Source organism: Pan troglodytes, chromosome 3, assembly GCF_028858775.2.
Source record: "Pan troglodytes isolate AG18354 chromosome 3, NHGRI_mPanTro3-v2.0_pri, whole genome shotgun sequence".
Lineage (NCBI taxonomy): Eukaryota > Metazoa > Chordata > Mammalia > Primates > Hominidae > Pan > Pan troglodytes.
Window position 1 is genome coordinate 156977166 of NC_072401.2, and position 72089 is coordinate 157049254.

At 35.8% G+C, this 72089-nt stretch overlaps 1 protein-coding gene across 3 annotated transcripts; it reads left to right on the top strand.

The window, feature by feature from the left end:
- Window positions 1–10578: 10578 nt before the first annotated feature.
- On the top strand, window positions 10579–54172 carry NPY2R (neuropeptide Y receptor Y2). Of its 3 annotated transcripts, none has more exons than XM_009448436.5 (2): window positions 10579–10772; window positions 50927–54172. In XM_009448436.5, the coding sequence occupies exon 2, from the start codon at window positions 50975–50977 to the stop codon at window positions 52118–52120; it is 1146 nt and encodes a 381-aa protein (XP_009446711.1). In that variant the 5' UTR covers window positions 10579–10772; window positions 50927–50974; the 3' UTR covers window positions 52121–54172. The 3 variants fall into 3 exon arrangements, with proteins under 3 accessions (XP_009446711.1, XP_009446710.1, NP_001012655.1); XM_009448435.4 differs by lacking the exon at window positions 10579–10772 and adding an exon at window positions 45794–46086; NM_001012637.1 differs by lacking the exon at window positions 10579–10772 and having other exon boundaries at window positions 50975–52120.
- The last annotated feature ends 17917 nt before the right edge of the window (window positions 54173–72089 follow it).

Below are 72089 nucleotides of genomic sequence, written 5' to 3' on the forward strand. Positions count from 1 at the left end.
CATCAACTGGGGTGATTTCAGGAACATGTAACAGAAAATCCAACTAAACAAGGATATGGTATAATACTACATTGCGTGGTAAGAAGCCCAGAATAAGGCAGTTATAGGAGTGATGAATTCAATGGCTTGGTGTTGTCAGGTATTCAGGTTGAGTTCTCTGTGGTTCTTGTGGACTTTCCCTTCATAGCAGCAACCTGGCTGAACAACATAAACGACCATGTAAGCCGCTCGTCACACATGATAATGTCTAAGGGGAAAAAAGAGTGTTTAACAAAACATCACTGATAAAGGAGATGAGATGACCCTGAGTGACTTAGGTTAATTTACATTTTACCTTCTGTGTGGGGCCAGAAGTAGGCAAATGGGTGTTCAATGTCTGAACGAAAGCAGGATTTTTTAGCAGGGAAGAGATGCAATGTAACAGGTATGGATTTTATCTAGGTAACTAACAGTGTCTGCCACAGCTTCTTGTGCCAGGGTCCAATGCCTGTTTTGAAACAAAAATACTATAGTAATGTGTCACGTAACAAAGAACCTCAACCAAGCTAAAGGCAACAGAAATTCATGTCTTGCAGTTCAGGAAGGAAGGTATTGGCTAGGCGATGCTTCCTCTAAAATCTGTAGGAAACTCCTTCATTCCCTCTTCCTAGGCTCTGATGTTTGCCAGCAATCCTTGGCATTCCTCAGCTTGTAGATACATTGTTCCAATCTCTGCCTCCGTCGTCACATGGCTGTCTTCCTCCTGTGTGTCTGTGTCTTCTCTTCTTATAAGGACGCCAGTCATATTGAATTAGGACCTGCCCAAATGACCTCATTATAACTTGATGACACTTCTAAGACCCTATTTCCAAACAGGGTCATATTCACTGCAGTGCCAGAGGTTAAAATTTACATGTATTTTTTGGGGAGAGGGTACAATTTAACCCATAATACTTACACAGTGACACTCTTCAAGGGATCCCAACCTTGCCTGTATGGAGTCTTCCTCTATAAACAAGGTCCAAGGTTTCTTCTTCTACACAGTATGGGTATGGAGACACCAGGGTATATTGATAAGAGCACCAAACAGTATGGTATGCTGGAAAGAGCATCAAAACAAAGTTTGAAGACTTGAACACTATTTGGATCATCTTAGGAAAGGCAATTATTTTCTCTTAACCTGTTAGTTTCCTCGCTGTTACTCATCTAAGAACTTCCCAGGCAAAAGGTACTCTGACCTAAAGGCATTGCTTGCCTCATGCCAGAGCTGTGTGGCTCTTTATGGAGATGAACATATCTGGCCATTGCCTGATACCATTAAACATTCATTTATTTTACTCATTTCTAGTGCAATATTTCCAAAGCACTCTTATTACAAAGTCTTCCCACATGATGTGCTTATAGATGTGAATTTCCTTGAACCATTGTCCTTTAAATGTTGTGAAAAAAAAAAGATTTCAGGGTTTTTTTCTTTCTAAATTCTTGGTTGTAAAATGTCATGTTATTTTCCTTTAGTACATCAGGTTTACAAGGCAATGCGACCTTCCTGTTTTTATTCATATATGTCTTTATATGATTAGAAATTTGTAATCTCAAATGCTTAGGGTGTAATAAGGAATACATAATAATTGAGATTTTTTTAAAAAAATTACAAAATAATAGGAAAGTTTATGGGTGAATGAACTTATTACCAGTGGCATTTTTAAAGAAAAACACTCTGACCTGCATTTCCAGGAGCAGAATGGTTCAGAAGAAAAGTGAATTTCTCAAATTCCACTGGCTTCTTTAACAAAGGTTCATGAGTTTGGGTGTGTGAATAAGCAAGCCCAATGCAGGTCTAGCTGAGTTGGCATGAGGTTAGGGAAAGGGGCTGTATTGACAGACAAATGAGATCACTCATTCTAATCCATTCCAGGATAGCCAGAAGGTTTCAAAGAGGCTCAATAATGAGAGTTGCCTCTTATTCTGGGTCAGGAGACACACTCGTGCCTTCGTGACTATTTTAATTAATGTTGTTGTCTGCCTGATATGCTTTCTTCTTTTTATTCTAATGGAATATGCCTTCCTATCCACATGGTGGGTCTATCACATAGGCTGGAACTGTCATATCATCCCATGACCCTGGTGTTCTGGATTTTTTGTTGCAATATCATCCCCTTTAGCAGGAAATAGGCTGATAAAGCTGAGCAGTGTCTGAGGAGGCATAGCACACATGCAACTACTTCAGATATGGCTAAGGAGGATAAGAGGTAAAGAACAAGCTCTCAGAGGGCTGGGCTAAGAGCCACAGAAAACAGTGGATGAGGACATCAACCCAGGGAGAAGACAGTGTTTATTTAAGGTATCTTCATTTCTGCTGTAACAGATATATTCCTAAAATGTACTACATTAGACAAATCATGCAGTAAGAAAGACAGGGTATATGGGAGAAATGGGGCTAGGGGCCCAACACTCAAAAACTGTCAGTGACATATATTTAAAAAGCAGGAGCCTGATCAGAGCTTGCAGTAAGCCAAGATCGCACCACTGCACTCCAGCCCGGGCGAAGGAGTGAGACTCCATCTAAACAAAACAAAAAAAGAAAAAAAAAAGTAATAGGCTGATAAAAATGGCAGCACAGTTTTACCCATATTAAATGGTTAATTTAAAAAATAAAATCTATAGTAAATTTGGCACTTTACCTGGAGAAAAACTGAATTTCCTTGTATAACTGGGCATTGGAAGGGCTGCAACTTGTGCATTATTGTGAAGTGGCAGAAGAAAGGTTATTTGGAGTTGGATGGAAAGTTGTAACACCAGAGAAGGTAGGTTCAGCTTATCACACATGCATTGAATCAAGCTAGCTGGTAGATGTTTGAAGTGTATCTATGTGTGTGTATTTCTACACATTTTTATTCAGGTGAATGCAGTTTTCTGTGTTCACCTAGTGGACAGTATTGTGCATAAGCAAATTAGTGTTATAATCAACTTCTTTCCTAACATATCAATCACATTGAAACAGAGTTGTATTTTAGAAACAAGCATTATAGTAGAACAGACTATATTTCTAGAATACAGCCTATTTTTCCTCCATTTACCTAAAGATATCTCATGGAAGCATATTAAAATAAAACCCATCCCACTTAATAATCTAACAAAAAATTGATTCTTCCCCCCAAAATATGTGCAGAAGACATAAAACTAATAAACTGGAGGCATATTCTGAGATCCAATTTTTTCAGATTTGTTTTTGTTTTACTTTATTATTTAAAAAAAATTCCAATAGATTTAAGCGTACGAGTGTTTTTTGGTCACGGGGTAAATTGTATAGTGGGAATTCTGGGCTTTTGGTGTACTCATCACCCAAATAGTGTACATTGTACCTGACAGGTCATTTCTCACCCCTCACCCCCCTGTCATCGTCCCCACTAGGGTTGAGATCCAACTTCATGTGGTTCTATGACATGCGGCTTGCTTTAGTAAAACCAGGGTTAGGAGCACTCGCTGTATATTAGGCAGATCCAGCCAATCAATATTTATAATGCTGTTGCTATTGTGTATGTACGTTTAAAATGTGTCTTTTCATTAAATTCCTTTTTTCTCTGAGGACAAATGTTAATCACACAACAAAAGGAGTAGAAAAAAATCAATTGTTATTGATTTGTCATAGTCCAAATATTGCTGCTTGGCATAGTCCAGGTCAATTCAGCATTTCCGTCACAATTCTGATTTCTAATTTAATTAGAAAAAAATACTGTTTAGGATGAACATTGCAAATATTAAATTTCAATTTTTTTGATCGTGACTTTATTTTTTCATTTAGTACCCTTTGTGTGTGTATGTGTATATATATATATACACACACACATATATATTTCTTTGTGTAGATATATATACACATATATATTTCTTTGTGTATATATATACACATTTTATTTTATATATATATTTCTTAAAATGATTTTTAAAAGTACAGATTTTACTTTCTTCCTTCTACTCTAGAAACTGGCAGGCCTGAATAACATGTTTAGGTGGAAAAAAAGCAATTAGAGGCTAAATGTAAAGCAGCAATGGACACAGAAGGGATTAGGTCCTAGTTCTTCACTCACTAACTCTGTGATTTGAGGTGGTTATCTAATATTTCTAGACTCTAGTCAAACTCATGGACCCTGGGCTCTCCACCAACACCTATAAAATGGCCTATCACTCATTCTCACCCTCCTTCCTCTCACACAATACTTTTTAATCTTTAAAAAGCTGCATGTAGTCTGTGCAGAGAGAGGCAAAATCATTACTAGAACTAGAAAGTTTACAGTAAATTTAAAAAAGAGTTAAGATAGGAAAAAAGAGATTAAATTTCTGGCTGACTTATATTTTCTCCTAAATCTAAATAAGGAAAAGTACCAAAAGACTCTTGACCTTTCAAGGGAGAGTGTGTCCTGTGACCACTTTCCTTATTCCTGTCCTCACACCCTGCCTTACATTCATGTTCTTTCTCCACCAATTCCTCCTTCTTAAACTTCTTTGCTCTTATCTTCAGCTTCTTTTCACTGCAAAGTTCCACTTTTCCCCACAACAGTGGTTCTAAGTCACTCACTCCATCATAATGCACTATGAGTCAAGCAGAATCAGGAACAACACAAAACTTTAGCCCCACGGTCTCTAAGCTTTGCAGAAAACTAAGGTGAAGTGAGGATAGTCAGCAGATGGTTGTGGGAAGGGGATTTGTTCTGTCCCATGAGCAAATAGTGGCACGGGTTCTCAAATCTAAATGTCTTTTATTGCTACTCTCCATGTGTGCTCTCCTAAGGAGGGATATCATTTATTTTTCCCTGGGGGCAGCATGGAAAAACCCATATGATAAGGAAATTTAGCAATATCTTTCCCACTGTTGTGCAGAAAAAAAAAATGGTTTTCTTTTTTTGGATTTTTCTTTTTTTTCCCCTTTTTGGCAGGGGGAAAGTGACAATGGGAGGAGGAAGGGTGCTGCAGGAACTGGAGACTTCAACAGCTGCTGTCTTTGTGGCTCTGGGAAGGGTTTCAGTTTTAATTACATTGTTAGAATTCAGAGTCTTTTTCTCATAGAAAGCAAGTAGTTTGAATATGGTAGTTCTAGCTACTTAAATGTAAGTTTGGTATAGTTATTAATTAAGACTACAACTATACAGCATTTTGTGGTCTGTAAATCCTGTTTTATAATACATTCAAGAGTTTTGAGTGGTTAGAGAGAACTTTATGTTGTTCAGATTATACTTTTTCATCAATTTAGTGGCTATTACTGCATTTTAGGATAGAACATATTTAAATGTCAAATAAAGCTGTATATGGTTAGAAGTCTACGCAATATAAATGTCTTAAGTAAAAATTAACAACCGTGTAATTTTTTTCTGTAATTATAGCCTTTGATTATTGGCTTCCAATTGGAAAATGTAAATTCTAATGACAAGAAACATTATCAAAGGTACAGAGGAATATTTTATAATAATAAACTGTTCCACTCATCAAGTATCTATAACATATCCAATTTGTATGAACCTAATAACTTGGCCTCAAACTATAAGTCAAAATGTGACTGAACTAAGGGAAAAAAATGTGCACCCAAATTCATGTTAGAGATTTTGACACATTTGTTCCAGTTCCTGATGCAGTAAGCAAGGAAAAAAAATGGAAAAGGGTTTTTACAAATAGGAAAAATTAGCCAGGATTATGGTTAAATTTGGTGGTTTTTTTTCAAATAGGAAAAATTAGCCAGGATTATGGTTAAATTGGGTGGTACAAAGGGGACTTTTGGTATTCTAGTAATGTTGTATGTGTAGACATCAGTGGTGATTACCAGAGTCATTACCAATTTGTGATAATTCATTGAGTTGTACCACTAAATTTTATGCTTCTTAATAGACGTTTTCATTTGATTAAAAATTAATCTTTCAAAAAAGAGAAGCTTCACCTTCCAAATCTCCCTTCTCCTACCTACATTTTCTTATATAGATACATGTATTTTGGTTTTTTTTTTTGTATACTGTATAGGAAGAAACTAACATTCATTGGCTGCATGCTGTACACCTGGAGGCATGAATTGGGCCTTGTTTTCCTCTAGTCAAAAGTATTTGGACTCCAAATACAAATTTTGAAAGAGAAAGGAATCCGTACCTGCAATCATCTCCTCACATCTCAGTTGTGAAAAATAATTTGGAGAAAAAAGGAAAGTAAGTGAGTAAATAGCATATTTGTTCATAAAAACAAATAGAAAGTTGAGTAGCAAAATCACAACTTCAAATCTTTAGTAAAAATAAGAAATGCAATCTTCATTAGCCCATAAAATAATCAAATTAAATGTGAATTAAGATTTCTACTATTTGCAATAACAATTATAATATGATTATATTATATTAGCTATTATATTAAGAATATAATATTAAGAATATAATAATGCAGCCACATATGATTAATACAGTGCATGACATAGTAAATGTTCAAATATATTAGCTATTATATTGTTAATATATTTGAACATTTACTATGCATCATGCACCTTGTTAATCATATGTGGGTGCATAATAATATTACCACAGACTTAGAAGCTTAAAAAAGCAAACATGTATTATCTCAGTTTCTGGGGTTCAGAGTCTAGGCATAGCTTAACTGGATTTTTTGCTTCACGGTCTCCCAAAGCCACAATCAAGGTGTCAGCTGGGGCTGTGGTCTCATCTGAGGATCAACTGGGGAAGAATTTGCTTCCAAGCTCATGTGGTAGTTGGCATTGTTCAGTTCCTCATAGGCTGCCAAAATGAGGGCCTTAGTTTCTTGCTGGCTGCTGGCTAGACGCCATCCTCAGTTGCCATGTGGGCCTCCCCAACATAGCTGCTTGCTTCCTCAAGGGCAGCAAAAGAGAGAGAGAGTCTCCTCCCAAGGTGAATTTTGTGATCTCATGTAAAGTAATCATTTATATGTAATCACATGTACTTCATTGCCTCGACTAGCCAGAGGCAAGACATAGGCCCTACCTACACTAAAAGGAAATACATGATACAAAGCCATGAATACCTTGTTAGGGATTATGAGGGCTACATTAGAGTCTGTCCTTCACATGCACAATACACATTTACACCGTTTATCTCATATATTCCTCACAATAGTTCTAGGAGGTAAGTACCAAAAATGCTTCTATTTTACAGATGAGAAACTCTGGTCATAGAAAGGTTAAGTGACTTGTTCATTAATATATACTGGATTGTGTTTCAAGGTGGGACATCTAGAAATTGAGGTTATTTGCCTTTATTGGGTTATGGCTTATTATTTTACAATTAATAAAAATGTTATAATGAAGTAGATTGCAAAAAAGTAAAAATCTTTTCCAGTATTATGGAAGAATATACTTCAGTGGATTATTAAAACACTTATTCCATATTATTCTTATCTATTTGAATAGGTAGTAAATCCCCTATGGAGATTCAACAAATATTGAACCTGAAATTACATTTTGTTAGGCTATTCCACTATGTTGATGAAAAGTACAGATTTCTAGTATTTTATTCATATGTTCATATTGGATGCAAGATTGCATATTTTAGTGATAGTGTTCCACATATTAAAGATATATTTAAGCCCAGAGATTGGACTTAATTAAAATTCTCATTAGTCTGTTTCAGCATGATTTAGAAATATTTTTTATCACACATCTAAAAGGAAAATAAGAGGAAGAGAAGGAGAGAAATGACGTGACCCTGAACATTCTGTTAGTAATTAGCTGCAGGTGAGCTTTAAAGTGATATGGTGCCACATGCTGGTCACAGGGTTCACGATGACTTCTTAATCATGTTCAGCACAAGAAGCGGCAGCATGATGAGGCTGCTGAGGCCACTCAGATGAGCACTTTCAGAGCTCTCAGCGACTTGTGGATCAGGCAGCTGCACCATGCCTTACTGTTTTGAAGCACTGTGGAACCCGACTCCCTCCTGTCTGAGGTAAACAGAAGCAAGGCTCTTCTCTATGACAGAGATCAACCACCAGAGCAGATATTTTCCATACATTTCCCAAAGCATAGCCTGTAGAGCACAACTTTCACAGCATTTTAATAGATGTTCCATAAAATAAAGGGTTTTATGGTCAAATGTGTTTGGGGAATATGAGAATGACTGTAATTCATAAGTTTTTACGTGGGGTTTCCCTGGAGATTTATGCCATCCTGTACTGTAATAAAAGGGATGTACTATAAAAAAAATTCCTACAGTTCTTCAATCATTGAATGTGGCCAGAGGTTTCCTCTAAACACAGTTGGGAGAAATGATCCTGGAATTAGAACCCTTTTATTGTAATAAGTAATAAATATTTTATATAATGTTTTAACATTCATTTGAACATTTACTAGACGTGTTTCTAGAGAAGAGATTTCAGAAAGTCACAGTGTTGACTCAGCACTGACAATTGCACAGCATTCCATTAGCGGCAATGAACATGATAGGAATAATGATGATTATTATTAACATTAATCAAGAGTTTATTATGGATACTGTCATAGGAATTTACAAAGGTTATCCCATGTGATCGTTTTATAGATAGGAAACTGAGGTTAAGAAACTTGTCAATATCACATAACCGGTAAACCACAGAACCGTGATTCAAATCCACACTGCTTGAGTCCAGGCAGAGAAGCTCCAAAGCTACCAGCCATAAGTGGCTAATGGAACATCTTAAACGCTTTATTTTATGGAACATCTATTAAAAGATGTGCCTGGTTTAAAGTGAGATATACTGTGGGATTTTGAAGACCTAGTATTAAAAAAACCCCTAAATATCCCATAAATAATTTTTATATCAGTTACATGCTTTTGAAGCACTTTTTGTGCTATTAGTAACTTTGTTATCCATTATGAGTTCTATGAATCATAAAATAAATGGCATAAAGTGAGGCCTTAGAGGAGTAGATAACACGTTTCAAAACACTCAACCTTACCACAGCACAGCACACTTTTGTGGATAGTTTTTAGTAGTTCGCCCAAATAACCAATAGCAGAGAGTGGTGACCACTGTCTCTAATGCTAGCTTTCATTGCATGAGATTATCCAGTGGCACTCAGAGCATGAGGAAAATATATATTGACAGGGCACAGTAGAAGACTTTCTGTTTAAATATTTATAGTAAAATATTTCATAAATAGGTAGCACTACAAAATGTCAGCTCTATGCCAGGCAGTGAATAATACATTATGTATCATGGGAACTAAATCTTGGATTGGTTAAATAATTTGCTTAAGTATAAACAGCAAGTAAAAAACAGAGCAAGGATTTAAACCCAGGCAATTACACCCAGTAAAATCTTCATCCAGTGCTTCTGATCCCTGGTACTCATTAGAATCACCTGGATAACTTTGAAAATATATAAATATTTTGGCCGTATATGAGACTAATTAAATCACAATCCCAGGAATTGGGTCTCAGGCTTATTTCTTTCTTTCTTTCTTTCTTTGTTGTTTTTCACCATTGTCTATATCTCCATGATCAAAATTACCCCAATCAGAACATGATTTATCTGAGGTCCACTGGATTCTAAACATCTCAGTTACCCCTCACCACCAGCCCCAGTGAAAGCCTTCTTTCTGTCAGGATAAGATGTGTAAACCATGATCCCAGCTGGCCTTCTTGAATCTACTCCCTACCTTTTAAACTCCACCCACATTATTTTAAATTTATTTTATCTTTTCATTTTTTTCTTTGCTTTTTAAACTTCATTAGGTTTTTGGAGAACAGGTGGTGTTTGGTTACATGAGTAAGTTCTTTAGTGGTGATTTCTGAGATTTTGGTGCACCCTCCCCTGAGCAGTGTACACTGTACCCAAGGTGTAGTCTTTTATCCCCTCCCATCCTTTCTCCCAAGTTTCCAAAGTCCATTGTATCATTCTTATGCCTCTGAGTCCTCACATCTTAGCTCCCACTAATGAGTGAGAACATATGATATTTGGTTTTCCATTCCTGAGTTACTTCACTTAGAATAATGGTCTTCAACTCCATCCAAGTTGCTGCGAATACCATTTTTTTCCTTTTTATGGCTGAGTAGCACTCCATGGTATGTGTGTGTATATATATGTATATATATGTGTGTGTGTGTATATGTGTGTATATATGTATATATACGTGTGTGTGTGTGTATGAGTGTGTGTGTGTTTATGTGTGTGTGTATATATATGTATATATCACATTTTCTTTATCCACTTGTTGATTGATGGGCATTTGGACTGATTCCATATTTTTGCAATTGTGAATTGTGCTGCTATAAACATGCATGTGCAAATGTCTTTTTTGTATGATGACTTTTTTTCCTCCGGGTAGATACCTAGTAGTGGGATTGCTGGATCAAATGGTGGATCTACTTTTAGTTCTTTAAGGAAGCACCACACTATTTTCCGTAGTGGTTGTACTAGTTTACATTCCCACTAGCAGTATAAAAGTGTTCTCTTTTCACCACATCCATGACAACATCTATTATTTTTTGATTTTTTGATTATGGTCATCATTGCAGGAGTACGGTGGTATTACACTGTGGTTTTGATTTGCATTTCCTGCAGGCATTTTTAAAGCACTCCAGAGGATACTAATGTGCAATGAAGATGGAAAAGCATGGCTTTATGCCATATATTGTCTCACTTATACCACAAAATTTTGGTACACCTCCAAATTCTCTTAGCTATGCTCTCTTTTCTCTGTTTTTTTTTTTTATTTCATGGTTAAGAAGGCATAAAGATTACGTATTGAGGAACCATATTCATTCAGATAAAGCCACAGACACGAATTCTCATGGAAGCCTATCAAACATAAACAGGTAACTAAATGTGTTTTTCTCTCTTTTAAGCAGTATCTTAGTTTTGATTAATTTGGTTTTACTTCCTTTGTGTTGCTTAAAAGAAAGATTTTATTTCTCCTGCAGTCTAAATTCATGCATGAAAATGTTTCTACCTCCAGTGCTTATGTACTTTAATACATGTTTTAATGCTTCAATAAACAGCATTTAAACTGTTTAGGTCATTTTGGGATTAAGTTCAACTTAATCATTTGTTCAAATGTTAGTATGAGCTGCAGTTTTTTGACATCTGTAGGTGATTCATTTACTCCATTTCTGAGCATTAGACAACTAGATTTTTCTGGCTTTCTGATCAGAGTTCTTGCATTGATCTTTTTCAGAAAGACTCTGGGATTATAACATGGAAATAGTGAATTTCTGACTGCAATTGGTGTTGAAAAAGCTAAGAACCAAGTTTCCCTTAAATAATTAGCTCCATATTCAAAAGAATTAAAGTGTATATACCAGGTACTGTTATAGGTATCTAAATGTTGTCTCATTTATTTCTCATAAATATTCTATTCACATTTGCCAAATGCTATGATTTCCATTGCAATAAAATGGGTGAGAAGAAGGTCTCCTAGGTATTAAGTGATAGAGCTCAGATATTTGGACAAGGAAATTTGGCATATCATTGGCTGAGCTTTATATATATATATATATATATATTTTTTTTTTTTAAATCTCTACTTTAAAATCTGTTTTAAGTATTTGGATCAGGATATATTTCACTCAGTAAACAGCCTAAGAAGAGAACTTTTACTATATAAAGCATAAAGGAAGACTGTAGATTTAAAAATTACATTTTGGGAACTAAAATTATACATCCCCATTCTGGGAAGATAGTTCTCTTCCATCCCTAATAACTCTGAGATACAGCCATGATAGAAAAGAATTTTGGGAACAAGTGTAAAAAGTCTGAAAGTAGGTTTGAGGAAGTGCAAATTTGGAGAGTTCAGGAAAGAAAGGATGTGAATGTAAATTTTCTGATATTCAGGCATTGCCATGAATCAAATAATTACTTCTGATAACATGAAAATTATTACACAATACTAAATTTGACCATACTCATTTTTATTCATTATGACTCTTTTACTACAAGGGTGTAAAATTGCATTTAATAAAACTGAGTTATTCTGAAACTATTCTCTAATAGAGAGAAAATTTTAAAATCTTTAAAAATGGATTTGGATCTTAATCTTCTATATGAAAGGGAAAAGATAATTCATTTGTGAAGCCTTGGGACCCACCTTGCTCTTCTATCATAATTTTCCATAGTTAGTTTGAGAGAGTCTTGCACAAAATATGACTGAAATGTGAAGCAGCAATTTTAGCGTATCATTAAGGCAAATTTTGCCAACCGAGTACCATTTGCAAAAAAACAAGATTCGGTTTTGCCATTATGATTCAGGGAGTATGAAGAAAGAGAAAGAAATGATGCAAGTTCAGTATAATCTGCTGAAGTATTTGTAAATACACAGGGGAGATACAGTCAGTGAAAACTGCATGTATTTAAAGTTTTTAAAAGTGGAATAGAAAATAAGGTCGACTTACCTGAACATCAGTTAAACCCCAATGAAGAAAGAAAGTTCTATCTGTACTATCTGTATTAAAACCAACCTCACTTCTGCTGTCTGGTCATGCTTTTCAATATCCATATCTTAGCCTAGTCTTTAGTCCTGTTTTTCTTGGTGTTGCTAAGAAAATGGAAAGATCATTTTATTTTATGTGTAATTAGCAGATTTTAATGTTGGTAAAAGTAGTTAGTTGCAATATGCATATAATAGCGATTTGTCAGCTTTTATGTATAATTTTTGTTAAAAGCCTATTCTCAAGTGTAGTGTCAAACAAAAATGACAAGATACTAATCTACTAGCTCATCTTTGCTCACATGTCTGAGAAAGTGATGTGTACTAATTTTGTTTGTTCCAAGTGATAGTGGTTAAACCGATCAGTTCAAGCAAAATATAACAATAAAGAAAAAAGAAAAGAAATAAATAAAGAAAGAAGGAAAGAAAGAAAAGAAAAAAGAGAGGGAGGGAGAGAGAGAAAATTTAATGGGTCACACACACTTGGGAAGGGCCAAAGATCATGCCATTGAAATGGGCCCAATCATCTCATAGAGCTGATATTTATGGGATTTTTTGAATAAACATACAAGTTAACCTTCCTAATTTTAAAACTTGAAATGTACATCTGTCTCATCTGAGTTCCTACCTCAGGAAAACAAACTTCAGCCAAGGAAATAAAACTTGTCCGATCACCACATCCAGACAATGAGATGTCAGACATCTTATCCATCATGTTTGCTTCCTTGCCCCTCTCTAATTCCTGTTTTCCCTGCTATAAAAACCCCCCAATTTTAATTGGTTGGTGAGATGGATTTGAGACTGTATATCCCTTCTTTTGGCTGTAGCACCCTATTAAAGCCTTGTCTCAGCGACTGGAAGTCTTTGCAGTGAGCAGCAGGACCCAGTGAAGCTCTGGCATTTCACTAACACCAGCAGCCCTGCCTCTTTCCCTCCATCTCTCAGTCTTGCGTTGAACTCTGTTGGCTTTCTTCTCGGGCGGGGTCTTTCTATGTGGTAGATGGCCACTGGCAGATCAAGGAATATAATGCTCCCATAGTGATCATACAGCCTTGTTTGCTCAGGATAGTATGTGTTTGTGCCCAATGTGTTAAACTATTAAAAGGTTCCCTTTCTTCTGTTTACATGATAAATTAGGTGGTTACCCTACCTGATTGCCGGTGCAGCCACCATATTAGGATACATAAACACAACTTCAGCTTTGTGTCCCCACAGATCTTTAACATTTACTCAGTGAGGGTAGTCTCTTCTGCCCTTGTGTAGTAGTCTGTTCATGCTGCTTTGGCAAAACTGCACACACTAGATAATTTATAAAGAATGGGAGTTTATTTCTCACAGTGGTGACGGCTACAAAGTCCAAGATCAGGGCACCGGCAGACTTGGTATCTGGCGGGGACCCAGTGTCCCTTCCAAAATGGTGCCTTGCTGCTGCATCTTCCAGAGGGGTGAGCTGTACCTTCACATGGCAGAAGGGACAAAGCGGGAGGAGGATGAACACTGTGTTCCCATGGCAGAAGAGCAGAAAAGGGCCTAAGCTAGTTCCTTCCAGCCCTTTTTATCACATAATCACTTCCTAGAAGGCCCCACTTCTTAATACCACCAGAAGAGAAATTAAGTGTTAACACATGCATTTTGGAGAGGACACATTCAAACCATAAGATTCTGACACTGGCCCCCCAAATTCATGTCCTTCTCACATACAAAATACATTCATTCCATCCCAGTAGTCTCCAAAATGTTAATTGATTCCATCTTCCACACAAAAGTGTAAAGTCCGTGTTCTCACCTAACTGTCATCAAGTCAGAGATAGGTTAGACTCAAAGGTGTGTTTCTTTCTTAGGCAAATTGCTCTTTAGCTGTTAATCTGTGAAATCAAACAAGTTATATGCTCCCAAAATACAAATAGCTAGGCAGAAACAGGACCCACACTTCCAATCTAAAAGGGAGAAATAAGCCAGAAGAAAGGGCTAATGGGTACCGAGTAAGTCCCCAACTCAACAAGGCAAACAACATTAACTCTTAAAGCTTGACAATAATCTTTGACTCCATGTTGAACCTCTGGACACACTGGGGTCCCCACCAGTTCAACTTAAATGTTTCAGCTGTCACTCATTTAAGCCCCCTGCCTACAGTTTTCCCAGGCTGGTGCTGCATGCTGGTGGCTCAATAGTTCTGGGAGTGCAGGCATAGCCCTGCTCCCATGGCTCCACTGGATATTGCCCCAGTGGGGTGTCTTTGTGGTAGCCCCAACCTTGTGTTAGTTTTCTGCTTGTGCTTTCTGAGGGATACTTCAAAATCTAGGTGAAGGCAGTCATACCTCCCCAGCTTGTGCACCCTACACACCCATAGAGTTAGCACCACATGTATGCCATCAAAGTTTACAGCCTGTATCTTCCAGAGCAGCAGCCTTAGCCACACCTAGGTCTGCTTGAGCCACCACACCAAAAACCCCTGCCTTTTATCACCACCACATTGGAGGTTAAGTTTCACCATAAATTTTGGAGAGAACCTACCTTCAAACCATAGCACCTGGTTGGAAACTTACCTCATATGGCATTTCTGCTTACTCTGAAGTTATAAGCAGGTCTATGGTTCTGTGTAGTCACAAAACAGTCTAATTTTAGTTATAAGAATATTTCTAGTCTAAGAATTTAGTTGCTTGCTTTGAAGTTTCTTCAAATATTCTTCCTCCCCTCCCACCAAGCTAAGGCCAGAGGTTGGCAGCTACTTGCCTTTGAAATACTGTGAGATCATCTGCTCTTGTTCCTCATTCACACCTTTCCTTGTATCTTAACTACTGTTTAAAAACTACCAAGATGAATGTCAGGGGAAGATGAAGCTGTGTTAGGTTAACAGCTCTCCTGGAAGAGGCAGTACCCAAAAAGTGTGGGTTTCAAGGCAGCAAAATGTGGCAGTAAATATTTATCTTGTTATCAATTTAACTCCATCTTTGTTCAAGATAATTTTAATTCTTTTAACTTTATTGAGACTCATTTTACTGCTTAGCATGTGCACTAGCTTGATGTATGTTTCATATACTTCTGAAAATATGTACACGAAGTTATAAAGTAAATTTTTATATAAATGTCAATGAGGAGGAATTTGTTGATACTGCTGTTTAAGTCTTCTATAACATTTTGGTTTTCTGTCTACTTGTTCTACAAGTACTGAGAGAAGAGGTTGAAATAGGCAACTATATTTGTGTATTTTTATCATTTTACTATTTCAGTTGTTCATATATTTTGAAACTTATTTGAAGCATATTAAGTGTGCGTGCATTTAAAATTGTCAAATCTGAATAAATAGAATGCTTTATATTTATTAATGAAGTCCCCCTTTGTCTATGCTAAAATTACTTGTTCTGAAGTCTGCTTTGTCTGATATTAGTTTTCATTAAATTTGGAAACCCTGCAGATATTTCTTCAAGTACTTTTGCTGTTTCTCCCCTTCCTCCTTTTGGAACTCCCATTGCCCAAATGTTAGACAACTTGATATTTCTTCACAGGTCACCGAGTTATTGTGTATAATTAGTGCTTTTTTCTCTATATTCTTCATTTTTGCTAGTTTCTATTGCTTTATCTTTAAACTCACTATACTTCTTATTTCCTGCAAAGACCAATTTGCTGGTAATTTCATTTAGTGATATTTTTATTTTTAGTACTGTATTTTTCATATCTAGAAGTTATCTTTTTCATATGTGCCATTTTTTCTCTTAATTATGAACATTAATGTTTCCAATGACAACCCTGAGAATATTCAACATAATTGCAATAGCTTTCTTAATGTTCTTGTGTGCTAATTCTATCATATCTTTATTTCTGTTTATGTCTGTTATCTGACATTTTCCTGGTTATGGGCCATATTTTCCTGCTTCATTGTATGTCTACTTATTTTTGACCGGATGCCAGATATTGTGGATTTTTCTTGTGTGTGCCAGATTTTGTTGTATTCCTTTTAAGTGGTGTTGAAATTTTTTGGCAAGCTGTCAAGTTACTTGAGGGACAGTTTGATTCATTTGAAGCTTGCTTTTAAAGCCTTTTAGAAGGCTTGTTTAGAGTAGTCACTACCCTTGGGTTTATTTAGCCCCCACTTCTATGATATGAGCAATTTAGGATCTTCACTGACTGCCCTGTGTATACAGTGAGTCTTTTCAACTCTGGTTAGTGGCAACTCATATATTTTCTGCCCCGGTATGAACTCTTGGGAGTTTTCATCTCTGGCAACTGCTGTTTCCAAGGAATTTGTCTTATGTTGGCTCATGCGAGCTCACTTTCTGCATATACAGTTTGGGTTTTAGTCAAGACCCAACAGGACCCCATGCAGATTTTGTAGCCTTAACTGCAAAGTATCCTCTTTTTTGATATTCTATCCCACAAATTCTAGATTGCTTGATCTCCCTAAGGTCTGGTCTCCATCTCCTCAAGTCAATAAGACCAGTGGAAGAATCTCACTCTCTCTTCCATCATCTTGAAATTTTCTCTTGGAAGAAAGCTGATGAGATCATAGTATTCATTTCAGTGGTTTGCTTTGTCTGAGAGACAAGTCCTATACTTTCTATTGTCTAGTATGTAAACATAGTTTTTTCTATATTTTATTTTGTTTTTTTTTCATTGCTTACAACAGAGGGGTGATTCCAGACACTGTTACTTTCTTTTCCTATTTTTTTTCTTTTTCTTTATTTTTTCTTAAGATGGGGTCTTGCCATGTTGTCCAGGCTGTTCTCAAACTCCTAGGCTCAGGCAATCCTCCCACCTCGGCCTCCCAAAGAACTAGAATTACAGGCATGAGCTGCTGCACCTGGCCTGAAACTGTTACTTTCACATGGAAGCAGAAATGCTGCCATCAGTAATTTTAAAAATAACATTCCTGCTATGAATTTTGTATTTTTTATAAACTTTAGATGTGCAATTAGGAAAAACTTTTTTCTTTTAACACAAAGAGTGCTAACATCCACTTGTCATGAAAATTTGCTTGAATGCAGTTCATTACACAGATGATTTTCTACATCTTTCCTCAACTTGAAACAATATGATTGCTCAGTGGAATAGATTTTTTTAGATATTCTTTCATTATTATACTTCTTATACCAGTTGACAAGATAATTTTTACCAACTTGCATGGCTTACACATTTTGTGATTCTGTTATTTTGTGATAAACAATACAGTTTTATCCTTCTGACTATTTTTTTCTAATATTCCAGGGAAAAATTGAGGTTTCCTAAGTCTTCCCTTAAATCTTGGAACTCTAATATATATATTTGATGACTATTTTTTCTTTGCAAAGTCTTCCAATTAGGCTTCATGTTTTTTACAGTTTTTGTGTTAGAATAGGCATGTTAGTAACTGTCTATTTGTATGAGAAATAAGAGCATCCAATTTTAAATATTTTCTTGATTTTAACATTTTTATTTATATTTGACATTTTAAAACATATTTATTTATTATATATAAATAGATTATATGTGATAGTAATGTCTATACATTCGAACTGATGAAATTACGTTTTATTGGTGATTCAAGTAAAATAAATAGTCTAAAAGTCAGTGATGAGACTTTATCAAAATGGTGAGCAACTGTTAGTAAAGTTGAAGACATAAACAAATTATAGTTTTCCTTTATTTGTATTACTAGAAAAGTCAGAATGAATAAAACTGTGCAAACATACTTTGTACTTTTTACATGACATGGAGGTCATTTCCAGGATCAGTTATAGGGTAATTGTAAGCTCTTCACATGCACAATTACCCGGTAGTGCATTCAAAAGTTACACAGTACATGGATAACTTCTTATAGTGAGGAACTGCGCTGATACTTCAGGATATCTAGACCCTTTTGATCTCATTCACTAAATGATTTTGGTACCCTCCAATCCACCCATCACTGTGGCTTCCAAGAAACCCTCACAAATTTCTGAAGCACAGAATTTAGGATGTTATCACCAGTGGTGTGAAATATTCAAAGAGTTGGGGAGAAATAAACATTGGAATACATATAGAATATGCCAACCATTCACCTATCTCTTTAAGGATCTTCTGTAAAAGAGCATTAAAAAAAAAAAGGTTACTATGGTCTGGATGTTTGTGTCCCCTCAAAATTCATACATGAAACCCTACCTTTAAAGGTGATGGTATTAAGAGGAGGAGACTTTGGGAGACGATTAGATCATAAATGGGATTAGTATCCTTATAAAACAGGCCTAAGGGAGCTTTTGCCCCTTCCACCAAGTGAAGCCACAATGAGATGTTGTCACCTATGCACCAGAAAGTGGGTCCTCACCAGACACTGAATCTGCTGGCAACTTCATCTTGGACTTCCTAGCCCCCAGAACAGTGAGAAAGTTGTCTACAAACTACCCAGTTTATGGTATTTTGTTTTGGCAACCCAAATGGACTAAGACATTCCACACCAAGACATTGACAAATACATTGGTGGGACTAGCACAGACTTCCATAACACTCATGGTAGTGGGTCTTTGTAGAGGAAGGATGAACATGAACAGGTTACCATTAAAATGGGCTCTCTGAATTCAATGGGGATGATGGAATGTCCCAGTGGAAGGAATCCAAAAAAATACAACCTGACTGTGAGGTGCAAAGTGAGTGTGGTTTCCCCAATAAGCAGTAGAACTAAAGGGATAAGCAGAATGGTTTGTTTCACAGAGAGAATAACTAAAGGCTAATTAATCATGGGCTCCTTAAGACCAAAAGAGTTATCAACCATCTAAGTTATTATCTAAGTTAAATTATATAACTCCTTGATTCCAACCACATTGCTCCATCCTACCCCTCACACCACCATCAAAAGGAAAAGCATTTTTAAAACTGGGTATAATTTGAGTCAGCTACCATGTTTCTGGAGTCCACTGGTCTTAGCTGTATATATATTTATCCTTTTCAGAGTTTAAGACAAATTGCACTAACTACCCCTAAAAGCAATATGCATCTGTCACTTGTGGGTGTCTTTGGATTTCAGAGGTAACACAAAACTGCATTTGGTCATGTTTCCCAAACTAATTTAGTGATAATTCAGAAATTTGAAATGGGGCCCAGAGAAAGAGAAGTTTTGGTGGCTGCATCATGGAATACTGCAAGCTGATGTCACTTGGTTCTTTAGAGTCAACAGAGTGAATGATGTTTAAAGTGTCAGTGCTATGCAGAGCCTCTCTCAGGCCACAATAGGAGAATCACAATGAAGTTCTCTTGGGTTTTAAACCAAACTTCTCTTGGTCGAAAAATATTATTTTAAAATAATAGATTTTGACCAAGAATTATTATTCTTGGTTTTAAATAGGAACTTGGAAGAGAGTGACCATCTGAACATGGGGCACAGAGAGAACATTCAACCCAAGCTCTCTGTCATGAGCTGTTCTAGGTTTTTGTTTGTTTGTTTGTTTTTTGAGATGGAGTCTCGCTGTTTCGCCCAGGCTGGAGTGCAGTGGCGCGATCTTGGCTCACTGCAAACTCCGTCTCCTGGGTTCAAGCAATTCTTGTGCCTCAGCCTCCCGAGTAGCTGGGATTACAGGCGCCCATCACTATGCCCGGCTAATTTTTGCATTTTTGGTAGTGATGGGGTTTCACCATGTTGGCCAGGCTGGTTTCAAACTCCTGACCTCAGGTGATCCACCTGCCTTGGCCTCTCAAAGTGCTGGGATTACAGGCATGAGCCACCATGCCCGGCCGAGCTGTTCTAGTTTTATTAATCTGTTAAACCATAAGTTCGGGTGTTCCTCGGAGCACCCCATCATCAAGTAAATGTGTTAAAAGCAATTCTGTGGCCTGACCAAGTAATGAATATACAAGTTGTATAACAAGTTGTATAAGCAATCGTCTCACACTCTCTCTGTGCGGTGCCTACTTTGCTAAACAAACGCCTCCATTTCAGTGCACATTTATGACCTCATGGGAGAGTTCCTTATGACCTCAGGGCTGAGGAGGAAATATAGGAGTTTTATTTCCAAATGACTTCGCATAATAATCTGGTTCCAACCAGAAATGAAATGCTGTCGTTTTCACCAGCTAAGGAAGACTCCAAGAGACAGCCTGGAAGGAAATATACTTCAAGTTGAGCAGAACTTCAAGTGGAACGTATGGTTTTCACTGTTTGTTTGTTTGTTTTTCTGGAAGAAGAGATGGCCAGAGGCATGGATCTACATACATTTATGGGCAATTTTTAATGATTTTTTTAAAAGGATTAGAGAAATGAGGATAAGGAGACTTGCAAGAAGAAGGCATCAACGGATGTTTTACAAAGGGCCTAGAGTGTGAGGAAATGAGTGAACCATTGGAACCACTGGAATGCTTGCTCCAATATTGAAAGCATCCAGCAATTATGTGGACAAGACCTCCTGCTCTGCACAGTGCTTGCTTACTGGGTTCATGAACAAAATGACAATAGTGGTAGGGATTACACATGGACTCAACAACATGGACTGCCCTGCAAAACACTATACCCTCAAAAGCCCCTAACCAAACCCCAAACCTATATACTAAGCAAATCAACAAGCCATTTACTTCACAGTGAAAATGACAACTGTAAGTTCCATCCTTAGTAAACTCCATCCCCTCTCTTACCTACAAATGTGTCCATGTCACCCTTCTTCCTCCTGTCTCCGCTTTAGACTCAGAATAGGAGCTGTACACCCAGTTTAGGGATAATACCTTTCCTTTACTCTTGATGATATCTTGTTCCATTTTATTCAAGGCTTAGCTATTATTCCTTTTACCCTTTCTATGGGTCTTTTTCAGGTACACTGAAGTTCCATCTTATTTAAGAAGAACCCTCTCTTGACACTGAACCCCATCTCTAGCCTCAAACAATATTTCTCCTTTCATGCCCAGATAAGTCCCTTGACAGACTGGCCTACCCTGATTGTCTCTACTTTCCCAAGTTGCTTTTACCCTGAAAATCCAAAGTTAATCTTTATACCTGTTCTTACTAGACTAGAGACATATAATATCAAGTAATTATTAAACCCAGAGAAATAATTTCTACGTGGAGATGTTTTAAGGTATCTCACATTAGACTTTGAGAAGCCCATACTACTTGTATTTATTCCAAGGCTAAAAAACAAAGCTAAGTATACTCTCTCAGCCTATAAGTAAAGTTGGGTGGATTTCTCTGTCCTAGAGATCCTCCAAAGTACACACTCTCTCTATCAGGAATGACCCATGAAGCTGGGGCCCCCTGAGCCATAAAAAAGGTCTGAGACCTATTTTCTTCCATTGGCTTTTCAGGCAGTGGTTTCATATACTAAGTACAATCATTATTTCTTAGTGTTTTCTTTGTCATATCTGAATAACTGAGAATCATTCTCAAATATTGTGCTGCGTGATAGCCTTTATTGCACAATCTATTTGTCTAATTGTGTCTGGTAAAATGTAATACAAATTATTATTAAACCTATGCAAGTAACTGTATTGTCATGAAAAGTAAGGGAAAGCAGTCAAAATATTTGTTTCTGAATTCTGTCAGTGAAAATCAGATACTATGGAAAAGATATATTTCATTTTATTTTTAAATACATAGTCTGCTAAATTATATATATATTATATGTATTTATAAAAAGTATTATAAAAACAAAATTGGAATGAGAGAGAGTAAAATTCCTGTTAGGTACAACTATATATATTTTTTTTATTAAAAAAAAAAAATATATATATATATATATATTTTTTTTTTCCTGAGATGGAGTCTCGCTCTGTCACCCAGGTTGGAGTACAGTGGCACAGTCTCGGCTCACTGCAAACTCCACCTCCCAGGTTCAAGCAATTCTCCTGCCTCAGCCTCCTGAGTAGATGGGACTACAGGCGCCTGCCACCACACTTGGCTAAGTTTTGTATTTTTAGTAGAGACAGGGTTTCACCATATTGGCCAGGCTGGTCTCAAATTCCTGACTTTGTGATCTGCCTGCCTCAGCCTCCCAAAGTGATGGGATTACAGGTGTGAGCCACCGCGCCCAGCCAACATATATTTTTAACAAAAATTCCTTCAATATTTCCTCTAAACATAAAGACATATTATGATAGTGAGGTCATTAAAACACCTCCAAGGTCTTCCAGTCTATTCTGTAGTCCCTGAAAAATTTATAGTAGCAACATTTTACCTGTACAAAATTATCCTTTGATTTAACATTTCTCCCCATAGAGTTCTTATAATACTGTTAGTAGTAATTAAGAAATATGGAGCATTAAAAAACTAGTTATTTCTATATCTCTTTCTTCATAACGCAAATAAATGATTTTTTGACTCCCTGGAGAAAATCTCTAAGGTAGTTTTAAATATTAAAGAAATGCATTTTTTTTTTTTTTGTAAATGGAGGATCTAATTTTGGTACAACAAAAATCAAACAAGTTTTTGAAAGTTTCTTGTCACTTGATTAAGAGAGAATCATGTGTGCCTGGTGAATAATAACTGCCTATCTATTTAATCAGTGTGTATTATAGTTTTTTAAGAAAGCATAAAAGACAGTCACACCATCTATTGTAAGAAATATTAACTTTTTCAGGGGTGAGTGAAATGTGTTTTTTTTTGTTTTGTCAATAATCAAGGACATGATAAAGCATATACATCATGTTTACACCTCTGAAAAGTGACAAGAGCAACAGTACACATTCATTAACAAGACCAGAAAGTATCGCCACTCTGTATCATACTAAGACTAAGAATCAAAGGGACATGTGTTAACAACTATGCCTTATGATCAAGCTGTCAGTGTTCTTTCCTACTTAAAATTTACCCAGGGATCCAAAGATTATTTATTAGCTAGACTTAATATTAGTCCAAGTTTACACAGTTAATTAAGAATCTTGGATGTCATGTTTTAAACTAACACATTAGAAAACATGATTCTGCCTATATAAAACAATTTGTCAGACTTGTGACTCAATTTAGTTTAACACAGCTGTATATTAACCATAAGGATAAATCATATTTTAGGTTATTTGATTAGTAAAGCAGTGTAAGAAATTTAGTAAGTTCAGATGAACTAGTGTCAACTAATGTGAAAACAAACACAAATCTGAAAATCACATCAAGAAAAAGCCATATAGCTGTGTTCATTTTTTTATTTTTTGTTTATATTTTTAAATTGACAAATTAAAATTGTATAGATTTATGGTGTACAACATATTTTAATATATTTTTGCATTGTGGATTGGCTAAATCAAGCCAATTAACATATGAATTACCTGATACACTTGCTATTTTTTTTGTGTGTATGGCAAGAGCACTGAAAATCTACTCTCTTAATAATTTTCATGTATACAATATAATGTTAGTAACTATACTCATCATGATACACAGTAGATCTTTAAAATTTATTCCTCCTAACTGAAATTTTGTGTCCTTTGACCAACATCTTCCTGACCACTCCCAGCCTTGGTAACCACTGTTTTACTCCCTGTTTCTGTTAGTTCAAATATAGCTGTGTTTTTAAATCAAACTCTTTCAAGTAATGTGATTTATCTAAGAATTTACCTGGACTGTATAAACTTGGGTTCTTATATAAAAATATTTCTTGGCTATCAGTTAAAAGAAAAAATTTCCTTAAAAGTCTAACACATATAAGTATGAAAAGTTCAGCTTCTTTATTTTCTACAATTTTGGAGAAATATGAGATTTATGTCAGTCTTATTATTCTCTATGAAGTAATTAGAACAGAGCTCCTTTAATTAGAGGAACTTCAGAATCTAATTAATTGGAACCTAATGGAAGTAGGAAATAGTTTATACTGATGCAACAGATAAAGGTTTTTCTCAGTTACAGATGTGCAGGCACACAGCTTGCAGCTCCACTCTCAGCCGTGGGTAAATTAATCACTGAAACGCACTACATCAGACCCCAGAGAGATGTCCTCCTTTATAGTGGCCACAAAATGATTCCTTAATTGATTTGTGTGAACAGATAGAATAAAATAATAAGAAAGTAAACTCTCTACTATTTAACATGCAACAGAAAATAGATCCCCATCATCTTGGCAGGAATCACCAAAAGGTCAGATCATAAATCTGGTTTTCTGGTCATTGTCGCCGTTATTGAGGAATAACATTTTGTATGTGCAAATGGAATGAGACTCTAAGAAAGACAAGAACCAAAGACACAAAGAAACAAACCAGTAGATATAAAACCTAGAGAACTGGAGAGTCAGCAGAGGTAAAATTTGATTGCTACTTCAGGAGCAGCCTGAGAGAGAGAGAGAGAGAGTCTTGCCCTTACACAGTGCAGTTTAATTGGCTTCATTAAGTGAATTCACTTGGACATCTTGGCAGTACCTCCAAAGGATAATTTTCAAAATGTAAAAATAAAATAAACACATGGTTCATACAAATATAAACAGCATGTGTCAAATATTTTCTTCATCTTATTGATGAAAGAGTAAAATGGTAAGGTGAGTTCAGAAACTATTCATGGCTCCCATCATTTGTAGTTAATTTCATTACAAATAAGATTGTCAATGTAGTTGCAAAAAATGTTTAATGTCGTACAGAAAAATAAGCCACAACCTTTGTCTTTTCCATGAAAAGAAATTGCAACTGCAGTGGACAAAAATATGCAAGTTAATATGTAACCTAAGTCTAGGACTTTTAATTTGTTGTCAACAGTGAGCAGAATGAAGAACATTCTCCTGGATAATGCAATAAACCTTTGGTGGGCCTGGCAAACAATGCTTCTGAATATCATTGAAAAGACATGCCATCCACTTTTTTTTGAGGCCCTATTCCACATAACACACCTCATAAGCACTATGAGTACAACAGATCTAAAACTAAATCCATTATTATTTTTCAAAACATGTTTCTCTTTTTTACTTCCTCTTTTGGTTAGTGGCTTCACTATACACTCAATGACCATGTCCAAAGCTTGATAATCAGGCTCTTTCCTCCCTAACCTCATTCCCCGTACAAAAGAATCACCTGTTCTATGTACATTATTTTTTCAAAGTTTTTGAGATCTTCTTTCTAAGCTTAATCCTTGCCAAATTTTTGCATCCTAAAGTCTCTGATTCAGTGTTTTCAAACTTGTGTGTGCATCAGAATCACATGAGGTGAGTTGTCTGTAGACTCTAAGATGGTTCCTGATTTCCCCTGTCTCCCAGTATTCAAGCCCTTGTATAAATCCCCCATCTTGAGTATGGACACCATGTGAATTGCTTCAAAACAGTCAAAAGCGGCAAAGGTGATGGGAGGTCTCTTCCATGATTATGTTACATATGAGTAAAACTTTCCTCTTGCTAGCAGACTCTTTCCCTTGCTGACTTTAATGAAGTAAACCTCCACTTAGAGAGACCTATGTGACAAGGGACTGAAGAAGCCTCCAGGCAACAGCTAGCAAGGAGATGAAGCTCTCAGTCTGACAACCCACAAGAAACTGAATCCTGCTAGCAGCCATCTGACCTTTGAAGCTGATCCTTTCCCAGTCAAACCTCAGATGGGACCCCATATTTGTCCAAAATATTAACTGTCGCCTTGTGAGATATCCTGAAGTAGAAGACGTGGATAAACCATGTCCTAATTCCAGAAACTCTGAGATAATAAATGCTTGTTTTAGCTGCAAAATTTGTGGTAGTGTTTTAAGTAGTAATAAATAACTAATAAGAGAACTTTTAAAAAATACAGGTTCTCAGACCTCTTTAAATGTGGGATGGGGACCAGAGACCTGCAGAGCTTTTTAAAAGCACTTCATGTAATTCTAATATTACGATATGCCTGATTTGTGAATCACTGTTCTAAGTCACATCCCTCCCTCCCATAAAATGTTTACATTGCTACCAGAATATTCTTACTAAATCTCAGAAATGACCACACTTTTTGTGTGCTTTAAACCTCTCAATGACTGTACATTATCAATACAATAATGCAACTAGCTGGCCTAGAGTACATCACCTTCAATTATGCAGATATTATGTACCTCCTCAGTATAATCTTTTACCATTTCACCAAAGGCATCCTGCACTATATGGAGCCAGTCCCCTGTGTCAGCAGTAACTACATCTCCATGAATTTGCTAGTGTTTCCTCTGCTTAGAAATTCCTGTCCTCTGTCCTAGCCCCCATCTGTTTGTATCTGGTAGATACAAATAAAATGTTAAATCTTCTGTGAATCATATATGTATTATAGGACTTATCACCTTGTGACATAATTAATTTTTAAAATGTATCTCTTGTCCACTAGATGGTGGGCTTTTGCATGGGCTAGACTCAAAGTTATGAATCTTTTAAAGTAGCATTTTTATAAGTTATATATCTATTGTATACATAGAGCAAAATTCATGCTACAAAGTTATTGTTCAATATAACATAAAATGAATACAAAATATATTTGCTCAGCCCTAGTTGCTTATAAAATGCCATACATACCATCTACAACCAAACCAGGAGTAGGGACCCTACTCCTATGTTTCCTAATTCAATTTTTTATAAATCAAATAATATAGGTGGCTTTCATTATTTATAGGAATTCTTCAGTAATTCCATTGGAAAGCAAAAAATCCTTCTGAGAGCATGTTACAACTTTACTTTTGCATATCCTTACTCTTTCTTTTCTTTAAGTTATATTGAGCTATTTGTCTTTTAAAGCAGAGTTCATCCGTATTTAGTGATATCAAATTATACATTTGAACAAATGCTTTTCTCTCTCTGGAAGTCACTGAATGTACATCAGGGCTAATGCTTAGATTTTTAAATCCTGGGAGAAAGAGAAAATGCAGCTCAGGCCCACATGTAGATAGACACTTAAATGTTTTCAAAACCAATGCAATGACTCTGCAAGAATTGCATGGGCAACATTTGAATTCAAGTAAAATTTTAAAAATCCATGTTTCAAGTTAAATAAAAGGTATACCTTTCTGATGCTCCTAACTGCTAGGAAAAATGCTAAGATTAAAGAATGACTCTATTAGTTGAGAGTGAGTTAGATACCTGTTTTCAAGTATTGCATCATTTCCTTGGAAAGGTCACAAATATGGCTATTTAGAGTTTTGAGTTTTTAAGAAGAACAGAGTATAGAAAACATATTTTGTGATCAGAGCATAGATTAAATAAATGATCAACCACTCAAAAGAAAACAGGTAACACAGTTTCAAAACCACCTTTCTCTTATTTTTGGCTTTCCCAAGCCTCAACTTCCTGTACTATATTAGTGAATAAGGGACAGATAGAGTAAAATAAAAGGAGGGTGTTTATTATATATTCTTGTTCTGTTCTCAAGTACTGTCATGTTTTAAATTAAATACTTGAAATGTATAATTTCTGTACAAAATAGCAAATGCAGTTGAAGAACTAGGATAAAATCATGATAATTAGCTCAGAAATTCATTCAATGACGTAAACCAGAATTGCCAAATATCAATAGTAATTTACCTGGAATTTACCTGGGTGCACCTTCAGAGCTTTAACGTATGAGGTTATGTCTATATTGGTCAAATGAAAAGGCAGGCGATTCAATATCCAAGCATCTTTCTTACTAAGGGGAAAATAAGCAAATTGGTAGTTTTTCTATGTTGGCTCTCTCATTGTTACACAAAAAGCATTTAAATAATTACTGTTTGTGTTTCTCACTATATGTTTCCAATTCACAAACTTAATTATATTTTCAGAATTTAAATTTCCTTTGTCAAAAAATAACTATTGTTTCTTAATTATCACAGAATGTTATTGCTGGAAGAGAGTTTTGAAGTTATCTATTTCATTGTTTCTCAACTAGATGACTACCTGTTCAATTGGAAATGATAAAGCACATTTGCGTTTTTGAAACCCCTAAACTAAGAGAGCAGAGAAGAGGCAGAATAGAAAGAGGTGAAGAAGAGAATGGAGATGCATTCTCCCAAATGTTGAAAGAAAAGAAAAAGACACAGGCACTTAATACTTTGCTGAGTGGATCTTTGTTTGGTTAATGCGAACCTAGCTCCACATTTCATTTTCAGGTGAAGTGAGGACCATAAAATCTCACATTCTTTGTCCAATAGGAGGTACAAAAGCACAGGCATTCCCTAGCCAAGCAAGCTTTCCACCTTACCACCTAAATGTAATTCTCATAATCTTGGAACTGTAGCCTAACCAGAAGACTTTTCTTTCTTTCTCTTTGCCCTTTTCTAAACTTATGTGAAAACTTTCCCATTTTTTCAGACATCTGGCAAATGCATAGTGAGGTACACTGAAGTACCATAAATCTAGATGCCAAAACACGTTTCACATTAATGTTTTCTACTTCTAATGGGAAAATAAAATTTATTAGAGGTAGATACTTATGTTTTCTCCTTCTGTAACTAAGTGGCAAACCCTTATTCATCTTTCAAATCCTTGCCTGAATTTCATCTCTACATTCTCAGTTTTCCTAGGGAACATTAACCATGCATTTTACTTTGCTGGACTAAATTTATGGCTTGTGGACTTTCTAATGTACTTATAACATTGCAAGTTATTTTTCACATGTCAACACTTTAACTAGACTTTAAGCCCTTTGGAGCGAGAACTGTCACTCTTACTTCAGGGACTGGTAAAGTGGCTGTCACATACTACATACCCCATAAATATTTTATTTTAAAAGGTTGTTTGATTATTTGTAGGGCAATATGGATTCTAAAAATCATTTATGTTTGGTGAATTTTAAAGTCGCCACTTTATGCATCATTGTATGCAAAATATCATTTTCTGAGTGAATTTTCTGGCGATACTTTCATCTTATCTTTCTGAGTTCCAGTATTTATAGCATTTTTCTGTAAGGTAGGGGTATCAGTGTTCAAATCCATTTTACCTTAATCATGAAACTGCAAAATAATTCTGGATCACAAGTGCTGTCTTTCAAAACAGGATTATTATAGTGTTCAAGACAGCTGCCAGAGATGAATGCACTTGCTTTGTTTCGTTAGCTGACCTGTTGATGTAACCTGTGGTTTTATATTTAAGAAGGCATAAACAGTTTGCAATTTTGTATCTGTTAGAACCAACTCCAAGAGGCTGGCAAATAGAAAATAATTTCTATTTGAAATTATGTCACCTGTCTGATTTGGGGTGAGAATATATTAGTGAAGACATTGTGAAAAAAAAGGCCTAGTAGCTTGCTTATGACCATTCTAATCATTGCACAGGATAATTTGTAATGCTCAATTTACATTCTTGATCTAGGTATTTATAATAATTTTCTAAGACAAAAAAGAGTCCATTTCAGTCCGCATAATATGCAATTTTCTATAGACATTCCTTGCTCTTAGTAAATATATTTAATATCTCACACACAGTTTTAAAATTTTCAAAATTAATTGCTTAACAGCTTTCAATTTCTATACTCTATCATTGGTTTAAATACCCATCAATGAGTAACCAAGAGTTTCATAAATGTAACTTGAAAATATGCAAGACTTCAAGAGAGGCACAACTCTTACGACTAACATTATTGTGAGAATAAACCATTTTCTCAGCTCCAAACCTCAAGACAGCTAGTGTTTTCTAGACCCAGTCTCTGGAAGTGAGGAAGAGGAGAAGGAATCATTTCTGTGTAGGCTGTAGAAGGACAAGGCCCAGTGCTGCCTGTTGTGGGTAATAACCCATTTAGATTTCCATTCATCTGGAATATCTTTTCTGGTATGAGTGTCCATTTTAAGTAGGCAAGAATGGAGTAGTAAGGGAGGTCACAATAGTTTTTTAAAAATCTGGTGTTTGAGAGTAAAGATGTTATGAGAAGGGATTGTAGGATCAAGCAAAGGTATTTAACTGAAAACTGACGAGTAGAGGAAGGAGGCAAGATGTCCATTTAATAATAATAGCCAATATTTTTTGAGAGCTTACTCTGAGCCAAATGTAGAACTCTTTAATCCTAGAGACTATATATATATATACGGTCCCATTGAATCCTTACAACAGCTTTATAGGTTCAATACCATTACCCCTCTTTCACAGATAAGAAATATGAAGCCCAGAGGACTTGTCCAACTAATTTGCCCAGAAGCCTAATGGCTAATGGGTGGCATAACAGGTATTTAAATCCAGGCAGGCTAAGTCCCCAGCCCATTTACACATAATCACGAGGCCACAGCTATCTCTGTTAGATGTGTGAGCCATTATTTATCCAAGGTGCAAGCAGGAATTAACTTCAGAAATAAGGGCTCGCCTGAGAAATGGGATCCAAGGAGAAATGGAAAGATTTGTGTCCTTGAGACAGAGGGAAATCTACTTTCCTTAGATGGTGGGGTGGATAACTTGTACCTAGAAGAGGAGATGACAGCAAGAAGGAGAGACTTGTTCAGTATTCTCTCTAAGAGATGTGAGGTCCACCTAGGCATGGCACTGAAGGAACAGAGAGTAGGACATTAAGAGGGATGAATAGTTCGTGCATCCATAGTTTTACCTGCTAATAGGAGGAATATTTGGAACACTCACTATCTTTTCCTACCTCTCTAGTACATACAAATGTATGAGAAACATTTATTGACATCTGTGTGTAAGAGGCACTGTGCTAGATGCTGATGATACAGTGGTGGATGAAACAAACATGGAAACAAACACAGATGAAACAAACGCAGAACCTGTCTCGTGTTCTCAAGGTCTAGCTGGGAAATAGGTATTCATCAAAGTGTAAAATAATCACATTAAAATGTGAAATTGAAAGTGCTACAAGTGTCAAAGAGAGACACACAAGACTAAGAGCTCTCTGATAAGGAAATTTAACCTGCTTAGCATGTTAATGGACTGTTTCTCTAGGGAAGTGAGTCTCTGACTTTTTAAAAAATATACATACAGTGTTTGTTTGTCGACTGTATCTCGACAAAGCTAGAAAAATGGAAGCAGATGGCACACATTTTCGTTTGTGCAAGATGAATAATTCCTAGAGATCTACTGTACAGCATAGTCTTTATAGGAAATAATAATTGTTTTATATATTTTTTTCTTTTTTAAGTTTTATTTTAGGTTCAGGACATACATGTGCAGATTTGTTTCATGGGTAAATTTCATGTTGCTGGGGTTTGGTGTACCAATGATTTCGTCACCCAGGCAGTGAGCATAGTCCCCGACAGGTAGTTTGTTGACTCTCACTCTCCTCTCACCCTCCATCCTCAAGTAGGCCCCAGTGTTTTTTGTCCCCTACTTTGTGTCCATGTGTACTCAATGCTTAGCTCCCACTTATAAGTGAGAACATGCAATATTTGACTTTCTATATCTGCATTAATTTACTTAGGATAATGGACTCTAGCTACATTCACTGCTACAAAGGACATGATTTCATTCCTTTTTATGGCTGTGTAGTATTCCATGGTGCATATGTACCACATTTTCTTTATCCACCACTGATGGGCATCTTGGTTGATTCCATATCTTTGCTATTGTGAGTAGTGCTACAATAAACGCATAAATGCATGTGTCTTTTTGGTAGACAATTTATATTCCTTTGAGTGTATACCTGGTAATGAGATTGCTGGGTGAATGGCAGTTCTGAGTTCTTTGAGAAATCTCCATACTGCTTTCCACAGTGGCTGAATCAATTTACATTTCCACCAACAGTATATAAGCATTCCCTTTGCTCTGCAACCTCTCCAGCACCTGCTATTTTCTGACTTTTTCATAATAGCCATTCTGACTGGTGTGAGATGGTATCTCATTGTGGTTTTGGTTTGTATTTCTCTAATGATCAGGCATTTTGGGCATTTTTTTCACATGCTTTTTGGTCATGTGTATGTCTTCTAACTACAAAGTTAATTAAGCAAAGAGATGTATCCCCAAGAATTTACAATGGATAACTTATATCTACAAATAATTTTATCAGTGGAAACTAAATGTATTTTAACATTAAATCTGTATGAGCAACAGGAAATAAAGAACTCTGCAGCAGCTTCTGAAGAACATAACATGTCAACCTGAATAATTCAGATGACATTCTCTCTCTCTCTGTCTCTCTCTCTCCTTCATATGTATTTATCCCTTTATTTATTGGCATATTCGCAAGATATTCACCCATTAAGTGCTTCTTAAAATTAGGTATAAATGAAAAAATATTTGGAGAGTTTGATAATTGCAGATTGCGTCTCTCATGCCAAGAGATTCTTTGACCTTAGAGTCCGGGGCAGAGTCTGGGAATCTGCATTATTGACAGGAACACCAGACAATTTTGATGAAGAGAACCAAATCCTAGCACCACAGTTGAGAAATATAGCCCTAGTTTTTTAATAATCTATTCCATATTTGTATTTTATCCACTATGCTTATTTAAATATAATCTTAGTATTATAATATAACCTATATTTTATTCCATCTATTAATATTACCATCTTAGTGGCATATAATATAATGTACAATCCACTTAACAGAAGGCTATATTTACATTTTCTGTATGCATTCCCTGTTTCAGGTAAACTCAATTAGGTAATTGGAATCTCCAAACAAAACGATTTCTTTATCAAATTTAGATGTGCTAGCAGACCAAGAGCAAGATGAATGAACCAGTCAGAAGCTTTACTACAGCTATTTTTAAAACTGCCATGAAATACAAGAAATCACAAAAAGATGCCAGAGGACAGAGCTGTTAGAAGATTATAAGACTGTGTAACATTTGCTCTTAGTTATTAGTGTTAAGAAAATAACTCAGTGATGATAAGGAAAGTGTAGAATGGATTCCAGAAAACGAAAGTTTTATTCAAGTGTCATCTACATGTTAAAGGATTAAATTGAAGGTCTTAGTAATTATTTCTAAAATGAAAAAAAATCATAAATGCATTGCCCATGCATGATAATATGGTCTTCAGAAGCTTAGGAGATCTTGCTGCTAAAATCCAAAAATGGAACTAAACCAAAATTACACTCCTTTTACATCCTGGTCGGTGTCTAACATTTTATAGTTTGAGCATTCTTCTGACAGCTTCACTTTTTCTGCTTCTTCTTTTTTTCCCCAATATGGGTTACTGACACCTCAGCATGAACTACCTTAGAGGCTTTCCTGAGAGTAGGTTATCATGGAGGGAAGGAGAGGATAAAGCACCGAAAAGAAAATTCACATAGTTTACCTTTTAAACTTTGAAGGAGTCATCAATGATGGCAAGAAAGATGCTGAAGAGAATGGCCAAATGCTAATATAATTATCTTGATCATAAATGATATAATCGTGGGCTCAACGGGACTGAAATTGAGATTACAGATTGAAGTCAAGGCAGTATGGAATGGCAGGAGTGACTGAAAGTAACTAGGGCTCAGAAAGATGGTCCATGTCTTTTTGTGGATAGGATTTGAATTATGTCTGGAATTGTTTTGAGTAGTAGTTTGAATTAGGGAAGAGAAAAAGGTAGCTAAAGAGCCTTTTAATAAGGGAATAGGGAAGGTGTGCAGGTGCCTGAAGGAGAGAGTCATAGTCAAGAGTGGTGGGGCTGAAGTAACAGAATCACATGTGGCCCTGTGAGTGCCTTCCAGATGTACCAAAGAGGACTCTCTGGGGCCAGAGGGGGGATCTCATCATCTGTATACTTATAAAGCACCTCCGGTGATTCTAATGTGGGCCTTCAGTTCAAAGGAGCTCATCTAGGCTATAGAGTTTGAGGGAAAGAATTGTGTGGATGGGACAGTAAAATTCCTATTTATTTTAAGAGATGTCATGAATTAAATAGCTAATAGGTTGAGTTCCACACTTCACTTTTCCAGAACTATCTTTGTTAAAAGAAATTTTACATAATATATATTATTTTCATCGCTCAAAATACTAAGGTTCATTTGGGAAAATTCAAAAAGAAAGATGAAGAAAGAATTAATATAGTACTCATGCCATAAATATAGTTAACTTTTGTATATATTTACTCTGAGTTTTTTTCATTGTCATGTTTAAAAATATGTGATTATAATTTACATCCAACTTCATATCTTGCACTTAAATACTTTTTTTGTGGTAAACATGTTTCATTTTATATAGGTTTTCAGTAATGAGTTTAGTAGTGGTGTCATATATGAATGACTATTAAATTATTTGTAGGTATCATATTTCTGAATAAACCTAAGGTCACAAATGGGAGTGTAAACCTACTTATAATTTATGCTATTGTGTGACTTCTCTACTTTTCCTTATGTGCCTGTATGTCCCCTCTCCCACTTCTTCCTTCCTTCCTTCTTTCCTGCCTGCTTTCCTTCCTTCTTACTTTCTTCCCTTCTTTCCTGACTAGGAGGAGCTCTCTGTCATCCTTGCTAGAGTGGGATGAAGCAGAACAATTCAAAGAACTCCATAAAATACTGACGTATGCATGCCTGCACATATATACAAGCTTTTATTAAACCCTCTCTATAAGTGAAAAAAAATAGATTCCTAATAGTAACTTTCACTGAAAAACATTCTGGGGTAATCATATGTTAAGGAACTAACATGAATAGCTAAATTAAATGGTTTCTCCATAAGTGAGCAAAATATAATATGTATAGACATGGTCTGAGAGCAAAAACTTCATGGTGCCCCCCAGGCCAAAAGAAGCACCTAAGACTACATCTTATCAAGTAGATAGGTCCATTTGAAAAACACACATATAAATTGAAAAAATTGTATTATTTTATTCTTAATAAACACAACTACATACTAATGAGATATATGTGTGCCTGGCGGGCTCTGCACAACTTCTCACGCCACTTCTACTCTCATTTCCTGTTCCTCTCTGACTTTCCACATGATAATTTCTTTGTATCACAGCAACTATTTCTTAAACCAAGCTTCATAAAAATATGTCATCAAAAGGTATGTGGCACAATTTCATACTGACCCTGTGAAATAGCTCAAGCTGTACTTTGTGCAGTGCCTAATAGATATTAAATGTTGGTATCTAACAGGTATTGAGCATGTCTGGGCTTTCCTCTAAAATGTCAAATACCCCATGAGCACTCATGTGAATTTGCTGTGGTTATCTGGGTTACATCAGTGCAAAATTGGGAACCATGCACTTAGCATCATCTGAAAATTTTAATTTGTTCTACATGTTTCATAGTTATATGCCTGATGAAAGCATTCAATAGCATGAATATGAATAAATAACCCTTTTTCAGTGGAGTCAAACCAAATACCAAATTAGTAAATTTCACAATTAATTATATATAAATATATGTATATAAAAAATATATGTCTTTAAAAGTTATATATATAAAACATTTAAAATTAAGTAATATGCCTATGATATAAAGTACTACATATTTTTATATATCAAATATATTTTATAAATATATATCAAATATCTTATATAAATATAAATATATAATATATTTGATATATATATTATATATAATATATATATTTGATATATATATTTTTTTCTGTTGGGGGAAGCTAAGTGATTTCACTGACTTTCAGTGTCAGATGCCCTTGTCAAATTTAATATATGCCTCTTATTTTACAGTGGAGAAATCTGAAGTTCAGATAGATTAAATGACATTTTCAAATCACATAGCAAGTGAACCACATGTTCAAGACATTGCTCAGATCTTCTAAGACCAACTTCTATGCATTACTCAACAATAAGGCCATGTGTAGAGTACAGGTAGCTCTCCACACTTCCTTCCTCCTGGGCTATACTACCCAATGAAAGTAGTGTTGAGAATGTGGCAGTTAAATATTGAAATTGGTTACTAGGAAACCTTGCATTGTGTTCTTGCCTAGGATTTTAACAAGCTTAAATACCATTCAGTTTAAGTAAACCAATACAAGAGTAAATCTACTTAAAACCTACAGTCTGGAAGTAGAAATTGCCTCCTAGTGTAATTTTTCCTTTTTACAAATTGTTTATGTGTACTGAACACCATGTTCATCTAAGTGCACACATTGTAAATACCCCTTCTATTTTCATTGTGTATTCTTACCTATTGGGCTTCTACTGGCAGAGAAATTTTTAGATTTTGCAGTCTCTGGCTCTGCCTTTACTGGAAAATTGCTCTTTAATGTGTGTATTGAACAAACAAACAACATCTAAAATAGAGTATAAGGCCCTAGGAATACAGCTAACAAGGGACATGAAAGACCTCTGCAAGGAGAAATACAAACTACTGCTCAAGGAAATGAGAAGACACAAACAAATGGAAAAACATTTCATCCTCACAGATAGAAAGAATCAATATTGTTAAAATGGCCATACTGCCCAAAGTAATTTATAGATTCGATGCTATTCCCATCAAACTACTATTGCCATTCTTCACAGAATTAGAAAAAAACTACTTTAAAATTTATATGGAACCAAAAAAGAGCCCATATAGCCAAGACAATCCTAAGCAAAAAGAACAAAACTGGAGGCATCATACTACCTGACTTCAAACTATATACAAGTCTACAGCAACCAAAATAGCATGGTACTTGTACCAAAACAGAAATATAGACCAATGGAACAGAACAGAGACCTCAGAATTAACACCACAAATCTGCAACCATCTGATCTTTGACAAACTGGACAAAAACAAGCTATGGGGAAAGGTTTCCTTATTTAATAAATGGTGCCAGGAAAACTGGCTAGCCATATGCAGAAAACTGAAACTGGACCCCTTCCTTACACCTTATACAAAAATTAACTTAAGATGGATTAAAGACTTAAACGTAAAACCAAACCCCAAACCATAAAAATCCTAGAGAAAATCTAGGCAATACCGTTAACGACATAGGCATGGGCAAAGACTTCCTGATGACAACAGCAAAAGCAACTGCAACAAAAGCCAAAATTGACCATTAAACTAAAGAGCTTCTGCACAACAAAGTAAACTATCATTGGAATGAACAGACAACCTTATACAATGTGAGACAAGTTTGCAATATACCCATTTGACAAAGGTCTAATATCAAAAATCTACGAAGAACTTAACCAAATTTATAAGAAAAAACAAACAACCCCATAAAGAAGTGGGCAAAGGATCGGAACAGACACTTCTCAAAAGAAGACATTACGTGGTCAACAAACATATGGGGAAAAAAAGCTCAACATCACTGATCATTAGAGAGAGAAATGCAAATCAAAACCACAGTGAGATGCCATCTCATGTCAGTCAGAATGGTGATTATTAAAAAGTTAAGAAACAATAGATGCTGAAGAAGCTGTGGAAAAATAGGAACACTTTAACACTGTGTGGGATTGTAAATTAGTTCAAACATTGTGGAAGACAGTGTGACGATTCCTCAAGGATCTAGAACCAGAAATACCAATTGACCCAGTGATCCCATTACTGGGTATATACTCAAAGGAATATAGATCATTCTACTTTAAAGACACACGTACATGTATGTTTACTGCAGCACTATTTACAATAGTAAAGACATGGAACCAACCCAAATGCCCATGAATGATAGACTAGATAAAGAAAATGTGGTACATATACATCATGGAATACTATGCAGCCATAAAAAGGAATGAAATCATGTCCTTTGCAGGGACATGGATGAAGCTGGGAGCCATCATCCTCAGCAAACTAATGCAGGAACAGAAAATCAAACACTGCATGTTCTCACCCATAAGTGGGAGTTGAACAATGAGAACACATGGACACAGGGAGGGGAACAACACACACTAGGACCAGTTGGTGGTTTGGGGGTGAGGGGAGGGAGAGCATTAAGACAAACTGCTAATGCACGTGGGGCTTAAAACCTAGATGACGGGTTGATAGGTGCAGCAAATCACCATGGCACAAGTGTACCTACGTAACAAACCTACACGCTCTGCACTTGTATCCTGGAACTTAAAGTAAAATAAAATAAAATAAAATATAAAACTACAAATGCAAACAATATATATACTGCAAGGCAAAGGGATGGGTAATGATATTTCTCTTAGACTATCATCAATTCCTTCCCTCCATTGTATATACGTGCCATTTTCTCATTCACAGGTAGAGTATATTCCTCTTCTCCCTTTGTATATAGTGTGATCTTAGAGACTTGTTTCCCCCAAAGGATCAGCAGAAGAGATGTTCTGGGCCTTGAGAGGTCATAAGAAGCCTTATAGTTTCTGCCTGGGTCACATAGAACACTCTCTTTTAGAAGCTTTTCTCTTTGTAAAGCTAAAATCCATGTTATAAGTCTAAATACTCTGAGACTGTCATGTGTAAACAGGGGGAAGCATGAGCCTCCAAGTACTATCACCAACTCAGCCCAGGAGCCAGGACATGTGAGTCAAGTTACCATCATTCTTCAGTTGATGCCACATGGATCAGAGATGAACCGCCTAACTGGGCCTTTCCTGAACTTCTGACCCACAAAGAGCAACATAAAATAACTGTTTTAAGCCACTGAGTTTTGGGGTAGTTTGTTAGGTTGCAATAAGAAAGCAGGATGATCACATGCCCTTTTAATGTCACGTTGGAGCATCATCTTAAGACCCTAAAGGTCAGTTGACTTGCCAGGTTAAAGTGACTTATTTAGTTTGACTTATTGTGTGCCCTAGATTACAGTCCAGCCCCATAAAGTTTGATGCAAACTTATAGAAAATTGTGAAATTTTATTTTTCCCAGCAGAGATGCAAATAATTTCTGCCTGGTGAGAAATATAAGTCCAAAAGTTATGGCTTTATAGCACAGCAGGATATCTACCACTTTTGCATTAACGCATCAGTCTTATCCAGGATTCTTCCTTTCACTGACTATATATGCATTCACATTTGGGATCCTACTTTGAACCAGCTTTGTTGTTGTGCCGGTTCCCTTTAATTTATCAATTAAATAGATCTTTGACATATACTCACTATATATTTTGTTTGAGAATAATGTCTTTAACTTTGGAAATTATACTTTGACATATGTAAAAGATTGTTCTTCACCACTGGGTTCTACATTGACTCAGTATCACATATCCCAGTTAAATGCAATGGAGAAATATATTTCATAAAGAAGATGGTATCCCAATGCTGGCTAAAGCCAAGAAGTATTTCTATCTAGGTTTACAAAGGGTTGGGGTACCTCCTCCATAAAGCATTTCTCTAATTCTTCCCATACATAAGATTCATTTAAAACAAAAACAAAAACAAAAACAAATGACCATTCCTCCTTGGGGTCTCAAAGCTGCTGTCAGAGTCCACTCAGAAATCTCAATCTGTTTAATGTATTTCTTTATTTAAAAGCCTGTGTACCCTTAACAGACTAGAGACAATCAATAGCAAGTCTGTGTGCAATTCATCTTTACACGGACAGTGTCTAGCATACAGTCTCAATAAAGATTTCTTTGTAGGAGTGGTGCGTAATAAAATCGTATATGGATTTTATATAATTCTTTTGTATAATAAAAGAGTAATGAGTCATGAATTAAATGCTACTTGCATTATTCATTTCATGTTCTGAAATTTTTATTTTGAATAAAACATTTCACCATCTCCAAAATGCTATGTGAAAACTGTATATAAATCTTTCACTTCCCCTTTCTCAGGAGATATCAATAGTAATTTAGCATGAGAAAGAGCTTTGATTTTACTTGTACTCTTTTTAAAAAAATTAAAACTTAAATTTGTTTTCAGTGTATGATTCAAAAATATATATCAAATTATGTCTCTATATGCTACAAGGATAAACACTTATTAAATAAAATTGAAATTTCTAAAATGGTGCATGTTTCCTCTTTAGCCATGGGTCTTCTGTGCATGTTTCAGATAATCAAATGAAAATTTGCATTGATTAAATTCTGAATTCCACTTAAAAATGTCCCTTCCTTTGTTCTTAGTTAAAATTCAAACTGTGAATCATTTGCATTTAAATACCCTTTTAGATTTGGTTCCTTACCAGTATCAATATCCATTTGGATGATTGCTAAAAAGTAAAAATCTCAGCAACATGCTGCATATGTTGCTTATAATCCTGCTTAATTGCTTTGAATTTGCAATTAAAAACTCAAAACAAAAATAAAAAGCCAAATCCACAGAAATAAAAATCATAGCAAATGATATGCCCAGTTTAGGAAGTAGCATACGTTTTACTTTGAATGACTACTTGCTTTTCTTGAATAAGACACCTGCCTTATTCATATTGCATACAAATATTTTAAGAAATTTAGCCTATGAGATTTGTGAAGTTCACGATTTGAAGACCATTTCTTGCCCATTCAAACTTTACTGGACTACTCGCTAAAAATGAAGGTCAGAGAAGGAAGTCAATTTTTCATCAGAACAAACTTGATTAGATTGACTAGTTTTTCAAAAAATGAAGTTTTTTTTAAAAAGACTATTTTAAAGTAGTACATTTATATAGACTTTTTTATATGTGTATTTGATGCAGCCCCAATTATATCTGTTCAGGTATTAACTCCTTCTGCTCCTTCTCCTCCATGAAAGGAAAAGCAGGCATAGATCCAAACAGAAATATCCATATGACCTATTGAGAATCTATATTACAACCAAATGGCCATTAGGATATCTAGGTTCCATAATTTTTGCTACAAGGCAATTATTGAAACTTTAAATACTAGTTCTACAAGAGGGACTTAATAAGCTTAAAAATATTCACTAAATGTATCAAGCATTTAAATAAAGCAAGACAATCAGTTTTCAATATGCTAAACATCATAACTACATGTTCAGCTAGTTTGATTATTAATATTTCCTAACTAGGAACTTATTAGGCTTTGTTTGTTTAACCTAAGAAGTTAAGTACATGACTTTATTAGCTTCTCTGAGCTTTTCTTACATTACTGGAGTTAAGATAATTCTTCCACTTCAGCTGGCTGTGCTCACTCTTTGGTCCTGTGCTCTTCCTCCCTTCCTCAAATTTCTTCCTTTTGGCCAGTGGCCTGATTTGTGGGTTTACTTCTTTTCTTTGGGAATCAGCTTCCACATTCCAGCCGAACTGCACCACTTTGTTCTGTCTGTGGCTTAAGTCAGGTTGATATGGCTTACAAGTTATTCAATAATCTCTCAGGGAACCCTGATATTAAGGTGAGGGGAAAAAAAAAACGAAAAAACTAGCTTTCTGGCAGAGTGAAAACAGGAAACCCTGGAATCCAAAGAAACTTATTCTCTTGTGCTTTTTTTCCCTCCTGATTTAGTTTCCCCATTTCAATCTTCCCCACCTGGGGCCACTGAAATTTTATACTGAACACTTTACGTGGACTCCATGTTACCTGAAGTATTTGCCTTTTCATGGAAGAAGTTTCTTGGTTTTCCCATCATTCAATTTAACCTTTGTGGTTAAGGTTTATGTAGTGTGAACTTGGCTTAAGGAAAAAATTTTAAAATACCTTGCTCTTACTCCCTGCTGGATTTATGTGAAAGAAATAACTGGACAAAGGTACTGCAAATATATCCAAGATCATTTCTCACAGTTTTGTCCATAACAACAATAACTCATGAGAATATAATCATACAGTTTATGACTAGGCAACCATTAAAGGAAGGATGTATATTTATATTAAGGAAATGGAAATATGTTTTTGACATATTTTTAAGCTTAAAAGTTGAGAAGGCAGGCTACAAGTTAATTAAAAGTAGAGATTTTACACCAATATGCTGATGATGGTCATGCTGGATGATGAAATTTTAGACTTTATACAGTCCACCACTTACGCTCCCTATGTGGCTACAGTTGTCATTCTGTATACTGGGGCGGGGGGCGGGGAGAGCAGCAATTGGTTTCAGGACCCCTGCATATGCCAAAATCCTTGCATATTCATGTCTGGCAGTCAGCCCTGCAGAACCACATATATGAAAAATGGACCTTCTGTAAAGGCCATTTCACATCCGCAAACACTGTATTTTCCATTTGTGTTTGGGTGAAAAAGATCTGAGTTTAAGTGGACCTGTGCAGTTCAAACTGTGCTGTTCAAGGGTCAACTATATTTAGTTTTACATTCAAATTAACTACAATTCAATAAAATTTAAAATTTCAGTTCTTCAGTTGCACTAGCCACACGTCAAGTGCTCAATAACCACATATGTCTAGTGGCTACTGTACTGCACAGCCCAGATACAAAACATTTCCATTATTGCAGAAAGTTCTGTGGGACTGCATTGTTTTAGATAATGCCTATTTCTTCTATGATGTTTTTGTTTATTCTAACTTTTACAATGATTATAATTTTTATAATCAAAATAACAATGAAATTATTTATACCATGGGGGAAGCATCTTTGCTGTTAAAATGAAATTACACTGAAGGAAATCTGTATCATGATTTTCTTTATCTAATAAGTATGTATCACAAGTGGTCCTCAATACTGATATTATTGAACTTTTTTAATGGAGAGCTTTTCTGAAATTTCATCTAGCTATCTAAAATATTTGGATTGTTCAGTTATTCAACAAATCTCTTACTTCAGAGTCTCCTTGGGAATATCTATTCAACCAGAAATGGAAAAGAAAATTACTTATTTGGCAACTAATCTTTGGCTGTATTCCTTTTGTATTTCTGTGCATTGAGAAATGGTCTATGGGGTAGGGGAAATGGTAGTAGAACTATGTTTTAAATATTTAAGGAGATTTGTCAGACATCAAATATTAATGTAACAGGTTACAATATTGGAGGCCCATGATGAGTCAGGCTGCTATCTATCTATCTATCTATCTATCTATCTATCTATCTATCATCTATCTATCTATCTATCTATCTATGATTTCTTATTTATTTTGGCCTGTCCACTAGGAGTTTTGGATTTTTAAAAATTAATTTGGTTTATTTAAAATTCAGAAGATTTTTAACAATATGGATTTTGCTTCTCTTAAAAATCGTATCTGAGAATACTGAATCAAGATTTTTGCAGGCCAGCTGAGTGTAATCTGAGAAGCAATCTCCCCATTTAGCTATAGCATGTGCTTTTGTGCTCTTCAAGGTGTTATGGCAATCAACATTTTCCACTCTCTCCTACAACCTAGCATGCTGGTCCATTTATGTCATTGGCCCTAACCATGCAGGCATCTGAGTTTGAGTCTGTTGTCTATTTGAAGAGCAGTCACAGCACATATTCTGGTTAGAAATGGAATTTCCTGAGCAACTAAATGATTTGATACAAAAGAAATCAAGCATCAATAATCTTGTCCTATTTCAATTTGGATTAATCGATATTTCACCACCACTTCCACAAACTCCCAAACTCCTGTCAGTGTCACAACTGGGTTTATGGACATTCATCAGAGTGGTTCGTTGTTACTACAATACACAGGATATGTATGCACATTTAAGGATATGAATTAGACTGTGATGCACAAAAGTGTCATAAGCTAATTCCCACAGCTCTCCTTGATAATATGATACACTATGAAGTGACTTTCATTTCAGTTTATCAGTTTCTCATCCAATTCTGAACTTTATTAAAGGACATTAATCAGAGAGACCATTTACTCTTTTGAGGTTGCTGACTAGATGTCTGTGGAACTATATGAATCTACTAAGACAAACACACATCTATAAGAGAGTGAGGCAAATAGTTGGTTATGGCTGCTAATACGCTTCTGAAAGGCAATTTTAAAGAAGATAAAATGTGTTTTGTGCAATCAATGTCAGTGAAATCAGTTGAATTTTCCAAAGCAATTGCCCTAAAAGACAACACTCATCTGTTTTGCTGGATATTTGATTTGTTTTTGTGGTCATTGTTTAAATCCATTTCTACTCTTTTAAAGTTATAACTTATTGGTATATGGTTCATTCTTCACCAATGCAGATATATTGAGAAGAATGGAACCTGTCACACATAACACATATTTGGGCAAAGAGTACTTTCTTAAGGAAAAAACAAACAAAACAAAACAAAACAAAAACAACTACTAAAAGACTTTAAGTGGAACTGTGTAGAACATGTTAAACATTTCCATTTCTGTTTACCTTTGTTTCTAGGTATTTGAAAAGCCCAGGCTGCTTTGTTTTATAAACAATTCCTATACTCCTGTGGGCATAATACTATATTAACTGAAGATTAATTTCAGGTTACACTGTAAAAATGCCTTACAAATGCAATACCATTAGGGTGTGGAAAACCCTGAAGGAACTGAAAATCCAATCCATTTGAGGGAAGCCTTTAATTAACATCTTGGAGAATATGTATTACCTTTTTAAACAGATAAATATATTTTTTTCATTTTAGAGTAGCGGAATCTAATCTTAATCTAATCTTTTAGGAGTATATTTCAGAGAAATTCCAAGCACACCAGTATGACCATCCTTATTTCAGAAATGACAATGCATAGAGGAAAAGTAATGTGTGCAAAGCCTCCGAAGAGGATGGTTAAGTAAAGACTTAGGTTACCAGTATCAGGCTTTCGTTTTTGTATGTAGGTAGCTCTACTGCCTCCTCTTAAAACCAACAAAGGAAAGAGAGACTGGCTGCAAACTTTTAGAAGGAATGGCTTCGAATAGGGTTCCTGGGAGGAATCCCGAGGAAATAGACGCTGCTGCTCTGCTGATTGTCTCCACTATCCTGTTTTGCTCCTACCCACTAATCCAGCCTGGGAGGCTCTGGGCATTAGCGGAAGGCTTCACCACAAGGAGACAGGAGCGAGTATTCCATAGGCATGCGCTCCTAGTGGCACGAGTGGCTTGGGTCAGGATCAAAGAGTGAAGGATCCGGAAGTCAGCTATCTGGAGAGAGAGAGAGAGAGATTGTGTTTTATTCGTGTCCCATAGCTTTCCTATCCTATCCCTATCCTAGCTTTTAACCTGAGCCAGAGCTCACTACACAGGTTCCTGGCTATCGAGTCTGAATCTGCACTACTCAACTTATAAACTGTCTGCAGACACCTGTTAGGGAAATTGCTGATCATGGGCAGCAGGATCTGAACTCGCTTTACCTTCTTGTTTGGAGCACAGGGACCGCCCAGCTAGAGGAGCACCAGCGCACTGCGCCCCAGCCCTGGGCGAGGGTGCGGAGGATTTGTTCTCGGTGCAATCCTGCTGGCGCTTTTCCGGGGTTCTGCGCGGATCCAGCTCCCCATCTCTGCTCCTACACACACAAAAGAAAACAACTCTCGATTGGAAGTTGTGGAATTTTCTCAGCCCCTACGAGGCGCGGGGATTCTCCAGCCCCGACCCTCCTCCCGCCAGCCTGAGGTCTCCTTCGCTCGCCTGCCTTGCTAGGGACCTCAGTCCCTCAGCCGCAGCTGGGTCTGTCCGCCCCGCCTTTGCCCTCGCCTTTTCCCGGGGCGGATTTGGTGAAGTCGGCCTCAAGTCCAGGAGGTCTGTCTTCGCCGGGCCATCTCTCGCGGAACTGGGGGTTAGAGAGCAAAGGGAGAGATTCGTGGAAGGGAAGGGAGGTAGGGGTGGCGCAAACGCCCAGAGTATCAAACTTGGGGGTGGCACAGCAGGTGACAGCAGCAGCTGCAGGTGGTGGCTGGGGACCCGCGAGGGGGCGCCCCTCTGGGTAAGGTCTGGCTGAGCGGGCTTGCAAGCCCGGGAGGCGGCTGAGAGACCCTGGACACTGTTCCTGCTCCCTCGCCACCAAAACTTCTCCTCCAGTCCCCTCCCCTGCAGGACCATCGCCCGCAGCCTCTGCACCTGTTTTCTTGTGTTTAAGGGTGGGGTTTGCCCCCTCCCCACGCTCCCATCTCTGATCCTCCCACCTTCACCCGCCCACCCCGCGAGTGAGTGCGGTGCCCAGGCGCGCTTGGCCTGAGAGGTCGGCAGCAGACCCGGCAGCGCCAACCGCCCAGCCGCTCTGACTGCTCCGGCTGCCGGCCCGCGCGGCGCGGGCTGTCCTGGACCCTAGGAGGGACGGAACCGGACTTGCCTTTGGGCACCTTCCAGGGCCCTCTCCAGGTCGGCTGGCTAATCATTGGACAGACGGACTGCACACATCTTGTTTCCGCGTCTCCGCAAAAACGCGAGGTCCAGGTCAGTAAGTGTAATTCCTAACTCTGATCACCTCCTGGGAACAAGAAAATCCCTAGAGGAGCGCTCGGTTCCTATGAAGAGGGACATGAGGAGGTCCTCATGAGTGTATGGACTTTTTCCTCCTCCTTTAGGCGGGAGGTGGCGGTTTGGAGGATGTAATACCATCCCCATTTTCTACTTTCTCTAGATTTTCCCTTTTCTGTTGAAGATTATTTACTATTTCCTTGACCCTTCTTTGAGATAGGTCATTATCTTTCCAGAACAGTAAGTTGTTATTGTTCCTGCCTCTTTAAAAATCGAACACTCGTCTAAAGCAGAAGGTCCTATTGGATTCTCCAAAGCCGTTCAAGAGGAGACACATTCATTTAAGCGTTTGCTCATTTTCCATCAGAAAGGCTCACCCACTGGCAGGAGCTTTTGGTGGCAGGGAAAGAGGCAAAATTAAAAGCTTTGAGACTTTTTGCAATAGGTACACATCATTTAAAATTCAGTGACATGAAATGGAGATGCTGTTTCCAAAGAAAGGCTTCCCACACCCTTTGGTGAATATTTTCAACTTTCTACTGATTAGCCAAACAATCATGTCTTGTATGTAGCATTCTTGAAACTTCCCTTCTTCCCCCTCCCCTGCCCCCATTCCTAGAACTAATTAGTGTAGGCAAATGCAGGGCTTTTGATTTCTGAGACTGATTTCTGAGATATTTTTCCCTGGGAAAAATGTTCTGGAAGATATTGTGCTTGATAAGATGTGTAGGTTTACTAAGGCCAACCTGTGACAATATTGTTGCAAAAAGCCCCCACAGATTTAAACATCTCTCCTCAAAGCATGAACTGGTCTCTGACTCAAATAACTTGAGGTTATTTGAATCTTGGGTGGTGGGCTGTTGGGGGAAGTCCTGAAACTCTTTTCCTATTCTGCAAAGAAATGTTTCTATGACAAAGTTTCTAAGGATTCCCTTATTCAGGAAAATTGTACCAGTAAAAGTTCTCTTTAAATGTCTTAAAGTAATGTAAATATCTCATTTTGCCTTATTTCAAAGAAAGGTTATTCCCTTGTCTGCTTGCTGTTTCCTTTGTGTGCTTTTGATGGCAACTTCCTCTGTGTACCATTTTCCTTTCCCACTTTTCCAGAAGTGCTGTCATGAAATGATGCATTTTCTGCTCTGGGTAATGTTTTGACCTGGCTGAAGGCCAATAACCTGCTTAAGCACAGCTAACACTGTCTATATTCTAAGAGCTTGTAGATCAACAACCATTCCTACAGAGAAGTTGTAAATAAAAGGGCTTCAAAATTTATAAAACAAGACTGAGAAGAAAAAGCAAAGCAAATCAAAAAATCAAGTATACTCTTCCTCCTAGTATCCTTCAATCTCATGCTTCCTCTCAATTTAGTCAGGTATAACCTCCAAAGTCCAGCCTCTTGGAGTCTCTTTAATTCTGTAAATGGCTAAATGGCTTGTCAGGATTGAGTAACTGTACTCTAAAACCAGTCTCTTTCTTAGTCTAGGGGATATGGTGTGGCCTATCAAATATACACTCCAAGATATGAATGGTTTGTTTCAGATTTCTCTAATTACTAAGGAATGGAGGCACATGTGAAAAGAGGCTGGGGCTCCTTGGAATGTTCTACGTGAAATTTATGCAGAGGGAGCAGGAATATATCAGTACGGCAAACACCTGAGTACATGGAAACTCTCATGTCTCTCTGTATAGTAAGGCTCCTGTGGAAGGGTGAGTGGTAAGAGACAGAGAATGAGGGAAAGATGCGGAAAGAAAAAAAAAAAGTGAGATAAATGGAGCGGGAGAAAGAGAGTTGGGGGAGCAGAAACCTTTGAAACAGAAAGTTTTCTTTATGGGTTATACTGACAATTTAAAATGTTATAATCGGGAATTAATTTAACAGGGTCTCAGGACAATTTTTTTTTGTATAAGCAGTTATCTGATTAAGAATAAGAAAATAAGCATATGGATGTTATGTCATAGGGAAGAACCCTACATAGGCAGTTGTCTTCAGTAAAGGAAAGGATCAAAATTATACTTTCCATTTGGCTGGCATTGATTATTCAGTATAATTGTGCTTTCCTTTAGCTTTATATTTGTTCTGCCAAATTGCTGAGTACCTTTAATATGCTATATAGTGTGCTAGGGATTAAACAATGGAGGAAGAAGGTCCAGGTTCTGTCTTCAAGGAGATTGCTGTGGTGGGTAAACGAAGGAAAACAGTCACAACGTGGCATGTGGTACATGTGGCATTAGAAGTGAGCACAGGGGCTTGGGGTAACTGAGAGGCTTCCCAGTTTAAAACGGGGAGGGCAGAGAGGCATGAAAAAGGCTCAGGTGTTACTGGAATTGGAAGTAAGGCAGTATGACAGAAGTGGACAGTATATATTGGGCTGTCAGCAGAGATGAGGCCAGAGGGATATGCAGGGATGAGTTCAAGAAAAGCCTCGAATGTCAGGCTAAGGAGTTGGGATTTTCTTCTATAGGCCAGTGTTGTCAACCTGTGGGTGCAGATCCTTTGGTGGGAGAGCAAATTAATGAAAGCATATATGTATGTTATTATCAGATCACGCAAAACAGAATCTATTCAAGAATGTAAAAAAGGAGTAATTTAATTCAGATAGTTGATTAAACAAGTGATGGAAGCCAAACAATGGATGTTGAGACTACCTAGGGATTACCAAGAGCTGGAAGTCATTACTGCCTCCAGCTGGATGGACATGAGGAAGAGGTAGTGTGACCAAGGCCCCCGGAACAGGGACACCCTCTGGAATCAGAATCGCAATAGGTCTGTCCTATGAAAACCAGAGCTACAGAACTGCTGTAGAGGCACTGCCAAGAGCAGAGAGGGAGGAAGAAGAATATAGTGGCTTCTCCCTTCCTGCTGCCTGCCAGTGCCTCCCACCGACCAAACCCAGCCAGAATCCCAAGGACTTGGAGCTTGAAAATGTATTCTGTGAGAGTCAGCCCTCCTGTGGTACAGAGCAGAACAGAACAGAGGAACGGTGAGGGAAGGAGCTGGGGGGCACATAGGCCCAGCCAAGCATTATCTGTGGGCTGAATAAATATATGACTTTCCTACCAATGGTGTTAGATGCTATTAATTACAAACACATTTATTGAAAGGGTCATAAAAACAAATTCATAAAAGAAGCTCTGAATGAACAGTGGCAGCCTTTTGTGATTATGAACATATTTGAAAGGTACTACCACCATGGTGTTGGGCTCTGAATGCTTTAACAGACTGAAAAAATGAAACTTATATTAAAAAAATACATCGTAATTGTTTCAAACAATCTGGAGACATTGAGGAAAACAATATGATCACATTTGAATTTCAGAAAAAAAATTTTAATATCAGAGTAGGCATTGTCCAGTAAAATGTGAGAGCCTTAGATAGAGGTACTATCCTCTTGTCTTCACCCGGCAAAAGCCCTAGTTCAAGACATAGGTTTTTAAATGCATGATGCATGCAGGTTTGAAGAAGTAAAGGTGCCAGGATGGTAAAGCCACCCCTGGCATTGAGTAGACACTCGATTATTTCTGTTAGGTGAATGAATTAATTAATAAATAAAAGCAAAAGAGGATGGGAGGTAAGTTAGAAGATGATTAGAGTAATCATGATAAGAGATTAAGAAGAATAAAACCAATGTTGTAGAAACGATGAGAAAATAACAGGTGGAAGAGATATGTAACCTACTAGTCTGCGGGTTCTCTTAAATGTGGGGGCTAACAGAGATTTTGAGAAAGCATGAAATGTTATATGTTAGTTCAGAACTTTATTTAAGATCATTCAAAAAAGCAACTGTTCCAACCCAAGTGTCCTTAGAGCATTGAGTGGATAAAGAAAACGTGGTATGTAATACACCATGGAATACTACTCAGCTGTAAAAAAGAATGATATGATGTCTTTTGCAACAAATTGAATGGAGCTGGAGACCATTATTCTAAGTGAAGTAACTAGGATGGAAAATCAAATACAATAGGTTCTCATTTGTAAGTAGGAGCTAAGCTGTGGGTACACAAAAGCATACAGAGTGGTATAATGGACTTTGGAGACTCATAAAGGAGAGGGTTGGAATGGGAGTGAGGGATAAAAAAACTACATATTGGGTACAAGGTACACTACTTGGGTGACAGATGCACTAAAATCTGATTTTACTACCATACAATCCATCCGTGCAACCAAAAAACATTTGTACCCCAAAAGCTATTGAAATTAAATTTTAAAAAAGTAACTCTTCTATATATTTTAATACTATTTTTAATACTAAATCCTGCACCAAAAACAGAATCTGCTTGGTTTATCTGAGATAATTCATAGTCCCAAGGTTCAGGCACCAGACAAATAGTTTTAATATGTTCCCCTTTCTTATACAATTTGTTGCTGTATATTTATAAATTTGAAACAGTCAAGATAATGAAGGAAACTTTACTTTTTTATCTACCTGAAAATTAATTCAATGAATTCATAGTGGTTATACAATTCATAAAGTTTATAATATTCATTCCACTTAAAATGAAATTAATCCATTCAATAGCATTCACTTTGAAATTATGTCTATACTATCGGTATTATACTTTACCGTCATAGCATATATTTCAGAAACCTGATTTAATTGATCCATATTTGACAATAGACTTATTAAAGGGTCTATTTCATTAAAATGTTTTGCTACGCACAATTTTAGAGAGTAGAGGATATTTTGATCCCCAACCAAAATTAAACCAGTCCATTTGTGAAATTTCTTTGCTTCACCTTTGTGTTTTCCTCGTTCCATTGGTTTTTGTTGTTGTTGTTGTTGTTGTTGTTTTGTTTTATTTTGTTTTTTCTTTTTAGGTTGTAGACTCTTGTGCTGGTTGCAGGCCAAGTGGACCTGTACTGAAAATGGGTCCAATAGGTGCAGAGGCTGATGAGAACCAGACAGTGGAAGAAATGAAGGTGGAACAATACGGGCCACAAACAACTCCTAGAGGTGAACTGGTCCCTGACCCTGAGCCAGAGCTTATAGATAGTACCAAGCTGATTGAGGTACAAGTTGTTCTCATATTGGCCTACTGCTCCATTATCTTGCTTGGGGTAATTGGCAACTCCTTGGTGATCCATGTGGTGATCAAATTCAAGAGCATGCGCACAGTAACCAACTTTTTCATTGCCAATCTGGCTGTGGCAGATCTTTTGGTGAACACTCTGTGTCTACCGTTCACTCTTACCTATACCTTAATGGGGGAGTGGAAAATGGGTCCTGTCCTGTGCCACCTGGTGCCCTATGCCCAGGGCCTGGCAGTACAAGTATCCACAATCACCTTGACAGTAATTGCCCTGGACCGGCACAGGTGCATAGTCTACCACCTAGAGAGCAAGATCTCCAAGCGAATCAGCTTCCTGATTATTGGCTTGGCCTGGGGCATCAGTGCCCTGCTGGCAAGTCCCCTGGCCATCTTCCGGGAGTATTCGCTGATTGAGATCATTCCGGACTTTGAGATTGTGGCCTGTACTGAAAAGTGGCCTGGCGAGGAGAAGAGCATCTATGGCACTGTCTACAGTCTTTCTTCCTTGTTGATCTTGTATGTTTTGCCTCTGGGCATTATATCATTTTCCTACACTCGCATTTGGAGTAAATTGAAGAACCATGTCAGTCCTGGAGCTGCAAATGACCACTACCATCAGCGAAGGCAAAAAACCACCAAAATGCTGGTGTGTGTGGTGGTGGTGTTTGCGGTCAGCTGGCTGCCTCTCCATGCCTTCCAGCTTGCCGTTGACATTGACAGCCAGGTCCTGGACCTGAAGGAGTACAAACTCATCTTCACAGTGTTCCACATTATCGCTATGTGCTCCACTTTTGCCAATCCCCTTCTCTATGGCTGGATGAACAGCAACTACAGAAAGGCTTTCCTCTCGGCCTTCCGCTGTGAGCAGCGATTGGATGCCATTCACTCTGAGGTGTCCGTGACATTCAAGGCTAAAAAGAACCTGGAGGTCAGAAAGAACAGTGGCCCCAATGACTCTTTCACAGAGGCTACCAATGTCTAAGGAAGCTGTGGTGTGAAAATGTATGGATGAATTCTGACCAGAGCTATGAATCTGGTTGATGGCGGCTCACAAGTGAAAACTGATCTCCCATTTTAAAGAAGAAGTGGATCTAAATGGAAGCATCTGCTGTTTAATTCCTGGAAAACTGGCTGGGCAGAGCCTGTGTGAAAATACTGGAATTCAAAGATAAGGCAACAAAATGGTTTACTTAACAGTTGGTTGGGTAGTAGGTTGAATTATGAGTAAAAGCAGAGAGAAGTACTTTTGATTATTTTCCTGGAGTGAAGAAAACTTGAACAAGAAATTGGTATTATCAAAGCATTGCCAAGAGACGGTGGGAAAATAAGTTGACTTTCAAATCACATTAGGACCTGGACTGGGGAGGTGTGCAGTTCACTGCTCCCTGCTTGGCTTATGAAAACACCACTGAACAGAAATTTCTCCAGGGAGCCACAGGCTCTCCTTCATCGCATTTTGATTTTTTTGTTCATTCTCTAGACAAAATCCATCAGGGAATGCTGCAGGAAAAGATTGCCAACTATATGAATGGCTTCGAGGAAATAAACTGAAATTTGCTATATAATTAATATTTTGGCAGATGATAGGGGAACTCCTCAACACTCAGTGAGCCAATTGTTCTTAAAACCAATTGCACGTTTGGTGAAAGTTTCTTCAACTCTGAATCAAAAGCTGAAATTCTCAGAATTGCAGGAAATGCAAACCATCATTTAATTTCTAATTTCAAGTTACATCTGCTTTATGGAGATACTATTTAGATAACAAGAATACAACTTGATACTTTTATTGTTATACCTTTTTGAACATGTATGATTTCTGTTATTATTCCTATTGGAGCTAAGTTTGTCTACACTAAAATTTAAATCAGACTAGAGAATAATTTTTGTGGCATGTTGTAACATTTCACAGTATTTACAAGCTATTTTTGCACAGGTACATAGCTCTCATGTATTTAAAGAACACTGCAGTGTTATTTTCTTTGAAATTCATCCTCCACGGACCCATTCATACTAAATAAAACAATGTAATTACATTAAAATGGACCTATCTGTAAGAGGTACTAAAAACACTGGATTCATTTCTTCTTGCAAATGTTGTATTTCAAACCAATTTCACATAAGTTATTTATCTTCTTTTCAAAATAATTAGCTATATTTTTATATAATATGAATATATACATAAAAATTGTTTCTATAAATTGTAGAACATAGATGCTACAGTATTTTTTATTTAATTATATTATGAATAAAATTGTTATTTCAATAGTACCCGACCAAAGATGGTTAAAAACCTTCTATGTTCATAAAAAATAACAACTGAGATGTTAAAATAGTCATACGTCTTTAGATGCTGTTAAAGTTTCATTACAGTCATATTTTTGTAAATATGACAGAATTTGTGAATATATTTTTAAAGCAAAAAACTTCAACATGCATATGATATATAGTTACAACATTAATTTTATGAACTGGAGAGCTTTACTTTATGGATATATTTAAAATTCATACTATAGCTCCTATTAAATTCCTTCCATGATAGATATAAAGGACTGGTTTTTAAGTGCACTGCACTTCTGGAATACTGAAAAAGAATGAAAACAATATGTTAGATTAGGTGTAAGACTTTAAGAAGCGAACAAAAAGTAATGTATATCTGTAATATATAATCAAATGATTCATTTTTATGTTAGACTCAGCAAATTGTTCAAAAATAACCTTTTTGTCTTTTAAGTAGCAGTCACTTTGCTTAAGATGCTAATAGAAAACTGTGGTTAAAGATTTACCCTCCCTCTTGGTGAATTATTACACTGTAAGAAATGTATATGCTACTGTGTTACATGTTGTATTAGTAAATTATTAGAATCCAATTAATGATTCAATTAACATATATCTTATCCAATTCATTATGTCAATTCATTAATAAAATACCTTTTATGTAGTGGCTTTATGTTGCAATTAAAAAGTTGGGAAAATGAGAGAAATTGTGTGGAATTTTATATCAGAGTGCTTGTCTAAGACAAGGCAGTAAGACTAATGCAACTAAAAAAGAAAAATAAAGGCTGCTGTTCCACAGTTAGTCCAGCTCTCTTTCCATTCTGTACCTGAACCTGAGTCAATGGATCCACTCCTATGACTGCAATTACAATACATAATATGAGGATACGTGGATCTTCATTTTTCAGACAAGACCTTTCTTCTTAACTTCAATTCTGTATCTCTACTGGCCAATAGACCATGTCCACATGGGTGTCTCACCAGCAAATCAAATCCAATATGTCTCAAACAGAACCTGCCATTTCAATGCACACCTCATCCCATCTCCCCTCCACGTTGTCTTCCCGTATTCTCTGTCTCAATCATGACACTACTATGTACCTATTTCCCAAAAGCCTTACATTTTGGAATCACCCTTTACAAGTCACTTTATCGCATGTATCTAATTAATTCCCACATCTTGTTTTAATTCCTACGTGTTTCTTTAATCAACTTACCTTTTTCCATTCCCTTGGTCCAGGCTATGATTGTCTCCCCAGAATGCTATTATGTCTCATCTGGATTAATATAGGTACTTCCTAATTGGTCTCTATATCTTGTTTTCTTCCCATCCAATCTGACTTTAACCCATTATCCATAGTAATTTTTCAAAAACTCATATTTTATCAAATCACTTTTCTGATGAAAACACTTTAACGTCTCCTTATATGATAAACTCAGCATCTTTTTACGACATGGAAGGTTGTTTAGAACCTGACTGTGCCTGTGTTTTTTATCTCATATAGATTCTTTTTTTCCACTAATATTTGCTGCTAGATTTTAAGTATCATGAGGGCCAGGACAGGGACTGTCTTAACCATTGTGGTTATCACAGATACTTGCAATTCTTGACATCAAGTTAGTAGTCAATAAATATCCTTCAAGGAAATTGAGTTTATGAAGTGAAGTATATTTATTAAAGCCAAGACTTGAAGATAGATTTGCAAGGTTGTAAACCATAAATGTTTCCCATTTTAGCATATGTCTTCTAGGAAAAGAAGGTTTTAGCTACACAAGAGTCCAGTAAAGATATATTTGTTCAGAATCAGGTTGGTTTTCTTTCGTTTTTTGGAGGCCATTAAACATAGACACATGCATAAGTATAAAGGGCTCTATACATAGATTTCATTCATGGCTCACTCAAAATTAGCTAGAACTTTATCACCAGGGAAGAATGGAGGAGGCAGTCATGATTCAGATAGCTAGAAAAGCCATTGCAGGTATTTCTAGCAGAAAGTTATTTAATTCAAGAAATTAAAGTCTTATAAAACCACTGGAAGAGCTAGGGAAGTTAAAGTTAGGAAAAATATCCACTAGTATTGAAGAAACCAGGAAGTGCAAAATTGCAAGAAACTACTATTAATGTGAACAGTGCGAAAGTGGATGATATACAGGAAAAGTACAGATTTATCTATAAAATCTTATTGTCGCTCGCTAAGCCCACACTCCTGCCCATCTCTGCTGTAGATCCATTAATGCCTTTTGCTTCTCTTCTGGTTTCCAAAATTTATACAACTCTAGCCTTACTGGCATGGATCTAGGGAAATGTTCTTAGGTTTCAAATCCCTAAGATACAGGGGAAAGCATGGAGGGGAGGATATGGCACTTAGTTGCTATCAGAGAGTCTGGCAATCTTAGGGCGTAATTTCTAGTTTCAACCTCATCTTCTCCTTAGTACCTGCGTAGGTTCTCCAAAGTTACAGTGATGCAAATTGACTACATCTTTTCCTTTTCTTTTAACAAGGCTCAGGTGTCAAAAATACTTTTTAAAACTGCCCCATTTGTACAGGTAGACTGAGGAGTAAAGTATAAATAAAGGCCATTTTTCCTACAATGGGCTGATTGGAATGGAGGAAGAAAGGATAAATCCTATATAATTATACCAATACTGGAACAAAGATCTGGAAACTACAGAAGAATCTAAATTCTGGATTAGCTTCCTAGGATGAGCAAAAGGAAAAAATAATGTCTCAGGGAGAGAAGAGTCTTCAAAATTTTCAAATTGATAAGAGATGAAATATTAATATATATGGCAGCAAAAGACAAAAATGTTATTTTTTCTTAAGAAAACAAAAAAATTAAAGAAACAACACAAACATAGTAGAGAACGCAAACAACTCAATGATTTTATCCCATGATATTAAACGCAGGTAAGAATTTTGTTAAGGAGTTTCTAAGGACTGATTTGAGGATTTACAAAGATAACTGTCTGTTAGACCATTGACCTTTTTCTGCCTTAGTACACTTGAAAGACGTCTACAGACTTCACAAGTTCTCATAGATATGGAAGAGGTTATAAAAAGAATAGTCTGCAGGTTATAACAATTCGCATTCATGTTATCTGTAACTCCAGCTCTTCCTTGCTAACTTGAGATTGTGTAATTGAATGCAAGTAAGTGAAAATGGCTAACCCTGAACCTACTCTCCTTTATAAACAAATAATTGCCAATTTTTCAACACTTTAACAAATTACTTGCAAAACACCACGTGGCTGATCATGACAAAGGATTATGTTATAACAGTAAAATTAAAAAGCACTATATCTTCACAATAAATGAAGGAAAACAATAACGTCAATAATTATTTTTAAATTAATTTTGCCCTTGTCACAGAAAATTAACAAACTATAAAAAAGGAAGTACATATATGTATATACACACATATATTTAATGACAAATATATCTTCTTGACGTACAGTATTATCTAATATCACATATTATCTGTGTATAGAACATCTAACTATCTAAAAGTGGTGACTAGCCTTTTTCCAAATGACCTATTTATTTCCACCATTGTCCCTACAGGAGTAACTACCACTGGGCTGTGGGTGGAGTGGGGTGAAGAGGAAAGGAGAATGCACTCTGGAATGTAAACAAAATAATTTGAATATATGCAGTTTGAAAAAGCTCCTTGGTGAGTGTAGCCTACTTCCCCCAACCAGTTGATAATCAAAAATGACAGACGTCAAACTGGTGCTTATCATTTTGAACACTGACACGTTTTTAAATGATTAGTATCCATTAGGATACACAAGCTACGATCTGCCTCCAAAGACTTGTGAATTGTTGGAGGGCACCTATTGTGCAATCATTCCTGTTCTCTGGTATAAGCAAATCAGAACTTGTTTCCAGAATGCAACTGAGAAGGGAGAAACAAAAGACTTTGAGGGACATACTTAGTGTTAGCACTACTGCATGCATTGTGTAGAAGTTGAAGCCAAATACCATCAGTCAAAACGCATCTACAATAATCTCTTGATCCCATCGGACCATATTGAGGGATGTAACAACGGGATCTAGGGCAACATAGATAATGTAATTTTATGTTCACTGAAGCAATAATATAGGTTTGACACTGAAGGATTGTTTCTGCCTTTTTATTCCAGGAAAAATAATTTACTGAAAATAAGAACTTCCTACTTACTTACAAAGATAATTCCATCTAAACAATTGCCTCAATAGTTTTCCGACAAATATGGTGTACTCAGTAACTTATGACCTCAAAAGCTTCACAGGAGTTATACAAATCTGGTTTGTCTCCAAGATACGGATTTTATATTTACTTTCTGATATTTAGCTTAAAAGTCTAAAATTAGATGGAGGCATTCCTTACCTACGAGGACCCTCATGAGAACTGCTTATAATTGTCATTATATCCCAAGACAGCACAAAAGAGTTTATTATAGTCATGAGTATTAGAATGTTTTTTAAAGCACAGGTCCCCCAGCAGATAATTTCTTAGTGGATATAACTAGGAAATATGAATGAAATTTTGGAACTGTCAATATTGTGATGTGGTGCTAATCTTATTCAAAACATGGTTGAACATGGTTGAGCGATTTTGCTACTAGTGATAATCACTTGTCCTGATACAGTCACCGTCTGCTGTGGTTTGTATATTTCCTCCAAAATTCAGGTGATGAAAGTTAATGGCCAATGTGATGGTATTAAGAGGTAGGGCTTTTAAGACGTGACTAAATTATGAGGGCTCCTTCCATCGTGAATGATATTAAATCCCTTATAAAAGGGGCTTCATGCAAATTTGGCTGTTTTGCCTTTCCACCTTTCACCATATAAAAACACGGTGATATCCCCTCCGGAGGTTGCAGCAATAAGGCGCCATCTTGGAAGCAGAGAATAGACTTCAACAGACAACCAAACCTGCCCCATCCTGATCTTGGACTTCCTAATCTCCAGAATGGTAAGAAATGAATTTTACAAGTTATCCAGTCTCAGGTATTTTGTTATAACAGTACAGACTGTTACTGAATACATTTTATCCACCAACACATTCTTAAAGATAGTTGCATGATGGTGCAACAGAGTTATGTCATTCTCGCAGAAAATTCATGGCTTTAAACAAATTAACATCATCATGCACAGAAAGCAAGTGGGTGAATCTGCTTTAGGCAAGGCTTAAAGCTGAAGCTAGAGAATCCAGAGCAACAGCCAAGTCCAAGGTAACAGACTCTTAAAGGGGACATGGAACTAAGTATCCGCACCTGGGCAGGAACTGGCTCAAATCAGGAACAGATGAGGGGAGAGGGAAAAGGCTGCACCAGTGTGGATATGCAATGCTGAGTGAAGGGTCCTGGGCCAAGGTGGGAAAAATCTTTGATATGCCTCTTCTTCTGTGAACTGAGTAAGCTTATGACACCAACACTATTTTTGTTAAAATCACCCATAATGCTCCAGAATAACATTTTAATTATTTTTAAAATATAACTTATTAGAGTTCCTTCTTTCAACGGTTATATCATAAATTTGTTGAGGCTTAAATAGTAAATTACTGTGATAATTGGCTCCTGATTTTCACCCAGCTGGGGATGAGGGTATGCTGTAGAAAAGTGTGAGGAGTGTGCTGTAGCAAGAGTGTTTCTCTTCTGTGGGAAGAGGAAGACATCGAGGGGAAGGTAAGAATGGAAAGGTAAAGGGCAGAAAACAGTCTAAAGAAATGGGTCAGAACATTTCCAGTACTTTTCCATTTGCCTAGATTCAGTAAGTCAAATGGGTATCTACTCACTGGAAGATGATTATTTTGGTCCTCATAATTCACAGAGCGTTGGTGGAGTGCCTAGAAGGGTTCTTGCCTCAGTAATGAGAAATAATTAGACCCAGACAAAATGCTTATCTAATTCTTCTCAACAAATCTTAAAGGCAGCACTGGAAGGAATCAAACTGTTTCTAAGAAATTTAAATGTATTACAAAATATAGCTCAAAACATTTATCAGTAGGCAAAATATATATAGGATAACACAGGAAAACATTTACAAATTCTGTCATCTAATCAAAGATTATCAGGCATAAAAAAGCAAGAAAATAAGACCCACAGTGAAAAGAGAAATAAATCAATCTAAATTGATCCAGAACTGATACATGTGTTCAAATCAGCAAAGAGCTTAACACATAAAACTATTCTGTACGTTAAAAAATTTAAGTAGATGTATGGAAATTATAAAAAGTTATCGAGACCAAATATCTGGAGATGAAAATTACAATATCTGTGATAAAAACTATATTGGATGGGATTCACAGCAGACTAGAAATTTAAGGAGATTAGTAAACTTGAAGACACAGCAATAGAAATTATGCAAAAGGAAACACACAGAGAATTTTAAAAATGTAAAGAGATTCAGTGATTTGTGGGACAACTTCAAATGGCTTTATATATGTGTAATTGGAGTCACCAAAGGCATTGTGGTGAGGAAGAAATAATATTTTAAAAACCAAGATCACTTACTCCTAATGCCATCAGCAATTATGTTGAATGTAAATGTAGAGGCAGAAACCAGTGGCACTTACCTATGTAATACCAGCGACTCTGGAGGCAGGAGGATCACTTTAGTATAGGAATGTGAGAGCAGCCTGGGCAACATAGTGAGACCCCCATCTCTAAAAACATTACAAAATAAAATTAGCCTGGCATGGTGGCACGCACCTGTAGTCCCAGCTTCTTGGGAGGCTGAGGCAGGAGGATTGCTCGAGCCCAGAAGTTTGAGGCTGCAGTGAGCTATGATCCTGTCACTGCACTCCAGCCTGGGTGACAGAATGATATGCTGTTTCTAAAAATATTTTTAAAATGTAAATAGTCTAAATGCCTTAATTTAGGAGGCAGAAATTGTCGTATCTGATATAGGTTGTTGCAAAAGTATTATGGTTTCTGTCATTACTTTTTTTTTTTTTTTCCCCGAGATGGAGTCTCCCTCTGTCATCCAGGCTGGAGTGTAGTGGCGCAATCTCAGCTCACTGCAACCTCCACCTCCTGGGTTCAAGCGATTCTCCTGACTCAGCCTCCCGAGTGCTGGGATTACGGCACATGCCATCACGCCTGGCTAATTTTTGTATTTTTAGTAGAGACAGCGTTTTACCATGTTGGCCAGGCTGCTCTCGAACTCCTTACCTCAGGTGAGGAGGTAAGCCTCGCAAAGTGCTGGGATTACAGGCGTGAGCCACTGCGCCCAGCCTCTGCCATTACTTTTAAAGGCAGAAACCGCAATTACTTTTGCATCAACCTAAATAAAAGACTCAACTATATATCAATAAATTATTTTAAATACATAAATAATTCTACAAAATATGAAAGTTATGATTAGAATCCAGAATGCACATGTTAATAACTTTGTTAATATAGAAATAATAGCATGACACCAAAACTACCAGTTTGTGAAGGCAAATTGGGAAAAATTGAAATTGCACATTTTTTAAAAGTAATAATAGCTAAATTGACAATGTCAAAAGCAGCTAAACCAACTTATACATTTTAACTATAAAGATTAAATATATATATGAGAATAGAACAAACAAGATCAAATTTTAGCATGTATGAAAATCTCTGATACATGTTAAAATGCTTATTCTTAGATCCTATTCTATTCTTACAGATTCTGAATTGAAATTCTCATCTGGGCCCAAGAAACTGCCTGGTAAATAATTACCCTTGGTAATTTGATGTAGACGGTGTCTATGTGTCACATAAAGAAATATTCTGGTTTAATAATTAAACCAGCCAAAATGTGATGGTGAGAAAAGATGGAAGGTAAGAGTAAAATTAAGTTCTTTAAAACTACAGATGTATATTCCTCAGAAGCATTATATTAAAAAGAAAATACACCATGACCCAGTGGGATTATTTTGACTTAACATTAGAAAATCTATAAATGTAACTTATTATATTAACAAACTTAATAAAGAAAAAGCATATAGTTATCTCAATAAACATCTGAAAAACATTTATATCAATTTCTGATAAAAATTGATATTACAAAGTCTACAATTTTGATTTTTCCATTTTAATTATTTTTACCCGCTTTATATTTCATAGATTGAGAGACAAGTTAAAATTTTCTGGTGACTATTTTATGATTTATTTTTACCTGTATTCCTTAAATTTCTCATAGAGTTTACTCAAAATTAATTTTGATGTTACCTTACTTGGTGCAAAAGAAAATTCATGACAATTGAATCTTTATTTTTGCCTTGAATTTGACTTTATTTGGTAATAATATTACAAACCTGTTTTCATTTAATTTTCATTTCTATGTTACATCTATCAATTTTTTTCACTTCAATATCTGTGTTTTGCTTTATGCAGCGTATTTCTTTTGTACAACACATTATCGGGCTTTGATTTTAATCTAAGTCTGCATTTTTTAATTGACTCATCTCTTTTATATTGATTGATCTGGTATGAATGTATACTCCTTAATTCTGATATTTTTTTCTATATTGAATATGGACTTTGTTTTTTACTTTAGATATCTGGTCTATGCTTCCCTTGGTTTGGTGGTTGGGGTTACAGTGATGGTTTTAACGGTGATAATGTATGTGTTGTATTTTTGATAGTTTCTGAGACTTACATATAGTTTTTACATCTCCAAATGGTTTTAATACTATTATTTCTTGATTTAGTAATTTTAGAGAATATCTGTTGATATGTTCCCCACCATGAAAGATTAAGCAAATAAAACTTAAATAATGTAATATAACTACACACTACCAAATAGCTAAAAGTAAAATAAAAATAAAAAAAACAATGTTGATGAAGATTTGAAGCAACTAGAACTCTCAAGCACTGCATGAGTAGGAGTATAAATTGGTAAAGTCACTTCAGAAAGCTCTTTGGAAATGTAGACAATAGATAAATAATTCAGCCTTATTACCAAGGAGTTCCATTTCTAGATGTAGAGCCAACAGAAATGCAAGCATATGTTTACCAAAACACATGCACTGGAATATTCTTTGCTGCACTATTCATAAGAGCTAAAAATTGGAATACGACTTTAGTGTACATTGACAATACATTGGATAAACAAAGTATCAAATTCTATATTCACAGAGTTAAGTACTATAGAGCAATTAAAAGAAACTATTTTTGCATGCAACAATAGTAATGAATCTTACAAATATTTTGAGGAGCATAAGGCAAACACAAAGGATTTCATACTTTATTTAATTACTTTTATACAAATTTAACAAGTAGTCAAAGGCAGGCTATGTTATTAGAAATCATGATAATGGCTACCTGTGCTAGGAGGATCTACAAGGAAGGCTTCTGTAATGCTTTTAACATTCTGTTTAGGTGTGTTCATATTGTTAAAGTTTATTAAGCTGTATATGTATGATTTGTATACTTTTCTGCATAATAATTCTGCAATAAAACATTTAAAAACTAGTAGCATTCGGCCGGGTGTGGTGGCTCAAGCCTGTAATCCCAGCACTTTGGGAGGCCGAGGCGGGCAGATCATGAGGTCAGGAGTTTGAGACCAGCCTGACCAACATGGTGAAACCCCGTCTCTACTAAAAATACAAAAATTAGCTGGGTGTGGTGGCGTGCACCTGTAATCCCAGTTACTCAGGAGGTTGAGGCAGGAGAATCACTTGAACCCGGGAGGTGGAGGTTGCAGTGAGCCAAGATCATGCCACTGCAGTCCAGCCTGGGTGACAGAGCGAGATTCTGTCTGAAAAAAAAAAAAAAAAAAAAAACCTGGTAGCATTCAGTGCTGGTGAGATTAGGAAAGCTAGGCATATGTTATGCTGCATATGTATGCTGATGGAAATGCCAATTAATATAATAATTTTGGAAAGCAACCATACAATTGCTATTAAAATTTAACATGAATGCATAATTGGAGCCAGCAGTCCACTTTTGGGAAATCTGATTAGTGGAAGAAAAGCAGCAAGAGAGAAGGATACATTAAAGAAAATATTTAAAGAAAATTGTGAAGAATTTTAATAACTATTGTTATGAAAGTATTTAAAATAATTGTAGTACAGTCAGTCAGACTGTGATATATTATGCAACTATTAAGTAGAATATGTTTTATACATAACTGATGAACTGGAAGAATTTCTCTGAAGTGTTACTAATTGAGAAATACCTAAAAAATACATAAACATATTCAAGTATTCATTTAGCTATATAACCAGATTATTAATGTTGTTTAGCTAATGGGAGTAGGGTGGGAAAGGAAAGTAGAGGGGAGAAAACAAAATAATCTATGCATGAAGATCTGTGTTTCTTTTTCTTTTTAAATAAAGGCAAAATCTTGAAAGTAATTCTTTGTTCACATGAAGATTGTAGGAAAACACTTGAACCTGGGAGGCGGAGGTTGCAGTGAGCCGAGATCATGCCATTGCACTCCAGCCTGGGCAACAAGAGTGAAACTCTATCTCAAAAAAAAAAAAAAAAAAAGATTGTAGGAAAAAATACAGTTATCTGGTGTCACTAACAATATTAGTCATTTTGGTGTGTGTGTACAAGTGTATGTATTTTGAACATAAAAGGATATTTGTTATTTAATTTTTAAGAAAAATTTAAATCTTGGTTCCATCTACTTATAATTTTAGATAAGTATAAAAATGTATTTGAGTGATATACCTCAAAACAGTAAAAGTTGATATCTATAGTTGTGGGATGAGTGTTTTACTCATTTATCTCATATGTATTTTCTAGACTTTTCTGAATTTACTCAAATTAAAAATTGTAAATGCAAACATAGTAACAGAAAATAAAAAGAAAATAGAAAACAAATAAAAATAAATAATATAAAAATAACACGTTAAGAAATTGGAAACAAATGTACCCTAAGTTAACAGAAGGATAGCTCTTCCAGAACGTGAAGCAAAGCCAGCATGGCCACATTCTTATTTGAGAGCAGAAGGAAGAAGCAATGTGAGTTTTATGTAAACAGTATCATCTGTCTTTTGCTTTTTCTCCCCTTCAGAAAGCTCATGTTCTACAAGAGTAGGCTTTTTGGAAAAAATAGCTTTGCTTGCTGTCTCATTACTTATGCCAAAATATATTTTCACTGAATCAATGTTTTATAAATCAGTAACAATGTAAAAGGAACAGGAGAAAATGTGAGTAATTAGATTAAAAATTTGGGAATAAGACTTTTTGATACAAGAAACAAAATTTTAAAAAGGAATTTCTCTATTAAAATAGAGTGGTTTAATTGTTTTGCAAGAGAAAAGTACCATAGAAAAAATGAAAAGACAAATGATAAACTGGGAAAATATTCACAGCACATATGACGGACAAAATGTAAGCCAGTAACACTGGCTAACAACTTGTTGGAGATACAGAGAGAACTGTGCTAATATAAGTACAGACGTTTAAAAATAGTTCCTTGTTAAAGAAATTCATATTCAAACATAAGATTACGATTTTCACCCACTAGAGTAGCAAATTTCCAAAGTTTTATAGTACATACTTGGGTAAACAAAGATTTATACACTGTTTATTATGTTTGTAAATTGGTGTAAATTCTTTGAAATGAAATTTGGCAAGTTTATGTGTGTCAGATTTAAAATGCATAAATCTTTTGATCCATTGATTTAAACTGTAGACATTTTATTTGTAATGTAAACAAAAATGGTATCATTACAGCACTTTTTGGATAAAGGCAGAAAATTGGGAAGAGTCTAAACTTCATCAGATATATGCTTTACTAAATTATGGTAAACCTGTACATTGACATATTCTGCATCTTTCAAAAAAGAGTGTAGTGGCACTAAATATGTTGATTTGAAAAGATTATTAGATATTTAGTTACTTATTTGGTGGAAAAATAGGAGAAAAATAGGAGATAAAACAGTGTTTATAGTATGATCTCATATTATCAAATATTTAAATATTATCAAGTATTATTTAAATATAATTTATACATGTAAACAGTTCCAAAAGAGTGAATAAAATACTGACTATAGACTCTTCTGGAGAATAATGTTGGGAATTTTGCATAGGAAACTAAGTTTCACTGTATAATCATTCTTAGGTGTTTATGTGCATGCATTATATGTCAATTAATGATAGGTAAATAACACAATACCAGAAATACGGACATGGCAAGAGCACATGAAAAGTCACAGAAAAGAAGTGAGCAAGAAGATAATAAAGAAAAATTACATGTGTTGAGGGAAAAAATGTCAAGAACAGGGATGGCTAATATTTTATGTGATTTTAGTTCCTGAAATGTAACCATCTTCCCCTGAGCTCTCCCCTAAACCTTTAGGAAAATATGTGGCAAGCAAAAGCCTGTTAAGTTGTTTTATTGCAGTAGCAACTGAGGAACTGAGCTAAGTATAAAACAAATCATAAATACTTAATGAAATGAAAAACTAAAATCTGATGGCACTCAAAATTTGCATTCATTTCAGAAATGGCATTGAAATTTTCCAGAAGATGTGAACTAGGGCAACAAACTAATCACATCTAGATCTTAAGAAGCAGGACTCTCCAATGTGCACTTCAATTACACCTATATTAAAAAGTACATTACTAAATTAATGTCACTTCAATATCAAGGAATATAAAACAGATAAAATTAACTTAAGAGATGGAACTACAAATGGGCAATGAAATAAAGAAGAGCATTTTGGTATTGTAATGGATTGATTTGTCATGGCAACATTACTTTGAAAAGACATCAAAGGGTGTGAGTAGTGTGCCTTATCTCTTCCCTGAGATTATACTCTGCTTGCTGGGAGAAGATTGTGTATAGAGTTTATTTCTTCTTGGAACCAAAGGGTCTATGATAATATTTTATTAGCCTCAGAAGCCCAATGGCCTCTAGAGATGCACAGGGCCATTGGGATAGTGCAGAAACATAGGAGGATCGCTGGAGTCAGTCTCTCAGTGCTCGTACATTTGTGCTGGATTATTGCTGCTATTCTGTGACCTCTGCTTCAGGAATGGGTGAAAAGTACCGGTAGGAGCTCTCATGAGACCCTGCTAAGCTTGGTCTCTTGGATAAATACACCAAGCTCAAAGAAGAGACTTAGGCTCTATACTCTTATTGCATTTGTCGTTAATATTCTTAATAACTACTGGGAAATTGAGATAAGTAAACTGAGCTTTTTTATGTGTACTCGGCCTTATGCGATTTGCCTTTACAGATATTTTATTTGGGGATACATAGAGGAAGCATGTTAAATGCATGCAAGTAATTTCTTAACAATTTTTGATGATTTAAATGGTGATAATGGTTTTTTGTTGTTGTTGTTGTTGTTGTTGTTTCTGGCAGAGAAGGAAATGCAATTCCTTATTAGAACTCTAAGTTTGTGTCTCCAAACATTTAACAGTAGGGAAAAACAAAAACACACCATTCTTCCTCCAGCTTGTGGGGCAGAAATAGGACCTGGAAGAATCGGGCTTTTGGGGGGATTCCAGTTTAACACCTGACTGCCCTCACTCCAGGCCCTGAGATGCCTTCATAATCTGTTTTGTTTTGTTTTTAAAATGATAGGTGTCAGTCATTTATTTCTTCCAAGCTCTTTAGTGTTGCTTCTGTGACAAGTTTCTGCAGTACAGTAGATTTATTTTGTTTATCATCTCTCTCCCTCCACCCCTACTGCAATGTGAGTTCCAAGAGTGCAGGGATTGTTGACTTCTTTTTTTTTTTTTAGAGATGGGGATCTCACTAAATTGCCTAGGCTGGTCTCAAACCCCTGGGCTCAAGTGATCCTCCTGCCTTGGCTTCCCAAAGTGCTGGGATTACAGGCATGAGCCACTGCACCCATATATGGAAAATGGTTATGGTAGACATTTGTCACTGCCATGTTTACTAGTATTTTTTTATACAGCTTAGTTATGTTTGAGTAACATTTCCCAATAGTATAGTAATAAATTAATATACAAATTTAAATTTCATGAAGTATCTCCTTTTTTCTTTAAAAAAATCAGTCAATACATATACATTATAAAAATGCTTACTCCATAATCTAGGTTATACCACAAATACTATGTCAAATAATTTTTAAAATTGTCACAAATTTTTGGCATGATTTTTTGTATAACATGGTTATTAATAGATATGTTACTCCTGAAGAGTAATGACTTGACATAGGAAACCATATCTAACTTTTTTGACAACTTCCTTGTGAAATGAACATATAATGGTGTTCATTTCATATGGTGAAATGAATTGCACCAGAGTTAAGTAGAGGAATTTTCATAGCATCAACAATATTGTTTGAGATGCTAAATCTTTTCTTAGCTTATGTTAAAACAATAACAATTCTATTATTTTAAAAATTATAATTCCTTATAATACTACATAAATTTTTACATATTCTATAACTTTCTGATTAACTGTTTCATAAATAATTTATTGAAGTGACACTTACTTGGCATGATTATATTTAATTTCTATTTACTTTTATTCTTTAAAAAGTTTCGCAAATATTTGGCTGAGTCTCAGGATTCAAAAGTTGAAAGAAATGATAAGTTCACAATATTTTTCATTTTTGCTCTCCAAAAGCAAAGAAATTTTTTATATAATATTTTCAGTGATCTATTTTTTCTGAGAATAAAAACTCTATTTTTGTCTTAGTTTCACACGGTATAGCCTAGTTTATTTTCCTGTTGGCCCCTACTACTCTCTCAAAGTGTCTGTTTTTTTTAGTTTTATATGAATCATTTTTTTCTTGAAAAATAAGGAAGAGATTGACACACTAATGATAATATTGCACATTAAAGCTAAAGGTTTAAAAGAGTTTTCATTTTCAAAATGCTTACACTCATTTCTCAACTTTTATAAAAGCAAATGGCTTGAAGTTTTCCAAAGCGTTTTTGCAACTTCAGTAGTAAAGCCACAACTTTGAGGACTATTCTTCCAATTTTCATTATTCAAGTTCATATGGAATCTGATATATGCTTTAATTCTACACTGTTCATGTAATAGTAATAAATATAAAGTTCACCAAGAAAATATTTAAAGTAATTTAATATATTTACTTTCTTAAGGCAACATCCAAAGATTTAGATTAGTACTAATGTAAAATATAGAACTATTATCTTAAAAATTGGGCTGAAAAAACAGACTTTCTTATTAAAATGACACTAGTACTATTTACATGGAATCAAAAAACAAATAGGATTTTTAAACCTATGTGTTTTCCTTATTGTCCTTTTTCCCTCAGGCATTGATAATAAATTCGATATACAATCTAACTCATATTTATTTTAGCACTATTGAGCTAGAATTTAAGTTTTTAATAAATTATTACAATTTATTTAGGGGAAACCATTGAATATAAGTTGATAGTAATTGAAGTTTCACTATCTTAATCACAATATTTTTTAAAATGTTGTTTTCTCATTTCAGTAGGTACATCACTTCTTGCAACAAGATAAACTCTAGGGTGCTGCAGTCCACCAATTTGGTACTTTAAAAATTCTGTTCAATGTATCATAATTTCTAAATATTTTAGATTATTTTCAGTAAATAAAAAAATTTTTTTAAAGTTAATGGCTCTTTAAAATGATTTTAATCTTTGTTTTTTGACTATTTTTACAAAAGTTATTGTTTTAATTACATTGATTCATGGTGTTTAAAAAATTTTTCTTGTTGATGATTAAAACTTTTTGGTATTTCAGTCTTAAGCTTTACCAGAATGGAATTACCATTTTGATAAAGTATTTATATGTTCAGCACTTTCAACTTGTAATAATAAAACACCTAAGCATCATTTCCTGTAGATCTTTAGTCACAGCACAAATACACTTTTGTTGAAATTGTCAAGGAGTTTTTCGTTCCAGAAATAAAAATCTTTTTGTTTTGTTTTGCACTGATTATCACACAGATTCAAGAGATGCTCCATGATGTAGTGATTTCTGCAGAACATTAGAAGACTTTACAAGCTGTAGTACTTTATTATTACCATTGTTTTATGATATTTGATACTTTAAAAATTCTATTCAATGTATCATAATGTCTAAACATATCCAGACATTGTTTTCTCTTAATTATGGGTGTTCATTTTTAGTATAGTGTTTATACATTTTAGAGTTTTTTATATACTGTGTATTTACTACTTACATGAGAATTACCCAGAATGGGTTGTATATTACTAATCAGATTCATTCAAAATTAACCTATTTAGGATAAGAAGCAACTACAGAATTGGCAAATAGTATTAGTTTTTGCCATGAAAAGTAATGGCAAAAAATTCAATTATTTTTGCACCAATCTAATAATAAACTTAGGACTGCCATAAATCATCCAGTGCTTTTTAAGGAATGTGTATTGCTGCTTTACCATCTGTTGTGACTCATGCTAATTTAGCAGAGATTGCTGAAAGGCTTCTCAGAAGCTCCCATATCAGGAGGCCCAATTATCAATTATTATTATAAAATCTTAAAGCAATTAGCTTGAAACAATTAGTGATTAATTGACATTAATCAATATTTATACTTATTTCCATTACTATTTATTGACAGCGGTGTAGGAGTTTTACTATTTCTTCTACTGTTGTAGCCACAGCTGATATCAGCTCCAGAAATTGCCAGATTATTTGTACATTCTCCCCAAAACAGAAGCAAGAAACTCACTTTCTGTCCTTCCTTGCAGTTTGACTATAGACACGTGCCTTAGAGTCTACCAATTACACACACTCATGCCAGACTGACTCCAAAGGAAACAATATGAAGAAAAAGATGGCTCAAGTAAATTATTTAGTAGTCCGCAGGTCAAATTTTGAGTTTGGTTTTTAGCTCCTTTAACCCTGCAATGGCAATAGATAGGTGTTTCTTTTCCACAGTCAATAGGAAGATGGTACATGAAGGCTCAGAGACTGCCAAATAAAAGCCTTTGAATTCCAGAGGCAAAGTGAGTTTGGTTAATATGATAGGCAACAGACCTGAGCAATAATCAGAAGGTTTTGACCTGTAGATATTTCTGGTGGTGAGATGGATTTGTATAACTGAAATAGATGGGAGCCACCAATATTCTATATGACCTGTATAACCAAAAATATTCTAGGTATAGTAAAGCCATCAGAATATAAAGCTTCTATTAATTACACCTTTTAAACATATGTACTCTAGTCTCAATTTCTAATAATCTACCAAAGGAAATCATATGCATATACAAATTATTTTGGCAAAGGGCATACTATGTCAATGTTGTGAGAAAGGTAGATGTGCTACATAAACACAGAAAAGATTGAAATTCTAGGTAGGGAGATTAAAGAAGTTTTTGTGAATAATTTCATTGTCTGTTCTTGGGTGAAATTTGCTGTCCTTCCAGTTACCTACATTTTTCACAATTCATAATGACTCCATTTTCTTCAAAATTATATGTTCCACCCTCATTTTTAAGCTGCTTCTTTGTCTAGTTTAGATATCATGGCCTATCATTTTAATCACTATCTAGCCAACGAGACTAAATTTTATTGTATCCTTGCTCATCTTTTTGGATCTTTTTGGATCCCTCTTCAACTTGTCTATTCCGACACTTGGGTTCTGGAAAGTCTCGTCTACATTAACTGACCCGTCATCTCTATGCAATAATTCACTTAAATGATATAACAATTCTGTCTCATTTTTCACACAGTTAGCTTCCTCCTTTAAGAGGCTGCTTCTTTCTCCACCTCTCACTAACAGAATTAAGAATAAGATGTCTTTCCACCCAGTTTTTTGAAAAAGTCATGATAAATAAATGCACCCAATGTCCTGTTCCCCCAGTTAAAAATATCTACATTCACTTTTTGTGGCTTATTTCCTTCATTAATTTATTAAATGGAGATAATACAGTTGCATAGAGTTGCTATGAAGATTGAATAATCTAAAATATGTGTCATGTGTCCTGCATGTAGTTAGCTAATTTAGATAATAGCTTTCTTTCCACTTTCCCAAATTTAGTTCAATTACCTGCATTCTGGATTTCATTTTCTCTGAGCCATATTTGCCTCTTCTATACCTGTTAGCCATTTGTTTCCACCCTTTCTATTGACTTCACACACCAATATGAGTCAATTATGAGTCAATTCTCACTTGAAGCAACACCTCCTATGAAATACCATGCCTACATTTCCTTTCCTTCAAGGTTAATTTTTTTGAAAGTCTTATTTATGTTGAAGAATGGTAATATTCATAAAAAACTATTTTAGTTACCCATAATAGGGATTAACAAGAATTAAACTCAGATGGACAGAAAACTTTTTGAGTATCTTATCCAAACAGAAACAGGAAATGATTTCTTGGTATATGTTGTTCTAAGCAAATTGTTTAATAGTAATATAAAGTGATAATTCAGTTCCATTCCTCTGTCATAAATATGCAAAATTCAGGTAATAGAATTTTCAAAAGCCCAATACTGAAGTCATAAGCAATTACTATATTGTGCTTTTTTTTGGCCAAAATAGAGAGCAATGGAATTGGGAATAAAGTATATTGTAACATTAAGGCAAAATTATTGTAAATGATGATGACATATACAGTCTGGGGTGTTTTTGTTTTTTTGTTCTTCTCATTGACTTCTTATCTCTCTTTAACCTGGTGTCCTGTAAAACAACTCATTCAATGCAATGGGCTCTTTGGTATCTTTTTTATTCCTAAGTTCAGTGGCCTCTTAATTTCTTAACTTGCTGGTTCTTCTAGTGTTTGACCTTGCTGACCATGTTTTCCTTGAAAAAAA

Coding starts and splice junctions, on each gene's coding strand:
- NPY2R (XM_009448436.5), top strand. CDS start 50,975: ATGGGTCCAATAGGTGCAGAGGCTGATGAGAACCAGACAGTGGAAGAA.